Source organism: the organism of the source record quoted next, unplaced genomic scaffold, assembly GCF_019419815.1.
Source record: "Pyrus x bretschneideri cultivar Hongxiangsu unplaced genomic scaffold, Pyrus_bretschneideri_v1 Contig10, whole genome shotgun sequence".
NCBI classification, from domain to species: Eukaryota; Viridiplantae; Streptophyta; class Magnoliopsida; order Rosales; family Rosaceae; genus Pyrus; species Pyrus x bretschneideri.
In genome coordinates this window covers 2,572,521-2,637,688 of record NW_025999391.1, presented here as the reverse complement: position 1 = coordinate 2,637,688, position 65,168 = coordinate 2,572,521, and the positions used below count along the sequence as shown (strand labels likewise).

The 65,168-nt window shown below is 37.1% G+C and overlaps 4 protein-coding genes across 4 annotated transcripts in view; all 4 read left to right on the top strand.

Annotated features, from left to right (window-relative positions):
* The first annotated feature begins 12,144 nt into the window (after positions 1 to 12,144).
* Positions 12,145 to 12,850, top strand: LOC103928176 (squamosa promoter-binding protein 1-like). Its single transcript, XM_048569153.1, has 2 exons — positions 12,145 to 12,183; positions 12,242 to 12,850. The coding sequence occupies exons 1-2, from the start codon at positions 12,145 to 12,147 to the stop codon at positions 12,833 to 12,835; spliced, it is 633 nt and encodes a 210-aa protein (XP_048425110.1). The 3' UTR covers positions 12,836 to 12,850.
* A 9,656-nt stretch (positions 12,851 to 22,506) lies between these two features.
* Positions 22,507 to 29,338, top strand: LOC103937255 (protein HIGH CHLOROPHYLL FLUORESCENCE PHENOTYPE 244, chloroplastic). The gene is made up of 8 exons (XM_048565351.1): positions 22,507 to 22,732; positions 22,863 to 23,098; positions 23,320 to 23,418; positions 23,851 to 24,045; positions 24,470 to 24,562; positions 24,672 to 24,767; positions 24,874 to 25,014; positions 28,865 to 29,338. The coding sequence occupies exons 1-8, from the start codon at positions 22,522 to 22,524 to the stop codon at positions 29,039 to 29,041; spliced, it is 1,248 nt and encodes a 415-aa protein (XP_048421308.1). The 5' UTR covers positions 22,507 to 22,521; the 3' UTR covers positions 29,042 to 29,338.
* Positions 29,339 to 40,273: 10,935 nt separating this feature from the next.
* On the top strand, positions 40,274 to 41,255 carry LOC125480743. Its single transcript, XM_048591853.1, has 3 exons — positions 40,274 to 40,575; positions 40,703 to 40,884; positions 40,948 to 41,255. The coding sequence occupies exons 1-3, from the start codon at positions 40,512 to 40,514 to the stop codon at positions 41,035 to 41,037; spliced, it is 336 nt and encodes a 111-aa protein (XP_048447810.1). The 5' UTR covers positions 40,274 to 40,511; the 3' UTR covers positions 41,038 to 41,255.
* Positions 41,256 to 64,348: 23,093 nt separating this feature from the next.
* The window catches only part of LOC103942123 (protein ALTERED PHOSPHATE STARVATION RESPONSE 1), a 5,262-nt gene continuing 4,442 nt past the window's right edge, over positions 64,349 to 65,168 (top strand). The window contains exon 1 of the mRNA XM_048565347.1: positions 64,349 to 65,168. This exon is cut by the window's right edge and continues 840 nt beyond it. Within this exon, the coding sequence (XP_048421304.1) occupies positions 64,721 to 65,168 (448 nt within the window). The 5' untranslated portion in view covers positions 64,349 to 64,720.

Below are 65,168 nucleotides of genomic sequence, written 5' to 3'. Positions count from 1 at the left end.
TCATTTACTTGAGTATTTACACACTCAAGGGGGAGTGTTGCAATTCTAATTAGGTTAGGAATGTGATTGTGTAAATCCTAGAAAATCCATATGGGATTCTACAATATTTTATCTTTACCTATTATCCTCTTAGAGTTGTAATCCTATTGGGGTAATGAATTTACCTTCCCTACTACTATAAATAATAAAGGCACAATGTGGTGAGAAATCACACCTCATAATTCTATCAATTCTCTCTATGCTTGGAACACCTCCTCAGTAAATAGGCCCTACAACACCAAGATTATTTTCCACCTACCTATTGTAACATTCATGTACGTAATACATGCAAAAAATTGTTGCAGAAATTAATAGTGAGAGCTTACAATTATATATGCACTCGAACGACCACAGTAATGGGTACGAAAGAAAGAAATACACACACACACACACACACACACACACACATGAACAAACAAAATAAACGTAATATGATAAATTCACCTAACAATTTATTTTTTAAAGATATGAATACACGAAAATCATAAATGTCTGCAATTCGTGGAAGAAAGAAGTGATTTTGTGAAGGAGGAGGAAAAAAAAAAGGAACAGAGGAAGAAAGAAGTGATTTTGTGAAGGAGGAGGAAAAAAAAATGGAACAGAGGAAGAGGAAGACCACGCATAAGACTGGTTGTACGGGAGTTATTTGGAAGAAGAGAGAGTATTGTTTAAAACTAATTCTACGATTAAGGATAAAATGATAAATATGTTATAAACTTCTTATTTAAGTGTGATTGTATAAATCCTAGATTATATTTTATTCTAGTTATTCTTTCCTATTAGGACTTGTATTCTTTGGAGGAGAAGGATTTCTTCCCTCCCTTATTACTATAATAAAGGTACTATGTAGGGGAATAACAACATCCTCTACACAACCCTACAAACACATCTCTCTTTATATTTTCTCTGTGCCGCCGGCCCTTTCTCCCATGTCAGTTAAATATAGGCCACAATACATTATCAGCACGCTTCTACTACTACTCTTAGGAATTTGACGTGGAAGCTTTTATGCATCAAACCAGTTCATCAATATCATCACGCAATCAGGTTCTTTCAAAACAACGATTTTTATCTCGATATTTTTGTAGCCCTGATAGCATGATCATTGACCATAATGCATGACTTAACTTTACATTTTTCAAATTTTAGATTCTACATAAATTGTGTATGCATTATATTGATAATTGTTGAATTATATGAATTGATATTGCCATGAATTGCATTATATATTTGCTCATGCATTGAATTATATGTTGAATATGCATCAAATTTCATTAATTTTATAATCTGGAATAGAATTTACAAAAAAAATATTTTAGGGTTTAGTTGAAACCCAACCATGTCCCATGGGCCATCCTCTTCCCTGAGCTGAGAAACCCAAACCCTAAACCCGATGCCCAGACGACGTTGCATCTCCTACACCGTCGAGTAGCATGGCTTGCAGCCATGCCTAGCCACCATGGCTACCCTCCTAGACAACCTGAAGTTGTCATTGATGAGTCTTGACCGAGATTTGTTTGAATCTCATTGGTTTTTCTTTTGAAATCCGGATTTAATTTTTAGGGTTCCTAAACACAATGTTGAGAGTTTTTACTTTCCGTTCAAAATTTTGGGTTATCGTTGAACCCATGGCCTTCACCATGATTTTTGGCACCACGACATGATTGCCTGAAGCGGTGGCACCAGTTTTCTTCTCCGGTGAGCTTACCCAGCTCATGCTGGGGTGTCTGGATCAAAAACCCAAGCCCATTTGGGCTTGGTCTATCTCTCGACGAGCACTAGCCCTTTGGGCTTAGGTGCTTCTCTTAGCCCAACATCGGCCTATTAGCCACGGTGTTCCCACCACACTGGATCCCAGTTGTTGTGCTGGTGTATCCGTGTCTGTATTGCACACGAGTGACACCCTTGTTTAGTTGAGAGCAGTTGTGGGCTATATTCTAAACTCCTGCAATCTTTACCCCATAGTTGATGTCCCGATGACAATCTATGAAGACAACGCAGCATACATCGAACAACTCACGAAGGGTTACATCAAAGGAGACAATAGCAAGCACATTGCGCCGAAGTTCTTCTTCTCACATCAACAACAAGAGCATTAGAAGATTGAAGTCACGCAAATCCATTCACAAGAGAGTCTGGCCGACCTCTTCACCACATCATTACCGTAGGCGACGTTTCAGAAGTTTGTTTAAGGAATTGGTATGCGTAAACTTTATGAGTTGTAACATTGATTGTTCTCTTTGGAATTATGTCAAACTCAGGGGAATATCCTAAAGTATACTTGCTTGATCTTAATGTACTCATTTTCCCTACGATTATGAGCATTTTTTCCACTAGATTTTTGCTGCCTAACGAGGTTTTGACGAGGCACCCACCTTGGGTTGATCATGTCGTTGTTGACGTCCCGTAAACGTTTCATTTGACTTTGCATTACCCACGTATTTTTCCTTAGACTATGGATTTTTCTTTACTTGGGTTTTTACCATAGCCATAGGGTTTTAGGAAAACTAATGAAAAGGGCTTGAAAACTTTGAGTTTTAACGATAAGGAGAAAATAAAGGGTAAAGGGAATAGTACCTGGATTAACTTTTTAGTGTAAAAATGTGGTTTTTTGTTAAAGTGAACAGTACCGTGGGCTATTCGTTAAAACTCCCTAGGGTTTTTTTGTGAGACTTAGTTCCATATGCAAGTTCTTACCTTATTTGAGAATAGCGTGTTCCCGGAATCAATGTCGACGAGTCGACTTCCTTAACTCTACATGATGCCGAATCTACTTGAGTACGTACACACTCAAAGGGGAGTGTTATAAACTTCTTATTTAAGTGTGATTGTGCAAATCCTAGATTAGATTAGATTCTAGTTATTCTTCCCTATTAGGACTTGTATTCCTTAGAGAATAAGGATTTCTTTCCTCCCTTATTACTATAAATAAAGGTACTGCATAGGGGGAATAACAACGTCCTCTACACAACACTACAAACACATATCTCTCTATATTTTCTCTATGCCGTCAGCCCCCTCTTCCCTGTCAGTTAAATATAAACCACAACAAAATAATCAATTATAATTAATCTCATAATACAAGTAAATCTAGAATAAGCAATAATGTAACTAAGGGGTAATTTTGACAGAAAAATGAAAATAAGATGACGTGTACAATGAGTCACCTAACCCAATGATTAAGTAAGAATGCTAGTAGACCTACTCTATTGTCTTATTTTCCCATTGATATTATATTTTCACCCACCATAAAATTTACAAAAAATCTAAAACTATCGTCTCACCGATCATTACCCTTAACTATGCCTACTATCTTTAAGTCGTAAAATGTAAACACAAAAAGACTGACAAACTAAAAGTACAAACCAACGGCCACATCACCACCTACCCCAGCCGGCGATAAAAAATCAGGCACAACCCCTACTGGCGACACCTCCTTTTCTTTTATATCCTGCCCTTGTTTTCTTCCTCCTCTTTTATTTCCCCTTTGTCTTCCTCTCCCTCTATCTGTCTCCCTACACCAAATCTATATTTAACACAATAAACATTAAAACTGAAATTTCTTACCAGATTTCCTGTTGCATTTGAAAATTAGAAAGAGAAAAAGGATGGAGAGAGTATAGGGGAGAGAGGGGGACGAAGGAGAGATAAATGGGAGAGAATGAGAGAGAAGGGGGAAGAGAGAATTAGGGATGGGGTAGGAAGACAGAAGGAGGAGGGGGAGGAGGAAGAGGGAAAAACGGACTGAGTTCTTCATTCCATTTTTTAGTTTTTTTTTTTTTTTTTTTTGCCAGAAATATATTAAATTAGTTTTAAATAGGGTTTTTAATTTGATAAATGGTTAAATATGTCATTAAAGTTTTTTATTCACATATGGATGGGGAAACAAGACATGTACCCAACTTTATCAGCACTCTTAGAATATTTCTTAAAGGAGATGTCAAATTTTGAACATGAAATTTATATTTGACAGCATAGGTAGCATATTGACATCTTTTAAAATTTTAATCTCCACTCAATATGTCAAATTAAATTATTATTTAATTATATTATAAAATAAATGATTAAGCCAATAAAAAATTAATTAAAGACAATTAATAGTTATTAAATCGGAACCTTTCATCAAATGCACCAAAGAAGCATTAATGCACCAGTCAACAGTCAACATTAGCATTCATAATAATAATGATTAAATTAATAAAAAACATTAATAATTAATTTTGCTGCCAAATTTGACAACAACATTTTGTGTTGTCAATCCATGTCATCGCCACATAGGAATTAGCATTTCGGTTGGAGAACATTAGTATTATATTTTTTATTTTAACTGTTATAGCTTATGTGGACATTTTAACATTTCCTTTAAAGGTGTTTTTAAGTAAAATTAAACAATATCTAACTATCGCTTACAAAATTGGACTTATATCTAGTTACTCAAAATTTTAAGGAAAACAAACGAAAAGTCAAAAAAACATTTAGTTTTTGTCACATCCCGGCCCGGGGCGGACCACTTCCCGGGCCCGCTCCGCCACCGTAGCACGATATTGTCCGCTTTGGGCCCCGACCACGCCCTCACGGTTTTGTTTCTGGGAACTCACACGAGAACTTCCCGATGGGTCACCCATCCTGGGAGTGCTCTCGCGCGCTACTCGCTTAACTTCGGAGTTCCTATGGAACCCGAAGCCAGTGAGCTCCCAAAAGGCCTCAAGCTAGGTAGGGATGGGAATATACATTTAAGGATCACCCCTGGGCGATGTGGGATGTCACAGTTTTAGTAAAAAAAAATGACAAATAAATGTGTAGTAAATAGTACCAAATAAAGGTAAAAATGTGATTTTTCGTTTGAAGCGAACAATAACAAAAATGTTTCGTTAAAACTCTAAAAAATTTATAATGTTTTATATCTTATTCATGAGTCGCGTCGGGTCGGGTCGGGTGAGGTGGAGGCTAAGACATCAGAATCCACTTCGGAGAATGACGTGGCATCACTGAGCTCCATTGTGCTATTTCTCTGTTTCCCTCCGAACTCTAAAGATTTTATATGATACTTGCCTCTGTAAATTCTCTCTATCTACAAGTAATATGCACATTACAAGCCTAATTTTTCATTAATAGAACTAAAAAGAAAGACTAATAAAACTAAAAAAAACGTAATTCAATAATTATCCGTTCTTTCAAAGAAAAGAAAACACAACAATTTATTAGAAAAGCAACGAGTTCATTGTGTTTTGAAATACTCAAATGAATCATCACTTACACTGGCTTGAGGCTTATCACTTCCACTGGCTTTAGACTCGGCGCTTCCTCGTATTTGCCTCTCTTTTGTGTCAATGTCATTCCGGCAAAACGAAAAGGCTGCTCGCTTCCACTGTCTTCAGCCTCATCACTTCCACTTGCTTCACACTCATCTTGTCCCGAATCGTCTTCTAAGTTTTGCAAGGTTTGTAATTTGCAACTACGTACCTTACATGGTTATTGTGGTCAAATGTGGGATGAACTTGATTTTTTAGATTGAAGTTGAAAACAAATTGGAGAGGTCCAAACCAGCAACACACTCATCACTTTCACTTGCTTCTTCAAACTCAGCACCTCCACTCGCTTCAGACTCATCACTTTCAGTGGCTTCAGGCTCATCAATTCCACTTGCTTCAGCCTCATCTTCTTCTTCTGCTTGCAGTTCCCTGGATATGACATCAAATTTTAGTTTCTCAACTTCTTCGGAGTACAACAGGTGTATCCCACACTTTTCTACCTTTACAAAGGGCTCACCGGAAACAGGGTCGGGCCTATCACTCGTGGGAAGTAGTAAACAGATACCTCAGTGACACTTTCGAAAAAAGCGGAGGACCATTTTGCTCCTTCTTTAAATTCAGGACCTGGATAGAACACGAACATGTGATCTGAATCTAAAAGGAAGCGTTTAATTCTTCCATTCCGATATGCAACAAAGAAATGGCAACTGATTTCAAGGCTTTCACCCTCATCAGCTTTGAAATTGTACTTGCATCCAAACTTCAAACCCTGTTGGACTGACCAGTTGTCGAATGCAACAACAACAGACAGAGCGAAACCCGAGAAACCTTCACGAAACCAATTTGTGGGAAGCTTGACCTTTGTTGAAGTTCCATCATTTCGATGGGGGAACCAATTTGGAATTTCACTTCCTGGACATACAATTGTAACTAGAGGCTGATAAGGGGACGTTACCTGTAACAATGATGGACATCATATTATTCTTTTAATAACACAGAGAGAGAGAGAGAGAGAGAGTTACTTGATCTTTTTGTTCTGATCTAAACTTGGATGACGCAGTTGGATCATAATGAGTGGAAGCTTAGCGTTTTAAGATTTGTTAAATTGTAGATGCTCTTTAGGACAACCTTAAGTTTTTTGCACTCACAAAGATCTAATGTTTGAAGCCCAATTAGATTCCAATTGACTGGGGAAGCTCTTTAAGTCTGGTCCCTTCTAAACGAAGAAACTCCAGATGCTCCATTTGCTCGAAAACTTCAGGGAATCTGTAGAATCTAAAGCAATCATTGAGATTAACTCCCTCAAGATATTTCAACTTACAAATACTTGCGGGGAGACTTTGAAGGTCTTGGCAATACTCCAGTTGAATTTTTTTTAGAGCAGAGAGAAACTTGATTGATGAGTGTAGCTCTTTAACCGCTGTTCCTTGTAAACCAAGAAATTCAAAGTGTTTCATTGGCTCCAAGATTTCAGGGAATTTTTCAAGTTTAGAGCAACCAGTGAGATCAAGTTCCTTAAGAAACTCCAACCTACAAATGCTGGTTCGGAGGCTCACAAGACTTTTGCAATCATTCAGTTTAGTGTAGTGAGACAAAAGAGACACTCCATTGACGGTGTGGGCAATACTTTTATGGCTGTACTAGAAAAATCTAATCCACTTATACCCCTGGGAAGCTCCAAAAACTTGTCAAGAGATGAGCAGTACTCTAGACTAAAAGTACCAGACACTTTCAGCTTACAATTTTTGTTTGGAAGTTTCTTGAGTTTCCTACAATTTCCAATATCCAACGAAGAAATTTTTTTGTGAGACCAAACCGATGAAAGCAATTCCATTATACCAGCAACATCCAAATGTAAGACTTCAATGTTGCTAGGTATCTCCGGAAGAGATATGAGCTTTGTTTACCATCCAAGATTAAGATAAGTAAGCTTGTCAAAATATTGAAAATACAAAGGAATTTCAACCAAACTGTGACGACCACGAAGATCTATATGCTCAATTTTCAGACTTCAAGACAGATTTGGAACTGTAATTAGATGTTTGGAGTAACTAAGATTGATCACTTTAAGTTCACCAAATTCTGTCACAAATTGAAGAGAAAGGAAGGAATTAATAACTTGGGCAGAATCGCTTTTTAAGTGAACTAAACTAAGCATAGATATATACCTGGTCTTCGCTCCAAAGTTGATTGACATGGCTTTCAGTTTCAGGCATATGAAGCTCAATAGGATTCACTGGAGAAAATGTTGAGGGCAAGGATTGAAAAGGATATCTACGCCAGAAAAGATAACGAAGAGAATTGGGAAGATCTAGAGAAGCGTTTAAGTCGCTGTAGTTGACATATTTATAATTATCCACACATAACAATAATAGCTTAGACATCTATGTAAAGTCTGCGCAATTCAAGTCTAGCTTTTCAATCTTAGACCTGTTAAAGAATATGCCTTCAACCATTGCAGTTCCCAAACAATTAAGAGCAAAGTATACATGTGAATCTAATATACAACAAAATTTAATCAAACTGCATGTATACGAATCTGACTTGTTTATCATACAAATGAGGGTTTTCTTACTGTGTTGTTTTTCAATGCATGGTAGACATCCTCGGCAACAAACAACCTTTTGAGTCTTCCGGGCTCTTCTTTACATTCTTCCCGAACAATTGACCAACCAATCTCTTGTATAATATCATGCATCTCTATGGTTTTCCATGCTGAATCAATTGATATGAGAAACCTATCAATGTGAACTCTAATTCCAGCTGCGTCAAAGAAACCACGAATACGTAACATTCTTTTTACACGTTCCTTACCCTCCCCTTTATAACAGCATGCTATATCAAGAAATATTTCCTGCTCATTTTCTTCTAGTCTGTCATAGCTTACTTTGAACGCATTTTGAATGTCTTTGTTGGGATATTTTTTCAGTTTCTTCAATAAATCTTCCCACTCTTCTTTGCTCTTACATGGGAAGAATAACGAACCCAAAATTTCTAGAGCTAATGGAATGCGCCGGCATAATCTACTACCCTTTCCGACAACTTCGCGTAATCTGCTCTAGGAGAGCTATCGTTAAAAGCATGCATATGAAAGAGCCGAAGAGCGTCATCAGTTTCTAATACCCCAACCTGATATATACTTTCATTGTCTTTAACAGTTTTCATAAACACGCTCTGACGTCTTCTTGTTATTATGATTCTACTTCCTGGACCATACTGAATATGATCTCCAGCCAGATCTTTTATTTTCCTTGGATCATTCTGTAGACATCAAAATTTCGGTGAAATGAATGTTGACCAATAATTAAAATTTCAACGCTCACGTGTCACATAAATTTTACATGTAGTGTGTGACTCAACGAAAAATCGAAATAAATTGGAAAAGTCATTAAATAGGACACGTGTCAATACCTAGCAAAAATGATTTATTTCATCTGATTATTTAAATCCAAAAATCAAGTTTTGGAATTCTATAAATAGAAGCCAAGGCATTCATTTTGAGAAAAAAAGGAAAGAAAGAGAAATTTACATTACACCAAAACCTTGAAGCCTTGAAACTCTAAAGCTCTCAAGCAAATCCCGAAGGATCAAGAAAGCACTCTTCGTTCTTCGTCAAATCCTCCTTCAAGATCAAGCCCCAACGGCCCTTGAAGAACTCCCACCAACTCAAGATCAAGCCCTGACGGCCCCTTGAAGAAAGTGTTCATCATTCATCATCCGTTCATCCTAAGATCAAGCCCCAACGGCCCTTTGGATCAACAACCTCAACAAACTCATACACCCATTCTTCAAGATCAAGCCCAACGCCCCTTGAAGATCCATTCATCAACTGTTCATCCTTAGATCAAGCCCCGACGGCCCTTTGGATCAACAACTCATCCACAAACCTACACCCTACGAAGATAGAATCAGAGGACCAAATTACAAAGAGATTGTAACGCCAAAATCATTAATACAAAAAATATTATTTTGTACACGTATTCTTGTTTCTTGTTTCAGGAATTTTTCGTGTTTACAAATTTGGCACGCCCAGTGGGACTATCTCTACCTCTCATCTCTATCCTCAAATCATCGAAAAACGCAAATGGCATCAAGAAAGGATCAAGTTGTTCCTGCAATCAAAGCAAAGAACAAGAACATCATCGCCGCAAGTGGTGATATTTCGGGCATCATAACCCGAAGTAAGGCAAGAGATCTTTTTGCCGCGGCTTCCGCCCCTGCATTAACTCTGTCAAAGGAACAAGAGCACCTGAGGTACGAGCCTGTGATCACCCTAGCCTCGCTAAGGGCATCAAAGGGGGAAAGCCCGAGGAAATACTCAGAGTCCCTACTCTCCGACGCTGATTCGAGCGGCAGTACAACCATGCAAGTCATGACCACTGGAGCAACTTCAATCGAGGAGCAGCTAGCTCAGATGAATGAAGCAATCGCAAAGCTCACACAGACTGTGGAAGAGAAGGACTTGCAGATTGCCGCACTTGTCAACCAACTAGATGCACTGCCCGACATGAAAGTCGACCCAAATGTTGGCCTATTAGAGAAAGAAGTCGACGAAGAAGAGGAGCCACCAGCGGAGAAAGTTGAAGAGAAGCCGAAGCTAGACCAAGCAACGGCATTCATGGGATCTCTCTCTATCCAGCAGCTACAGGAGATGATCGCAAGCACTATCAAGACACAGTACGAAGGAAGCTCGCATGACTCCATACTGTACTCAAAGCCTTACTCCAAGAAGATTGATGCTTTGAAGATGCCAAAGGTTTTCAGCCCCCAAAATTCATGCAGTTCGATGGAAAAGGCAACCCGAAGCAACATGTCGCCCATTTCATTGAAACTTGCAACAATGCTGAGACAGAGGGAGACTACCTCGTCAAACAGTTCGTGCGTTCGCTGAAAAGTAACGCTTTTGACTGGTACACTGACCTCGAACCTGAGTCTATCAACAGTTGGGACCAGCTAGAAAGGGAATTCCTCAACCGTTTCTACAGCACTCGTCGTACTGTAAGCATGCTAGAGCTGACCAGTACGAAACAGTGGAAAGATGAACCTGTCGTCGACTACATAAATAGATGGCGTTCTTTAAGTATGGATTGCAAAGATCGGCTTTCTGAAACCTCTGCCATTGAGATGTGCGTTCAAGGTATGCAGTGGGGACTACACTTCATCCTTCAAGGCATCAAACCACGAACATTTGAGGAGTTAGCCACCCGCGCCCATGATATGGAGTTAAGCATCACCCGTCATGGGAAGAAAAAACAGATCGCCGACTACAAGAATGACAAAGTTTTGGGGCCAAAGGTGGATAAGGCTACGTGGAAACCCACCAAGGAAGCAATGACGGTCAACACAACTCCAGTCAAAATCCATACACGAAGCAAGGCGATTCAAACCGAAGCTTTTCGTGATCAAGAGATACGTAGACGCACTTTGAAGGAGCTTGAGGAGAAGACTTATCCATTCCCCGACTCTGACGTGGTTGCCATGTTGAAAGACTTGCTTGACAAAAAGGTGATCGACCTTCCTGAGTGCAAACGGCCAGAAGATATGAACCGTACTGACAGTCCAAGGTACTGTAAATTCCACCGCTTCATTAGTCATCCGACGGAAAAGTGCTTTGTGCTAAAAGATCTCATCATGAAGTTGGCTCAGAAAGGGATCATCGAGCTAGATCTTAATGATGTGGTGAAGTCAAACTATACCACCGTCACTTCTGGCTCTTTGAACTCAAAATCTTCACCTCAACCGCTGGGGGCATGCTCCAAAACCATGTCAGTCAAGTCAAGTGAAGTTGAAGGATGGACTTATGTCACTCCAAAGAAAATGCACAAGAAACATAGGTCTCCTCCACAAGTTCACCAATCGGAAAGGGGGCAAAGCAGCTACCGTCAACCTTCAAAGCTACATGAAAGTGTTGAGGACGATGAAGTTATGACACAAAGATCGTCCGTTGCCATCACGATGCGCGATTTCTTCCCCAAAGACTTATTCAATCACTCAGTCAAGACTCCTTGCTATAAAGATTGCAAGGAATGCTTCTCTAAGATCGTTTGACAAATTCAAAAAGCTCCTCGTTCGCACGAGCCTAAAAGGCGACAACCAAAGCTCCTCGTTCGCACGAGCCTAAAAGGCGACAACCAAAGCTCCTTGTCCGCACGAGCATAAAAGGCGACAACAAACGCTCCTTGCCTGCATGAGCTGAAAATGCAAACGGCACCATGACGCTCCTTGCTTGCTTGAGCTGAAACTGCAAATGGCACCAAAAGCTTATTGTCCACACGAGCATAAAAGGTGACAACAAAATGCTCCTAGCCCGCAAGAGCATAAACTGTGTACGGCACCAACAAAAAATATATGTATTTGAACTACGTTATGACTTAATCTTTTCTCTGGAAGGGTACGTAAGCAGCTCGAACATTCAACTTCGAGTTCAGTCACATCAAAATAAAAAATTAAATTAGGTTTTATTAAATGTTTGACTATCGAAAGTCAATTTCATTACAAATGCAACAATATTCTGAGTAAAAAAAAAAAAAAAAAAACAGTTTCTTCAAAAGAAAAAAAAGAAAAAAAAAAGAAAAATATATATATATAAATTCCTTCTCGGCCCAAATAACATATACAGTAGCAGCCCCAAGCTTAGCAGATGGACCTCAAGGCCCTAGACAAAACGGACGGTGCAGACCCTCGTTGAAGCCCAAATCCGGGCCCAGGCACAGCTTCGACATCTCCACTCGCTTCTTGGCTTCCGTTTCTGCACCTCATCTTCTGCAACTCCTCTTTTCGAGAACGCCATCGCCGCCTTTTCGACGGAATCTTCCCCCGCATACTCTGCAAACCCTCTCCGTCGACTATCATGATGTCGCTAGACGAAGACAGCCTCGAGACTAAAGTGGAGGTCAAGGAGGACGACAAAACTCCATGACTCGTTCCTCACCAGAATCTGGACCTTCCAGCTCGTCCGCCCCCTACTGTTGCTGCACCACAAGCCAAAAACTCCGTGCCTCAGCTGGTCCTCCCTTGATATTTTGGGTCTGATCAGAGCGGCAATTGAGTGGGACTTCAAGGACAGCGACCTCGATGCTCTGGTGGGGTCCAGCATCTCACAACCCCAGATGAAGAATCGACCAGCTGAATCTCTAGGATTGGATTTCAAGAAATTGCAGGAGGATCCAATAAAGCTCTCATCGTCGAGAAGGATTAATGGCGGTAACAATGAAAGTGATCATCTGAAAGTTCTATGCTTGGTCGACGGTTGCAGGGCGGACCTTAGCCGTTGTCGGGAATATCATCGGCGGCACAGAGTCTGCGAGCTCCGGTCCAAGACCCCTGTTGTCGTCGTCAAGGGAGAACATAAACGATTCTGCCAGCAGTGCAGCAGAGTCCATTCTCTGGTGGAGTTTGACGAGGGGAAGAGGAGCTGCAGAAAACGTCTCAATGGACACAACCAGCGCCGGCAGGACACCCAAAAGCGTTTCATCCCCTTCTTCCTCCTCGGCCTCTGCCGCCTCCACGACTTCGTCCTCCAGCGGCTCCTCGTCGTCAAATAACTACTTCGGCGCCGCTTCCGGTTCCACCCCAAGATTCCCCTTGCCGGCTTCCACTTCACTCAAATTCAACTATTGTTCGTCGTCCTTGCCGTCATCATCGTTAATGAACTGCTTTCCGTTCCAAAAGAGCCATCAACCTTCCGTGAAGGTGGAGGAGCACAACTTCTTTAGCAGTGAGGAGGCTTGTAGCTTCTTCTCCGATGAGCAAGCACCTTCACTTCAGTGGTACTGTCCTGATCAATGGAACTAAACCATCAACAATCCAATCAATCCACTCCATCAGTCCCATCCAAAAAGAAGAATTGGAATCCAAGAAATAGACCTTCCATGATTTTTGTTAAATGGGAAAGACGAGGACGACGGCGTGAAGCAAGGTTGTCTTGGGGAAGCCTAGGGAATTAACGAGCTGAAGTCTGTTGGTTATGCTCGGTGGTTGTGCTCGGTGCCTGTGCTCAGTGGCTGTGTTCCTTACCTGTGCTCAAAGGCAATGGTGTAGTTTTTTTCCTCTGTCTCCTCAAGCTGCCAACAAACCTCAAGCTCGTCACCCCGGCCACCATGATCAAAATCAACGAAGAGCTTCATTGACCGCTATCAAACGACTAGCCGGTCTTCAAACTTGATGCCTTACACTCTGCCTCAAGATCTGGCTGCTTCTGCACCTCCGCCATGGCTGCTGCCTTTGAATGTGATCAACAAAACCAAAGTTTGTCAACTCACACCCAAAGATCTCTGTCCGTCTTCGTCCTCCTTTGCGAGCCATCTCCTTCTACCGATCAGCTTCAGCAGCACGTACACCCCTTCCTCCTCCGTCTTCTCGCGGACTCGGCCTGGGTTTTCACCCACAAACTCAGCCTTGCAGATCACCATATAAAAGAAAAAAAAATGATGGAATCTTGGTGGACAGCACCATGCAAAAAAAAAAAATAATAATAATAAAATAAAGTAAAAGGAAATGATGATGTTGGAAAGCAATGATGATGTTGGGAAGCAATGATGAAGGTAAAGAATAAAGAAAAATATATATATAAAAAAAAAAATAATGATGATGGACGGCATCAAGTGAAAAAAAAAAAAAAACACATCTTGGTGATGTATATGTTTTATCTGTATTTAGCACAATACATTGAATAAAATAAAGCATGTCCATTAATCTCCGAGAAATTACAAGTACGTACAAAAAAAAAAAAAAAAAAAAAAAAGATGGAGCTTTCACAAAGGTTGTTCACGTGAAGCCCCACTACTTGGCCAAACTCCAGGAGCGGGAAGCACCGAAGATAGATCATTCGAAGCCCCAATACTTGGTGGAACGCTAGATGACGCAGGAAAAATGTGCCTCTGGAAGAAAGACGCAAGCCTTTGACGGTCACTTTGAATTCGACCTTGAGATTCTTGCATCTCATCAAGCTTCCTCTTCATGCCTGTCAAATAATTATTTGCAAGCACGTGCAAACTTCTATTCTCATGCTTAAGCTGTTTGATCTCTTGTTTGAGATTTTCCACCTCTGCCATCAATGATTCAACCTGACGGGATCGAGCAAGTAGGTGTTGGCCCATGTTGGACACAGAGCCCGCGCACTGAACACTGAGAGCTAGGGATTCTTGAACGGCCAACTCATCGGACTGTCCTGAAAGCAGCTGACTATCTTTAGGAGTGAGGAGGTTCCGAGCTACTATCGTAGCTATTGTTGCATAAGTCATCACAGAGTCTTCACCTGTAAGAGGGCCATTAGAAGATAAGAAAGACGGGCACCATACCTTACCCTGACGCGGCGCGACCGGATCACTGCTAAGACTCAAATCTAAGCAAATGTTAGATGGGTTAGATGGGTTAGCCATTTTTCAAGAAGTTCAAAAAGAAGGGTTGGATGGAGTAAAATCTCAACGGGCCGGAGATTATTTTCACGAATGGGCAATCTTCAAAATGTGCATGTTAGAGGTGATCGATCACCTCTATAAAAGGAGAGGCGACACAATCATCGATTCAGAATTGAAGAGACACCACTCTTCAAAGCCGGATTTTCCTGCGTAAAGTTCGCCAACTCTTCAGACACAATCTCGGCTTTCCAGATAAAGCGTTCAACTTTGTCAAAAGATCTCTGACAAAGTTGAAGACGCGTGGAGGTCTCTTGGCTTTTCAGATAAAGCGTTGAACTTTGTCAAAAGATCTCTGACAAAGTTGAAGATGCGTGGAGGTTGCCGACAAGTGTGGGTGATAAAGCCGCAATCTCGTCTTTTCAGATAATGCGTGCAACTTTGTCAAAAGATCTCTGACAAAGTTGAAGACGCGTGGAGGTCATTGCCGCATCCGCACTACTACTTGCCATTACAATTCCTACATACATCAACAATCATGGCAAGGCATACACCCAAAAACGCATGACTTTTCTTCTCGCCCGAGAATGTAGCTGCAACCAAACCTCTCAAACATGCTCAGTTTTCTTCTTCCCTTGAGAACACATATTCAACCATTGATGTATTCCCCAAAGAAGATACCAGATGCCTGGAGTACAGATGAGGTAGGAGGAAACGATAGATCGAAGCATGTGGAGACAAGCACAACAAATATATGTGCTGATTCATTCGCTACTTCTTCAAAAGCAAAAGTATCTCATATCATCAAAGGCGAAAGCAAAGGTATCTCATATCATGCTTTTTCCCTGTCTTTTCCTTTGCCCTTGTTCTCACCTGCCAAGACAAGGACAGAGAAAGCAATATGTCGGAACCTCCACTCAAACTTGCGCTGCCACCAAGAAATGATGGTCCATTCAAATGCAAGGTTTGCATTCCACTCCTGTATCAGAGGACAAATACTACAAGAGAAGATGCTAAACCTGCATAAGGAAATACCACTTCTGCAAAGGGAGCAAGAAAGGCAAGTGAAAATGATACATCGAAGCATGTGGAGACAAGCACAACAAATATATATGCTGATTCATTCGCTGCTTCTTCAAAAGCAAATGTATCTCATATCATGCTTCCTCCATGTCCTTTTCTTTGTCCTTGTTCTTACCCGCATGGCAAAGTGAAAAGAGCAATCAGCCGGCACTTGGAGTCAGTCTGCCAATCTGGAACCGACTACCTGGAACCTATTCCCTGGTTGCTTACCTAGCATTGCTCTCGAGTAGTCATCTTCAACGGTTGATACACTTCCAGAGAAGGGACCACATCTGCTTGGAGAACAGCTAAGACGAGTGATAATAAAAAATCAATTTTTCTAATTTGTACTCTTCAATACGAATTGGAAAGATTGAACAAAGAAACAGGTCATCACCTCCACCTCGTGCTTGCCTGCCATGTGTCTGAATCCTGAAACCACTCATGGTCTTATTTCCAATTCAAGATCAAGCCTCGATGGCCCTTGAAGAAATCACAAGTCCGATTCAAAATCAAGTGTTCACCACCCTTGAATCAAATTCAACTCCAGATAAAAGGAGTAAGTTCAGACCTTCGGAGGAGACCAAAAGAATCCTCCAGCCCAGCTCAAGATCAAGCCTCGATGGCCCTTGAAGAAATTTCCAGCCCAATTCAAGATCAAGCCTCGACGGCCCTTGGGTTGACATCTACATTAAGGGACTTCAAAACGCATCTTCTACACGTGACAAGCACATGTCTACGACGCGCCTTGAAGTGGGGGCATTTGTAGACATTAAAATTTCGGTGAAATGAATGTTGACCAATAATTAAAATTTCAACGCTCACGTGTCACATAAATTTTACATGTAGCGTGTGACTCAACGAAAAATCGAAATAAATTGGAAAAGTCATCAAATAGGACACGTGTCAATACCTGGCAAAAATGATTTATTTCATCTGATTATTTAAATCCAAAAATCAAGTTTTGGAATTCTATAAATAGAAGCCAAGGCATTCATTTTGAGAAAAAAAGGAAAGAAAGAGAAATTTACATTACACCAAAACCTTGAAACCTTGAAACTCTAAAGCTCTCAAGCAAATCCCGAAGGATCAAGAAAGCACTCTTCGTTATTCGTCAAATCCTCCTTCAAGATCAAGCCCCAACGGCCCTTGAAGAACTCTCACCAACTCAAGATCAAGCATCGACGGCCCCTTGAAGAAAGTGTTCATCATTCATCATCCGTCCATTCTAAGATCAAGCCCCAACGGCCCTTTGGATCAACAACCTCAACAAACTCATACACCCATTCTTCAAGATCAAGCCCAACGCCCCTTGAAGATCCATTCATCAACTGTTCATCCTTAGATCAAGCCCCGACGGCCCTTTGGATCAACAACTCATCCACAAACCTACACCCTACGAAGATAGAATCAGAGGACCAAATTACAAAGAGATTGTAACGCCAAAATCATTAATACAAAAAATATTATTTTGTACACGTATTCTTGTTTCTTGTTTCAGGAATTTTTCGTGTTTACACATTCACATCATCAAAAACAATGAGAGGCTTTGTGCGGCTGAGCCGGTCTCGAACAGAAGTTGACTCTAAGGAGAAATGTTCTTCCTTTAGTATCTCTCTAAGAAGTGTCTCTTGCAATCAGTCGACTCCACCTGTTTGCTCTGATTTCTCCCTGACATCTTTAAGAAAACAAAAAGATTCGAAGTTAGAAGAGGCTTTCTTAACTACAGCCTTGGCAAGGGTGGTCTTACCAATGCCACCCATACCCCAAATCCCTGCAGAGAAAAAACTTAATGAATCCTTAATACGTAGTAGCGATTCAATTCCTTCGATGTGGCTTTCAATTCCAACCAGGCCCTTAAAATCTTAAGATGTTTCACGTTTCAATTTGGCTGAAATATCTTCCACAACCTCCCCAATGAAATCGGGTACTGTAGAATAGGACAATGAGTGACAAGCAATATATATTATATGGTAAGTAATGCCTTCAACTAGCTTATGAAGTAAATTTGAATCAAATAGTCACAAGAATAAATTGATACAAGTTACAGAGTCAGTTACGTACCCTTTATATTTCGAATTATCAAACCCAGATAAATTGGTTGCTTCCAACAAAGCATCCCTCCATTTTTTCACCTTATCCAAACAGCCCTTGAAATGTTTTCAAGCTGCAAAAACGAGTCTGCATAACTCTTGTTTTTGTACATCTGATGGATTGGTGTTGTAAAAAATGGGTAAAACTATCTGGCCCTTTTTTCTCTTGCATTTGAGTATATGCTTAAGTTCAATCAAACACCATGAGGAAGACGCATAGTTTTTGGAGAAAATGATCATCGAAAGCCTTGACTTCATGATTCCTTTTACCTAGACCTGACATTTTCAACTTGATCTGTTAACCCGATCCATTAAAATTAGTTTTCGGATGAGTGATGAATGGATCGGATGGTTAACGGATCAACCCGTTAAATAACAGATGATTTTGGGTAAACCCGCAAAACCCGTTAACCACCCGTTTCACCCGTTTATTCAGGACTTTTGTGTAATTTCAAATCACCGCCGTGCTCTCCCTCATCAAATCACCGCCATGCTCCGACCTCTGCAGCTCCACAAGCTTCTCAATCAACCCCTCCTGTAGCATCGCGTCAAACCTCCATAGCCTCCTTCCGCGCGAAATCCCTGATTTCGAACACGCAGACCATAGCCATCACTCGCATTTCCAAATCTTTGGAATTCAGGAAGCTTATGAACTTGGGTATTTCTCCGTTGAACTCGATCTCGTCGACGAGCGGCGATTTGATCAGCCTGACGAGCGCGCAGAGTACCCTGATCGCGTTCGTAGACGCGATTTTTATCAGAGAGCTGATCGTGGGCCGACCCATCAAAACTTGACCCACGAAAACATCTTTATTGAACTTGATCAGAGCTGCAATGGCGAAAGCATAATGTTCTCTGACTCGCTTCGATGACCTAGTCGACTCGCACAGAACTGACTCGAGCGAGGTGACAGCTTTGGACTTCAAGATCAAATCTTGCAACTCATGGTTGAACCTCTGCGCAACTCGGTCCTCGAACTGAGTCAGTAGCTTGATCAACTCGTCCTCGTTGCAAATTGGGTTCTCTTCCAGAGCTCGTGTCAAGCTATCCAAGCACTCGCGGTCGATCCAAGCTTGAATTTCGGATTCGATAGACCAGGCGAGTTTGGAGAGGCAGTGAGTCGAGCAGCAGCGAGTAAGGAAGGAGCGGATGCAGAGAGGGCGTTAATGGCGGAGGATGAGTTCGAATGGGTGAAAGGATGATCCGTTAGCTTAACGGGTTGGGTTTGGATTACCCATTAACTTAACAGATCGGATTCGGATGACCCGTTAAATTAACGGATCGGATTGAACCCGATCCAAACCCAGTAAATCCTACCAGTTTACAGGTCTGCTTTTGCCAGGGCAGTTCCCATTTTTCTCCTCTCTAGAGTCTGTAATCTATGTAAATGTCAATTTCTTGCGCGGTAAGGCAGCATGAAGATGGCTGGTAAAAGTAGGGCGGGTGTCTTCACATCTGAAACTAATAAACACATCATACTTTTCTTGAAGAGTTGGGGCATCATCAGGAGCGTTATCATCATCAACAGCAGGAGCAGCAACAGCAGCAGCACCACCAGAAGAAGAATACGAAGAAGAAAATGTTAAAGATCTGCAGCACATGTAAAAGAGAGTCCTGATGGCGATGACGATGATGTTGAAAACTTGAATGAACTCAATCAATTCTATCTCTCTATCTAAACTATAGGTGCACCTGAGACTAGATCAGAGTTTACCATAGAAGAATTGGAATCATAGTAGTTGGTATGCGTATTTAGAAGTCAGAACCGCTTCAGCGAGTAGAAAATTAAAAAATTAGGAGGGACAAGGAGTAGTCACTTTCACTTGCTTAAAAAAATCAATTTCATAATTGATAATGCTACTTTAATCTTTTCTTCTAAATATATACTTAATTAATAGAAAAAAACTGTCCATAGTAAATTTGACCAAAGCATCTTTTCATAAAATACTAACCTTCATGCACGCGCTTACGCTTGTGCAGAATGTATTTGTTTTTTTAATCACAGCATGCTACGCGTGACTTACACGTTTTAAATGTATTTATATGCGTAATTGAGAAAAGAAAAGTTAAATATTTGAAATAAATGAATAATCTTAGATCATGCTAGAAGAAATTCCTCTTAAATCAATTAAAGTAATTGAATCCACATAATAAAATCAGTCTCTATTGAATTTATATTAAGAATAGAGAAAATAATATTTAATAAACAATTGATTGAATCACATTATTACTAGCTCATTGTGAGGCTAAGCCCATCCCCCTCTCGCTTAGTGTAGATAATATTGTTTGTTCAAAAAACAAATAAACAACTGATTGAATCACATTATTGTTAGCCTATTGTGAGGCTAAGCCCACCCCCTCCTCCTTAGTGTAGATAATATCGTTTATTCAAAAAAAAAAATCATTTGACAACTAATTTAATCACATTATTATCTGCGTGTGAAAGATATTTTTTATAATCAGCATTACAGCCTCTTAAGATGTTTTGAACGTGTTTAAAAATAGAGAAAATATTATTTAATGAACAACTTATTGAATTATATTATTACTAGCCTATTGTGAGGTACTAATTATTTGAAGAAAAAAAAATTTGCACAAAAAAATTAATTATTAAAAAAATATTGTTAAAATGACGAAAATACCCCTACCACATTTAATACATTATTTTGAATTGCTTTTGAACTTTTTTTTTTTTTTTGGGTATTTTTGTCCACTTATTTTTGGTGAAGCTTGTGACCCCCAAAATACTATTCACTTCAGGCTTGGCTTTATATATAGAGATAAGCATAGACGAAGGATGACTATCCAAGAAAAATCATCAGAGATTAGATAAAAATAGACATAAAATATAAAAAATTGCTCAAGCACTTTCGTCGCAAAAATTATCTTTGTTCAAACGGAAGAAAAGGTTATAATAATGAGAGTTTTAATGAAACACTTTGGTACTATTTACTTTTAACGAAAAACTATATTTTTACATTTTTCTAGTACTATTCACACACTTTTATTTTTTCTTTTTCATTAAAACTAATTTTTTATTTTTTTGTTTATTTTTTTGGATTTTTGTTAGTTTCCTTGTAATATATACATCCATAATGGAGGACTCAAAAGAAAGAGAGGTGAAATAAATAAAGAATGAATCCAGCTCCTCTGATGCGAGGTAGCTTCCTAGTGCGAGTGCTAGTGTAGGACAGTCAGCCGAGTCCCACTCTAAACAACAATGTAAAACATTGTTTTTTGAAAACGTTGAATTCTCTCCAATTCTTAGGGGAGCACTTTTGCTCACTATCATAATTATAACGTATACATCTAATCATTGACATGTGTTCTTTTGTATAATTCTAGTTAACTTTCATACTAAATGTTACTTTTTCAATTTTAAAAAAAATTAACAAGATTAAATAAAATGACAAATGTTAATTGATTAGGTATATAGTAAACACAAACTATAATTTATGATGATGAGCAAAAATACGTCCATTCTTAGATGCACATCTATATTCGACTGTTAAATTTGATAATGTACGTCTCACATTGATGTATCTTTAAAGTCAGCCAGCCAATATTCAACATAGTGAATATGCAATAATTAAATTCAAAGGAAATAATAAAAAAGGGCCCACTTTTTAATTTTTTCGGGATATGCAAAGATCGACATTTTTGCTGCTTGACTATTTTTAACTTTTTTTTTAATGGACTATTTTGCTGCTTGACATTTTTCGTTCCCAAATCTACATTTTTGTTCTTTTTTTTTTTGGTATTTTTTCAATTCTTTATGTTTTCACAGCGAGAGTGAATATGAATTTCAACAACGTTATGGTTCCGAAAGTTCCCGGTTGTGGTGCAGTTCATTAATTTGAATTTGGTACCAAATATAATTGGGGTTCAAATATTTCAAAGATTTGGAAATTGTAGTTTGAATGGACATGAAGGAATCCAATTAAATCAAAGGAAATTGTTTCGTGAACTCGTTCGCTTTCTTTATATTTGAAGGGGTTGTCTCTGAATTAAAGGAAAAAACCTAAAGCTCACAACTTTTTTTTCAAAAAAATGACGTGAGTTTTTACAATTTATATGCGGGTATTTTCGTCATTTATCTTTTGTGCATACTATGCATAGCTGGTTTGTCCTATTTGAGTCCAAAGATTAAGAAAATGGATGATTTTTTGCTATTTCTCTAAATTCAATGATCATATTGCCACTATTTTTTTTCTTAACAAATGATATTATATACAGTAAATAAGAAGGAACATGCTTATCCTCACAATGTGCTAATAATAATTTGATTCAAATTTGTAATTTATATAATAATATATACTATTTGGGTTACGGCACAATAAAAAATTAGAAAAACTAATTAAAATGACTTAAAAATCTTGAATTTTAATGATAAGGACAAAATAAAGGATAAAATGAATAATATCATATTTGATTTTTTAGTGTAAAAATATAATTTTCGTTAAAGTAAACAGTACTACAGACTTTTCGTTAAAACTCTCTACAAAATTTCTCCAAAAAGAGAAGTAGCAAAATTAACAATGCATAGCATTTGAATTTGATCAAATAAACTCAACTCTCACATAGACACGCGTTGTCTCGACTAGTTGGGCTTCATTTAGAAGTCGGCCCAAAATGACAAGTGGCAGAAAATCCTAATCCACTTTGGCGAACGACGTGGCAACACTGAGCTCCATCGTTCCATCTCTCCCTATCTGTAAAATGGAAAGCGTCTGTCCAGTCAGTGACAGACAAAGGGAGAGCTTGAAAATGGCAATGGCTTGGAGGCTTCCTACCCAGCTGCCAACACCCGGAAACCTCCATCATTATGACTCCAAAACGCTGTCGTTCCCAGCCTCACTCTCATGGTGCCGGACTTTAGCTCCGGACCATCTCCTTCCTTCGTCATCTTCTTCCACCTCCACCGCCACTGGTTCGTCTCCTTCTCGCTTCAACTGGAAAGCTTTACTTTTTCCACTTTATTTCACAAATTTGAAAAGTACCCATTATTTATTTTCAAATTTGAAAAGAACCCATTTTTAATTGTTGATTTATGTGTGCAGGGACCAATACGCGGCGTTTCATGAAATGTAGGGCCAGGGCGGGAGCTGGGGCTGTGAATCTTGCTCCGGGGACACCCGTCAGACCCACCAGTATACTGGTGGTCGGCGCCACCGGGACTCTGGGGAGGCAGATTGTGAGGAGAGCACTTGATGAAGGCTATGATGTTAGGTGCTTGGTTAGGCCGAGACCAGCCCCTGCTGATTTCCTCAGAGATTGGGGTGCTACTGTTGTCAATGTAATTCCAATTCACCAACTCTTATAATCTTATATAAATCTCGAAATTTTCACTATGATTCAGTATTTCTTATATGTAAATTGGCTTAATCCTACTTGGGTTCTTGTTATTTATATAGTAAGTATTTAGAAGTTGGAGACATTTTGTTTGCTTTTTTTTCTTTTTTTTTTTTTTTTTGAAATTTCAAGTGGTTTGATGAATGAATGTGTTGTGGTGAGCAGGCAGACCTTAGCAAACCAGAGACCATACCTGCTACATTGGTAGGGATTCACACAATCATCGATTGTGCGACGGGTCGTCCCGAAGAGCCCATAAAAAAGGTGAGTTTCTGTACATTAATAGTTTTTGTAATCAGCCTAGAAATTAATTCCCATGTGTGGATCATCTTTTGAAGCTACCACTGATTCGGTTCATTCATTGCATATGCATATGTAGATCAAAGAATATCATTGTCTACTTTTCCTTTCCTACTTGCATTACAGTATTGTGGCATTGTCATTTGTCAAAAAGGAAGCTTTTTGTGTATTTATGTTATTCCTTGTTCAACAAAGAAACTCAAAGAAATTAGAAAAGGTCTGTGTTCATCCTTTAAATAAATGCTCCGGCTGAATTTAGAGAGTTGTTAAGAGATTCGTGTATCCATCTTCAGGTCTTCAGAGATCCTGAAGTTATTTTATATGTTGCAGTAAACATACCAGACTTACTTCCGTGTCCCTCTCTTTTGGTCTTATCTACCCATTTGTTCTATTTAGGTAGATTGGGAAGGAAAAGTTGCTCTTATACAATGTGCAAAAGCAATGGGGATCCAAAAATTTGTATTCTATTCCATCCACAACTGTGACCAGCATCCCGAAGTTCCACTTATGGAGATCAAGTATTGCACTGAAAAGTTTCTCCAAGATTCAGGCATAAATCACGTCATAATTCGTTTATGTGGATTCATGCAAGTAAGTTTCACTTAAACTTCCTCTTTTATTATCTTGTTACTGGCGTATCCAAATTTGTGCTTTCCCTGACAGCTTGATGTTTCAAATTAATTTCCGTATCTTCTTAATGTTCTTGTTCTCATATAGCACTCGTCCAACCCCTATCATTTCTTTATCAGAAAGACCAATTAAACTGGATAGAGTTATAAAAGTAGCATGTATAAATATCATTCACTTGACAAAAACAGCCATGCAACCAAGCACACACCCTGAAAAGGTTATATGCATATACCTGGAGAATTGTTTATAGCTCAGAAGGGAATCTTTCCAAAGACGTGATTTCATACAACAATCAATATTTATGTATGCTAGTTATCCTTGCCTTGTTAATGTAGTACTAACTACTTAGTGAAAAAAGCTTATCTTTGCGTTTTTACTTTCTCAGGGGATTATTGGACAGTATGCAGTGCCTATATTAGAAGAGAAATCGGTATGGGGAACAGACGCCCCCACAAGGATTGCATACATGGACACCCAGGTTAACTATGCATTGACCATTTACCTGGTTAATCTAAGGATTACTTTTTTTTTTTTTTTTTTCATGTCGTCATGGTATCTGAACACTTATTTTTTTGTGTGTGTATTAGGATGTAGCTCGCCTGACCTTTATAGCTTTAAGAAATGAGAAAGTCAATGGGAAGCTTCTCACATTTGCTGGCCCTCGCGCATGGACAACCCAAGAGGTGAATGAGAATAGTTTACCACCAGAAGCCCTTCATTGTTCTTAAATCTTCTCACTGTGCCTCACCCCCATTGTCACGTTCTTGTGAACATGCCTTTTTCTTTTAGGTAATAACGTTGTGTGAAAGGTTTGCGGGCCAAGAGGCAAATATAACTACGGTCCCAGTTTCTGTCCTAAGAGTAACCCGTCAGCTAACTAGGCTGTTTGAGTGGACAAATGATGTTGCTGATAGATTGGCATTTTCAGAGGTAAGTTCTTAATATGGTTTTGACAGTCATTTACGTAAAACAAGTTATTATATTTTTGAAAAATTGTAATTTGCATTGTAATTGTTGTTTTACAACATTTGCATTCTGAAAAGTTCTGTTAGTGTCAAGTATTTTGCTAAGTTATGCAGGATAACAATAAGAAAAAGGATTGAGGAATGCGAAAGTTCTTCTTCTCTGCTAAAGTTGTAGAGAGAAAAAGTATTTCTTATATTTCAAATGAGCACGTGCACACACACGCACTCTTTTACAACCGTTTTGCCTTAAGCTGGATCCGAAAACAACACATTTGATCTCAGCCACACATCTAACTAACTTTTAGGATCACTACACATGGCTAATTTAGCCTTACACATTTGAGCCTTACACTTGTCATTTTGAAGACTAAGTGCATACACAATTAACATTAAAGGACTTCTTATTTGCTCATCAGCTCATTACTTACAATTCTACACTCCCTTTTAAGTTTTGAGCTGATTTCACTCCAAGTTTATCCCTGAGATAGCAGAACCGATCCTTAGCCAATGACTTTGTGAAGATATCTGCTAGTTGCTCATTTGTAGGACAGTAGACAAGATCAATGATCCCTTCTTGTAAAGCATCCTTGATGAAGTGATATCTTCGATCAATGTGCTTAGTTTTCTGGTGAAACACAAGATTCTTTGTGATAGCAATTACAGCAGTATTGTCACACTGAAGTGGAGTAGCCTCAGTTAGAAATTCACCAAAGTCCTCTAACACAAATCTAAGCCAAATAGCTTGTGCAGTTGCCTCTGATGCACTAATATACTCTGCTTCAGCAGTAGAGAGTGCTACACAATTCTGTTTGATTGAAGCCCAAGAGAAAATTCCACTACCAAAAGAGAAAGCATACCCTGTGGTGCTTTTACTGTCATCCACTGAACCACGCCAGTCACTATCATAGTAACCGATTAGAATTGCATTTCTTCCCTTCACATACTCCAAGCCATAGTCAAGTGTTCCTTTGATATACTTGAGAACCCTTTTGGCTATACCATAATGTTTGTTGGTAGGGCAATGCATGAACCTTGCAAGTAAACTAGCTGTATACATCACATCGGGTCTTGTAAGCTTCCCACAATTTTCCTATAGTGTTTGAATTGTATCAAATCTAGCCACAGGTGCAAAGGTCTCATTATAGTCAACACCTGGTTTCTGAGCATATCCCTTGGCTACTAGCCTTGCTTTATTTTTCTACACTGATCCATCAAGATTAAGCTTGGTTTTGAACACCCACTTAACCCCAATTATAGGTTTATCAGTGGGTCTGTCCACTAGCTTCCATGTTGCATTCTTTTCAATCATCTGCAGTTCATCTTTCATAGCTATCATCCATGATTCATCCTTAGCTGCCTCATCACACTTTGATTCCACAATTCAGAGATTGCATTGAGCTAGAACATCATCCAGGTTCCTCCACCTCAATGGAGTATGATAAAAAACTTGAGATTTTCTCATACTGCTACTCACATCACTTACTGATTCATGAGAAGATAATAAGCTTGGTGTTTGGACATAGTTCTGACCTTCAGGAGTTGTTTCAAGTGATGTACCCTTAGGCATATCAGGTAGCTCATCATGATTAATCATAGTTACATAATTCTCAGAGATCTTCTTCCACTCCCAGGCTGCATTTTCATCAAACACAACATCTCTCGAAAGTATAAGTTTCTTAGTAAGAGGATCATACACTCTGTACCCCTTTTCACAAGTGGCATAACCTACAAATATGCCCTTGAAACTCTTTGCATCTAGTTTCTGTCTCAACTCACTTGATATGTGTACATAGCACAAACAACCAAAGATTCTAAGATGTGCAATCCTTGGTTTTCGACCACTGAATGCTTCAAATGGAGTTATATCTGCGAGAGCTTTTGTAGGACATCTATTCAGTATGTAGACAGCTGTGTGTACAGATTCTGCCCACAAATAGTAACGTAATCCTTTATCATGAAGCATGGCTTTTGCCATTTTAACTACAGTTATGTTCTCTCTCTACAACTCCATTCTGTTGGGGAGTATAAGCCATTGAGAGTTGTCTTTGAATACCTTCATCTTCACACAACTTGTTAAACTCACAAGATGTGAATTCACCCCCTCTGTCACTTCTCAGGCATTTTACTTTAATACCACTCTGTAGCCTACTACATTTGTCCTTATATCAACCAACAATTTCTCATTTCCAGTCATGTGGTTGCTGCAACCACTGACAACATACCATTTGCCATTGACAACAGATTCAGAGATACTGCTATTTGCATAGAACAAGTTTCCTGTCACCTCTATTTGATTAGCACTATTTGCCTTTTGAACTGATTTGCCTGTAGTGCACTCTCAAGCCCAGTGTCCAAACCTTTCACAGTTATAGCATTTAGGCTTTCCCTTATACCTACACTCACCAAAGTGGAATTTAGAACATACCTTGCACTGTGGTTTTGTGACTGCCTGATCCATTAACTGTGCATTTTGTGCAGGACTAGCATGAAATTTCTGCTGGAACTTGGGTTTTGAATCCCATTTCTTGCCCTTAGAATTCCAATTCTTCTGGAATTGAGATGGACCAGATTAAGCTCCACTTCTATTTTGTCCCTTTGGACTCACTAGAGAGATGTAAATGCCTTCCCAGTAGTATCAACAGTATGCAAATCAAACCGTTCTTGGCTTTTTAAGATTGCAATTACCTCCTGCAATTCTACAGTCTCCAAACATTTTGTATTTTCTATAACCAAACAGATAGGATCATATGGTTTACTTAGACTAATCAGAACCTTTTGCACAAGTCTTTCATTAGAAAGAGATTCACCGAATGTTTTCATCTGATTAATCAATTCATTCAGCCTTGTAAGATAACCAGATAGAGATTCATCATGTCGCATCCTAGCATATTCAAATTCTCGTCTAAGATTTTGAAGTTTTACCGATCTAACCTGATCACAACCGTGGTATTCTCCATACAACAGATCCCATGCCATCTTAGCTGAATCGGCATTGGCAATCCAAGGGAAGATCTGGTCAGAGACTGCATTTTGTATGATTCCTAGAGCCTTCGCATCCTTCATGAACACAACATTCATTTCTTCATCGACTGCATCTTCCGATGACTCTTCAGTTTCCTTCTTCTTCTTCTTCGAATCGGGAGTTGTAATCCCCTTTTCTACCAGATTCCATAACCCAAGAGATTTGAAAACCGTAACCATCTTAATTCTCCAGAACTCATAGTTCTCACCGGTGAAAATGGGAGTTCTCACCTCCGAGCTTCTAGATCCAGACATCTTTGGCCTGAATGATAATGAAAATCCGGCGACCTTCATCGAGCTTCGAGTGAGCTTCGATTTAGCTCAGTGACCTCACAGATTCACACCCATACTTAGTTGATCCAACCTAGCTCTGATCCATGTTAGTGTCAAGTATTTTGCTAAGTTATGCAGGATAACAATAAGAAAAAGGATTGAGGAATGCGAAAGTTCTTCTTCTTTGCTAAAGTTGCAGAGAGAAAAAGTATTTCTTATATTTCAAATGCGCACGCACACAAGCACTCTTTTACAACCGTTTTGCCTTAAGCTGGATCCAAAAACAACACATTTGATCTCAGCCACACATCTAGCTAACTTTTAGGATCACTACACATGGCTAATTTAGCCTTACACATTTGAGCCTTACACTTGTCATTTTGAAGACTAAGTATATACACAATTAACATTAAAGGACTTCTTATTTACTCATCAGCTCATTACTTACAATTCTACAAGTTCTTATACACACTGTTTGTTCTAACTGAGAGGGCTAATGCCCTGTGTTTTGGCATTTGTAGGTTCTTTCAAGCGATACTGTTTTCTCTGTTCCAATGAGCGAAACATATGGTCTTCTTGGGGTTGACGGAAAAGATATAGTTACACTGGAGAAATATTTGCAGGACTACTTTACCAACATATTGAAGAAATTGAAAGATATCAAAGCACAATCAAAGCAATCTGATATTTACTTCTGATACAAAGAGTATTGTATAATTGTAAATGAAGCGATGTATGTATCGACAAGTCCGATGATACCTATTAACTCATGCAGAGGTATTACACTTCAATTGGGTACTCGTAGTTTTCTATAGCATCTCCCTAGAAAAATTTTGGAGCAATGCTTTCAACTTTCTGTGTTCATAAGATCTGTTGCCTACTTTTTATGAACATCCATTTCTGTTGATACTATCCCGTGAAAAATTGCGGTGATATTCAAGATGTTTACTTTTCTTCTTGGCCAAGTTAAATACAAATGCCACTACTTGCGCTGCTGTTATTGCCTCCTATATATGTTCATAGATTGCAACTTTCAAGCCCCAATGAAATATATGCAAGGCCCCATTTTTTCTTTTGTTTTTGATAAATATCACACAATAGCCCAAGAACCACGACCAAGATTTTATGGGTTCCAACTGAAGCTGCAACAGTTGAAAATAGAACATAGTGTGGAACTCAACTCACACATCCTTCGGTGTTTTTTTCCTTTCCCTCCCAAATATGCAAAGGGAAATGATTTTTGCATTCTATTTTTCTCATCTAACACTTCGCTCTGCTTTTCTAGTCTTTAGATTGAACAAAAGCATAATCAAGAGATAAAAATAAAGATAAGAGTCCATAAGAAGAAAACAGGATTGCGGAAATTATTTTCCATATGCAAGTAGTTATTTTGGCTGCAAGTGTTTGGGACATTGTGGATCGGAGAAAAAGTAACCAAAAGTGAAATAATGGCAAAATTTGAGGGAACTGAGAAAAGTCCCTGGTGAAGATTTGAGCCTAGGGTTGACTGTTTTACTGATTTTTACCCTGCTACTTCTATCTCTATCAAATTATCAGATGATAGGAGGAGGGTGTGAAGGTAGGCTAAAAGTAGTGTGGGGCGGGTGGGGGTGGGGGGCGCAATCTAAATCATCCTTGTATTATCAAATTTACTTTTCATAGGAGGGGATTTGTATTTGCCTCCTCAATTTGTCTAGTTGGTTGGTCAAATGAGTTGCCTTTTGTTACATGCAACATGTGTTTTTTCCCAACCTAGTTGCCCCTACCCTAGTACTCACAACATTTAATTTTAAAGACAAAGATCATTTCGTTCGGGGCAAAAAAGATTTAGTTCAAGTTTTATGAACGACAGGGGTTCAAAATTAAAACAAATGAGATTTTAGTTTTAAGCCATCAAAAGTAAGGAAGATGAAGATCTTATTATACTGTATTATGAATAACTATTTGCAATGTGTTTGTAGTAAATCATGCACTATTTCAATTCCTCCCTCCTCAGTATGGCTTGTATAAAAAGAGGAAATCCTTATAGTTATTTTCTCAACATCCCATTTCATACATAGCAGACAATGGTTGAAACAATGTTCCATATAAGTATAACTTCATTTCAAAGTGAGTGTAGCTTAAGTTGTTAAGAACATTTACACACGTTCCTAAAGTCCTGTGTTCAAATCCTCATCCTTCAATATTCCTTGTAAAAAAAAAAATATATATATATATATATATATCTTTTAGTCATTATCTCAAAATCCCATTTCATAGATGAACATACAATGATTGAAACAGTGCTGCATGGAAGTATATACAGCTCCCTTCTCTCTAGTTGCTGCAAAACAATCTTCAAATTCTGTAAGTTTTTGGAGCTGACAGAAGTGGGTTTCTTTCATGTGGGTGCCACTGGGAGGCAATTCATTAGTATAAATTATGGATCGAGAAAAAAGATGATTAGGGTTTTTTCTTGTGCGAAGTGGATAGCAGATTGGTGGAATATCCGAATATGTCATGTGTGAGAGCTGTAGGGTTTTAGCTGGCTTGGAGGGACCAATCATAAATCCATCAAAGCACCAACTTTTGAAAGGCTACCATCACCTCATCACCCACCATCATTTCCTCAATGGTCCAAAAGACAAAATGTACCTGTGTCAGTGCACTGTGGAATTTAATTTTTCTTTCCTATATGTGAGAAAGTTAATGGTGTTTGAATTATTTTCTAATAATTTTAATAATTTTTTTCTGCTTCTGGGGTTTTGTTTTCTAACTGGTGTTGTTTTCAGACAAGAATTGTCTGCCCTCTTATTTTCGATGTTTTTACGTACCCTCTTGTTTTTTATGATCACGGTTAAGTCACGTCAACATTTTATATTGTTTTTTTATAGAGATAATAAGACAAAAATAAATAGTAATATAAAATGTTGACGTAGTTTAACTGTGACCACGTAAATAGAAGAGCACGGAAGAACACCAGAAGTGAAAGGGCATTTCGTTGTTTTCATCTTCTTTTTTGCTTTGCATTGCATGTGAGCGTGCGTGCTCGTGTCCTTTTGAGCTTCCCTCTTTTTTTTTTTTTTTTTTTTTTTTTTTTTTTTGAGTTTTTCATCTCAGCCTACTAGTCAAAGAACTAAGGATAAAGGGCAATAAGACTTTTTTCAGTTAGACAACCTATGTAATGAGTGTGATATAGTCGTACGATTTAGCCAATTGATTTTTTTTTTTTTTTTACCACCTTAAATATGTATCGGTGACAACCTCTCATACCATTGAGAGAAACAAATAAAAAACCAATATATAGATATAAATGTTTTTGCATTTCAAAAAAATCATCATGAAATCGAAAAAATCAAAATTTTTGAAAGCCACAAAACAATTTTCTATTTATATATGGTTCTTGTGTCATATTCTCTAAATGATCGCACTCACTTTTCTTAGTCACTTTCCTTCTTATCAATACAATTATGAACTATGAGTAGAATTTACACACACATATTTTGTTTTTGTTTCACTTCTTACCATTTCGGTCTTAGCTATGGTAATCAAATCTCAAGTGGTATATATAAAGCAAAGGACAAGTACAATTATAGAGTTGGGTCATTTTCTTTAGGCTGTGTTTTCCTTATGATCTCTTTTCTCTTTTGGAGTTTTAGAGCGAATAACACTAGCATGGGACTCATTCCCTGCTCCATATTGTTGTCTGCTTTTGTCCATTGACATGCAGGTCCAGAAATCTCAAGAATGATTCTTACAACAATTTGAATACAGTAATGTTTGGAATTTATTAGGTATATTCAGGAAGTTAATTAGAGATTTGATTTGATTTGTTTTTGTATTGGAGTATTTTTGGCATTACGCAATAGGGTTTCTTTTGTACAAGCGATATTTCACTCTAATCTAATTTGAGAAAAAATATTTCAAAATCAAAGGCATAAGAGCATCTTCAATGGGAGTCCCTATTTAGGGACTCTCACCACCACCTTTGAGTACTCATTTAAAAACTTAAAGAGAATCTTTGTCTTTAAAGGAATATTGTCTCCAATGGGAAAATCCTTATAGTAGAATCCCTAAATTTAAGGTTTTTATGATTTTATGTGATAATTTGATTAGGTGCACATTTTATGTTTATGTTAAACTTTTTTTTGAATTAATTTAACATTACGTTCTTGTAAAATATTTTTGTGAACATTTTAACTAAAAAAACATTCAAATTCTAATACCAAATTTTTCTTCACAAAAACATAATTAGAATTGCTTCATTATTAGGTTATGCCCTTGCAAATTGATTAGGTACGTAGTTGGGCACATAATGAAAAAAGAGAGAACCAAAAAAAAAAAAAAAAAAAAAAAAAAACTAAGGTTCATATATTGTAATGTGCTAACCTCGTTCTTTTTATTTTATTTTATTTTTATTTTTTTAATAATTAAACTAGGTCAATGGTGAAAATATAAGGAATAATTAGGGACACGAAAAGATGGCATTAGCTTACTATTAATTAAAAGATACATTGATTCAATACCTAATGAAGAAAACATTAATTTAATACTTAGTTTAAATAATTTGATTCTAGTAAATAAATAATTTTATGTTTCAGCTTAGATTAATAGTCATTTCATTTTCTACTGTAGACATTTAAATATTTTCTAAACCATAGATGATATATTTTAACCTAAAACGTTTTTGAGTAAAAATGATATCTACCCTAAGATCCAAAATTTCCCTTTCTTTATGCAAAAATCCTTTTGGAGTTCATGCTGCACAGCAACTCTCATTTGGGTGGGCTAGCTTTGCCACTTAAATTGTCCAAAGGTCCACTATTAGTTCCTATATATGGGTGCATGCACCAAGTATCCGGTGAGTTCCTATATTTATACGGACTCACTTTCCGATTCATTTATAAGGACTCACTTTTCGACTCATTGGAGAGTCATTTTGTCGTTATATTAGTTTTATACTCATTTTATACAGTAGTTGTCCTTGTTTAGGGTCCATTAGAGATGCTCTAAGAGATAGCACAATCCTTTAACCAATACGACTACACTCACGTCTACAAGTTTCTTTCATTTCGGGTAAAATTAGCTGGTTGAGCATGTGATGAAGGTCAAATTAACTAGTTTGCTTTTACTTCAGTTCATTATTTGTATGATTGTGATGCGGTGAATCAGAAATGGTCCCATTGCCTTCTTTTATTTGATGTGTCTAAGGGGTCCAGCCAAGCCCAATGAGTGTGCCCCTTTACAACGAGACCCACATTTTAAGTGCAGTAGGTACCAGTAGTGGCATGAAAATTATCATCCCCTCCGGCACATCCTCTTAGTAGTTACATGTAATCTGGGGATTTGATTCTACAGTTTCTGATAAAATTAGCTTTCCCGTATTCCTATAAGAACATTATGATTCATAGTTCCTCACTATATATGCGTGCTTTTTGGAAGAAATTAAAGGAGATCCTCAATCAGAAACCCGCTGCACAAAGTTACCAAAACTTTAGGCTTTAAAGATGGTTAGGGCAGTGTGTATATTCTCACATGATCCTTTATTTGACTTCAAAGACTGTTGTTTTTAATTATTAATTTTAACACTTAACCCCAGTTCAAAGCATTAGACCAAATTGTCTCAGTATTATATGTGATCTCAACACTACTCGAATTCTCATTATTACTTCTAATAAACAACCTAATCAAATGCATAAATATTTTCTTAAAAACATAAAAAGAATTGCAACACATGTGTCAAACTAAAATTTTTAAGTAACGAGGGATAGTTTCTTCTAGTAGAAACTTAGTATTTGTGAAATGATTATACAAACATGTATCATGACTTGAAATAATAATTTATAAATGTGATAGGCCCGGTTTCAAAACTACGCAGCACTAAGTGAAACAAGTGGTTTAGCATAATATTTGATTTCCAGAGATCTTATATCTTCAATCCCAACCATTAATTTTCTGCATTGCTCAATGCTATGTACTATTGAAAAAAAATACAAAAGTGACATACACAATCTTCTTGGTTCCTACTTCTTAGAAGAGTTTCTCTTTTAGTTTGGGCAAAAAACATTTATATACCAACGGTGATTAAAGAAAAGAGAAGACCTTAAAAGTGACAATGGCCTAACATTCTTTTTTTAACTAGATTTCATGGCAGTTTGCCCCCATCCACGACTTGAATGTGAGGGATTTCAGAGTTCACAGAGATTTACAGAGAGAAAAGTGAAAGTGATTGTTGACTCTCCCTCCCTCTCTCTCTCTCTCTCTCAGCTGAGTGACTTTTTCTCGAATAAACAGATGGCCTTCACTTGATTTTAACTTGAACGAAGAAGACATAATGATAATACTTTGTCATGTGGTTACAACCCAGACCGAGGGCAGTGCACTACCTCTGTAAAACTGTATATACACACACACATATGTATGGACAGATAGCCCACTGAAATATTGAAGGGTTTTGTGGGAAAGGGTCCCAAATGTCAACCAAGATAGAATTTGCTAGTTTCAAAACAATCTTCTAATTGGCCAACTTTGTTAACTAGTTTGCAATGTTGTTTTGACTCCAGGTACAAAAATTCTAGGGTTTGCAAACGTTTTTAACTAAGAGGATGTTAAACAGAATATGTTAGGGTTTATACCAATCAACTTTGTTCTTATATACCTATCTATTTTGAAAAAGATTAAAAATAATTTGACAAATAAGAAATTCCATCTCTTCTTCCATCTCTTCCTCTTTGTCCCTCTTCTGCTTTCTCTTTTTCCTTATGGCCATGCATGGTCGTGTTTAAGCTTAAGAAAGAGTTCAAAATTATTAATTCAGATTATCAATCTCACAGGCAAGTTTCTAAAAGACGTTAGGCGCTAGTCGAGCGGCGGACTAGGCGGGGTCTAGGTGAGCGCCTAGGCGGACTAGGCAGATTTAAGTAAATCCATTATATTTCGTGTAAATAAATGTCTGTTTATACTTAAAATATATATAATTTCATCATAAACTACAAAATAGAATGACATATGTATTATGAAGTATTGGAACATAATGAAAACATGGGAAACAATCATATAGTGTGTGCTCATTTAAGTATTCAACAAGTCTCTTACAATTTATTGAAAAAAAATTAAATGCAAATTGAAAGTTATCTATTTTCTGTCTAAGTGAGTCGCAACCTAGTCAGGTCTAGGCAGGTGCTTAGGCAGTCTAGACGGGCGCTTTAGCTAGTCTAGGCGCCCTTTCTTAATTTCAAACGTCTAGGCATTAATCGGGACCGTGACTCGCTGCCTAGCGCCTAGGCGGGGATTTTTAGAACAATGCTTACAAGTTAACGATGTTAGAGTGGACTAAACGCACAATAGACTAGCACTAATGTGGTTCAAATTCGCCTTTGGCGAGAATTGAATCTAAGATCTCTTACTTACCAGTAAAGAGAAATACCATTAAACTATAGTATTAAATGACAAAAAAAAAGTACCGCTAAACTATAGTATTAAGTGACAAAAAAGATGAGCACACTTTTAAATACGATCTAAGTGCTGAAACGTACCTGTGATGGGGTTCATGGGGTCAGATATCTGACCGTTGTAAGCAATATATATATATATTTTTTTTTTTTTGGGAACCCTAATTTACTCTGCTAGTACCAACTTTTTTTCCATGTTCGTGGCACGTGGTATGTACAACAAGTATACCACAAAATTTTAGTGGAGCTTGGAGTACTCGAATTGGAGACAGAACCATTTTCAAATAAAAACTATATACACGCGCGCACACGTAAAGGGATTCTTATTTTATTTTATTTTTTTTAAATAGGGATTAGTTATGGGATCTACTTCACATCAAATTTTAACGATTCGAATTATTTATTTTGTTAGTCTCGATTCATAGATCATCATTTCAAAAATTTAATTCAATCCGAAATCATTTGCCTATTTAATTATCAAGATCAAATTTCATTGTTTCTTATATAATAAAGTATTCGTTTATTTCTTTGAATCCAATTAGATATTTTAAATATTTTTTATTTGGCTAATATTTTACAAGGATTATCTTTGAGGTATAACTTGAAAAATGAACGGTTTGGATCGTTAAAATTTGATGTGGTGTGAATCCCATAACTAATTTCTATTTTCATATAAAAATGAAGATTTTTTTCCTTAAAAACTTCCTCTCTCTCTCTCTATATATATATATGAATAAAATATGACTCCATAACTATATATATTATATAACATTATGAGAATTGGATTGTCATGATTGTTAGAGAATTAATTATCATGCCAGTTGATTATTGTCTAAATCATTAAAAAAAAAAAGAAAAAAAAATCATCACTTATCAAAGGTGCACTCATGAGATTTGGTACTTTGTAACTAAGCATGTATGAGACTAAAGGACAAAATGCATGTAAGTGTTAGTAAGTACCAACCCTTTTTCTTATATGTTTGTCACATGCAATCTACAGATGAGTGAGTAATAAGGCAATCTGGTGGTAGCACATTGGATTCTTTTGTGCTTATGATTCTCTTTTAGTGCAGAGAGAGAGAGAGAGAGAAAATAGAGAGGACTGTGTGGCTAGAATCTTAATCAGAAGTTGGAACCAAAACATGCATGAGATGTAAGTAATAGCATCACGAGCCTTGTTCCTGCCAAATGTCTTCTTAGTCTTATGGAGGAGTTTATGTCACAACCCAATCCGAGCTTCACCACGTTCCTGGTTCGACTCCGCCGTAGCATAATATTGTCTGCTTTAGGCCCCGATCACGTCCTCACGGTTTTGTTTCTAGGAACTCATACGAGAACTTCCCAGTGAGTCACCCATCCTAGGATTGCTCTCGCCCGAACTCGCTTAAATTCGGAATTCCAATGGAACCCGAAGCCAGTGAACTTCCGAAATGTCTCGTGCTATATAGAAGTTGGCATGTATATATAAGACATATCACTCCTTCTCTGTTGGTCGATGTGGGATGTTACAGTTTAGTTAGGATAAAAAAATTTGCATGCATCGAGTTGCATATAAAATTAATTTTCTTAGGTTCTCTCATCATGTGAGTGATCTTAAATGTGAACTTTTAAAACATAATATTTATAAAAAAAAAAAAATACAAAAGTAGGTATCACACATACGCTCCCAATCCACAGGAAAATTACGTACAACTGAAGCATCATTGTGACGTGGGGATTAATGGATCTCATCCAAATCATCAGTAATCAAATCTTAATTAGTCGGTAGGTCTATGATGCCCATACTTGCTATGAAAATGGGTTGTTACCTAATTAGCATACACTATAATGATTAAGTCATCGAAAATTTTTTGCGTCTCTAAATTTATAGTGCACAAATCTAAGTCAGTGCCCAATAGTATAGTGGTGCATCCAGTTTCGTACACATAACCAAGAAGATGACTGCTTAGTGTCACGACTCCAATAAATTTACTATAAATATGGCCATTACATTGTTATTCAAGGTAAGTTCGAGGATGTTTTTGCAAATGTGCTTCTGCATTTCAACTTAGGAATGTCTTACATATCCAGATTAATAATCTATTGCCAAATTAACGACCATATATATGTAATGGATGCTGGCTCCAGCAAACACATTCCCTGAAAGCGGCCAATCAGGCTCTCTTTCTTGCAATTCAAGGTTCACCACTTATGTCTATGTGCATTTTTTTTTACTATGCATGAAGAAGAAATTTGTATTAGCTTCAACTTTCGGTGCTTCATTCAAGCAAAGAGACATAATTTCACTAGTGGTGACATTACTTTTGATCTGGTCCGTAAACTCGCAAGATCTATATAGTAATCTAGGCATTGCAATTTGGCCAATAAAAATCGACACATTTTTAAGCAGCCTAATTATAGGACGATCATGGTGATAAGGTAGGGAAGATGGGTGAGTAAATCTAATATGTATCCAAAACCCATAACCGAAAGAAAACACTCAAGTCAAAAACATCACCACCTGCATGAAGTTTTATTCGTTTTTACCGGTTGTATGAAAATATATATCGATCTCTCTTGTTATATAATTTAGCACTTTATGACCGAAAAAAGAGAGTTTTTAAGAGCATCTCCAAAATAGACAGTCAAATTCAAAGCATTAAATTTCAATTTGATGGCTAATTTGGCAATTTTACATATTGTCAATATTTTCTTTCCACCTGATATGCCAAAATTTATTGCTTTATGTTTTTTTTTTGAACAAAAATAATAAAAGTTGGATTGTTGTTGGTTTAAAAATAAGAATATAATACTTAAATATGCTAGCATTTAAAGTAAGTCAAATAGAATGCCTTTGGAAATAGCAAAATCATATTTGAAAGCAGCTTCAAATTTGACTGACATCTCTTTGTTCATGTCAGCATAGCCTTCTTTTTATGTCAGTTTTGACATCTCAGTTGTAGTAAATGGTACACTACTACAAAAGGGCCTTATTGTGTCTGTGGGTGGTGTCACTTTTATACAACATAGTGGCAGATAAGACATTCTGAAACTCACTTAATATGGTGTCGGAGTTACTGTCGGTTATTACCGACATAAACTATTAATGTCGCTTATAACTGACATTGATTTTAATATTTTTAATACTGATGTCGCATTAAAAAAAACCGTGTCACTTTTAACCAACATAACGTTAGCGTTGGTTAAAAGACAACTGGTGTCACTTCTGGCCAACACTAATGATAGTTTTTAAATATTGTCAAAGCCAGTGTCAGTTGTAGCTAACATAGGTTTTAATTTTTATTAAAAATTTTGAAACCCAGTGTTGGTTGTAACCAACATAATGTTAGCATCGGTTAAAAGAAATATTTTCAAAGCCGACATTGGTTGTAGCCGACATGGGTTTTAATTTTTAAAAATATTTTGAATTATTAACCTGCAAATTCTGCAAGCAGCAAACTAAATCAGCAGTGTTTGCCTTACCTTTCAAATGCATCTCTACATCTTCCTGTCAAAGTATTCCACGGTCAAAGAATGCGAAATTGAAGAGACCAAAAATTATCCAAAGCAAGCAACTAAAAGTTTCACCCAAATATATAAATTTCTGATCTAGATATTTCATATTAGATGAATCCTAGATAAACGTCACTCAACAACCGTTATTAGAAGAAACCAACAAAGCCAAAATAACCCTGAATTCATGCTAAAACAAACCCAAAATAACCCTGATTCTGAATTTTCGACTTACGATGCGAAACCAACAAAGAGAAAGAAGAAAGCGAGAAACAAAGAAAGAGAGGCTAGGCTGCCGTACCATGCAAGGGTCAAGCTCAAAGAGGTCAGCAGTGTAAGCCTTCCTCTGGCTGTCCCACGCTTATCTTCTCTGGCTTATTCCCGAAGATGAAATATCTACCAATTCCAACGGCAAGCACCGCCATTGTTAATTCTCACAAATTACGGACAAACATACACAGAAACAATACGAAGTTGCAAGAAACAGGAAATGAACAGTACCGATTCCGATGTAGATTTGAGTATCGTCCCACTTCTCGGCGTCGACTCCTCCGCCGCAGTACAATTCGCACACCTTCAAAATGCAGAGATTGATATTTCTAGGGCGGAGACGGACCGTGGCGTAAGGGTGGACGAAGATTCTGGTGAGTGCAGCTTTTGCGAACTCGTAGAGTCGGTGGTGAGTCGATGGCATTGGTCGGATAATTTGAAATATTAGATGGGAAATCTCCCACTTGTTTTGCACGAGGAAATGGATGGAAAAGACGTAAGTGTTAGACTTAGTGTCGGTTTTAACTGACGTTGTCATTTTTTAATTTGACGCGAGTTTCATTAAACCGACAATACCTGAATTTCAAAATATGTGACAGAAGCTGGTGTCGGTTCAGACCAACACAAACATTAATTTAAACCGACGCCGTGCTTTTCAATAGAGATTGTCAAAAAGTTGACTGGTTCATTTAACTCGACGTGAATATCAGTAAAGTGTGTCAGGTTGGCGTCGTTTTTAACCGACACCATGTACATTTAATTCTACACCAATGACTTTTAATTCGACGTCAGTCAATCAATGTCGGTTTAAACTGACGCCAACTAATTACCCATATTCAAACCCCTCTCTTTCCCATTTCATCCGTACTTTCATTTCTCCCCAAATTTCAGTCTTTCTTCTTCTCCTTCCCCACTTCATCCTTGCGTCCCTTTCTTCCTCCTTTTCAGTTTTTACTCTTCTCCTTCCCCATTTGCTATGGATCACCATTTTGAAGATCAACATTATGAGGAACTCCAATTCGAAGAGGAAGAGCTCGAAGGTGGTTCATTTTTAAATTATTAGGATTATTAATTTTAGTTTTTGTTTTGTATTCTAACTAGTTTTATGCTGAAATTGAAAATTTATTTTTGTTTCTTGGTTTTAATTGTTTTTTATGTATTTTTAAGGATCAACTCAACGGATACGCGGACCCTCAATTCCAAATTGGAAAGAACAACCTTGTTCATTTGATTCGTCTAGAAAATGCATTCATGATAATTCTAGTGTGTTTTCGAAACATGTAGTGGCAGAGGTTAGAGATTACAGAAATATTCCGATGGTGGCATACTGGAATAAAGAAAAAACAAAGGTAAACATTTCATGATTTATTTTATTATACCTTGAAATTTGTCTAATAAATTTTTTTTTTCAGGAGATTGCGGCAAAAAATAAGCATAATCGGCAGTTGAAAACTATGAACCACACAGTCGGTTCAAAATCTTTTGCAAGAGTTCAGGAATAATTTGTATGTGTTGTACATTTTTAAGAATTGTAGTTAATTTTAAATTTAATGTATAGTTGGTAGAAATTTTATTTTTAATATGAAGTTTACTTTAAATTGTTTGTTTTTTATTGACATATGGTGGGAATTATTTTTATATAATTTTTTAAATTATTATTAATTAAAAATTGACATAGATTTTTTTTTATTAATATATTTGGGGTCGCTTATGGACGAGATCATAATAATTATTTTATGTATCTAGATGTTATGTAATGTCAGTTAGGACCGACAATGGGTTTGATATTTTAATTCTTTAGTTGTTGCTTGACATTGGTTAGGACCGGCATCATGTCAAAATTCAACGTCGCTTCTAACCGACGTAAGTTTAGATGTCACTTTTAACCGACGTTGTTGTTCTTTTTTATTTTATATTACTTTGCTTCTTGGTGGCGGATTAAGGGGACTAACCGAAGTCAATACCCTTTTCGTGACACTAGCAACGACGTCGGTTCTCCTATCCAACATTGCACAATTTGATGTCAGATTTTTACCAAAAATTTGATAGTAATTGGGGTTTCTTGTCGGTTTTTCCACTACCAGTGATAACTTGTTAGTAGTGTATCATTTATCATTGTTATATGTCTATGTGATATTTTTGACATCTCTTTTAGAAATGGTCTAAGAGAGTTATAGCCGATGACAGTAAAGAAACACTCCCGTTGTGAAAAGGTTGGATGTTAAAAACGGTCGGGATTGTGGGTTTTGGTGTGATGGCTGATCACAAGGTTTTTGTTTTGGGGTCAAGTGATTTTGGAGTTTTCTGATATAGTTTGTTGGGTGAGGTGAAGTTCAGATACGGCAATTGGCAAAGCTTGCAAACGGTCAGATCTCATTAAGAATCGTAACTTGGATGACTGGACTGGACTGTTAAATAAAAGCAAACCCTAGGTACGTAATGCTATGAAACATTGCGTAAGTGAAAACGACATGGTATTATGGCGCAAGTAAGTGAAAACGACATAGTAATGCTACAATGTGGCGTTGTTAATTCTTGGTTGGTACAATTCTGCAATGGTGGCCTTTGACCCCTCTCTGTTATTTTTGTGTTGGTGGTGGGAACTAACTGACTAGGGTAATTGGGGACCAAGGAAATTAACCCCAAAAGACACATCTGGAACATACCATCAGGGGGGAATTAAGTATGTCAGAACAATCGGGTATATTTGTATGCTAATCCCTTCTCATATCTCTTTAGAAGAATGCTACAGTTAATCATTTATATAGCTACACATACGCAAGAATAAATTAAAATTGTTGATTCATTGTGAATTTTACGTAAATCAATATTCAGGAATTGTTAGCGCGTGTGTACTACGTGCTCTCTCACCCACTTCACATGCATGCATGTTTGCTGCACAAACACATGACCGGACAATTCGTCGATGTAAGAAAAACTCAATGGTAAACGATGATTTCCAAAGACATGGGCCTGGTTTGGTACTGAGGTGATTCTGAAAAAAGCTGGTATCAAAAAAAGCTGGGTTCTGTTTTTGTGTTTGGTAAACATTCAGCTTCAGCTTTTTTTCACAGTTTTGGGTGAAAAAAAGCCAAAAACAAGAAGCTGCAAAACCCAGCTTTGAAAAACTGGCTTTTTTTCACATCTGTTTTACATAAAAGTTTACTAAACACTATAACACTGTTTTTTTTTTTTCAAAAGCACTTTTACAAAAAAGTTTACCAAACACTCTGCTGCTTTATTTCACAGCTGCTTATTCTCACAGCACAGCAGAAGCGGCTTTTTTTTAAAGCACAGCAATACCAAACCAGCTCATGGTCTAGTTAGTCTTCTGTCCTCATAATCCTGCTTCTTGGCCTAGCTAGCTAGCTAACCAAAAAACATTTAAATAACAAAAATATTGTTACATACTTAGTGGTCCATTAGCAGCAAGATTATTACTTTAATTAATATTAGGTGTTCGATCGAATCGAATATGAACAAAGTGGGGATGGGAAAGTTAGGTGCTGAAATTAAATTAAATACTTGCTGCATGCATGAACATGTAGACCACAGTCCCCACATAGGCACTTTGGTAGTAAAGCCAAGCTCTTCATTAATCTTTTGTCTAGATTTGAGTTTTCGAGCTCATTATTCTCAATCAGCTAGTCACCAAATAAATAATAACAATACATTTACAATCTAACAACTTAACGTACAAAATTTGTTAAAATATAAAGATTGTACTATTGAAGAAGGAAAAAGTGAGATGCATTTTTCTTGGTCCCTGTTCCTTTACTAAGCGTATAGCTAATCATTCTTTCCCAATTTCTAATAAGCAAATGTAATATTTGTAGATGGATGATGGTGCACATATTGTACTCCCAATTTTTGAATATAATGGATCTTGTTAGATGGATGATGGTGCACTATTCAACAACTTTTGAATATGATGGATGATGCTGCACTATTCAACAACTTTTGAATATGATGGATGATGGTGCACTCATATATGTTACAATCTAACAACTTAACGTACAAAATTTGTTAAAATATAAAGATTGTACTATTGAAGAAGGAAAAAGTGAGATGCATTTTTCTTGGTCCCTGTTCCTTTACTAAGCGTATAGCTAATCATTCTTTCCCAATTTCTAATAAGCAAATGTAATATTTGTAGATGGATGATGGTGCACATATTGTACTCCCAATCCCTTCTCTACCCTATACATTGTCTCAGTTTCGTTGCAGTACTTTTAACTTTTGAAAACTTGAAGAAGAAAAAAAGAATGCAATAGAAGCAATAGATAAACCACCATAAAAGTTGCAACGAGCCTTGCTAGCTCAAACAAATTGCTCTAATTTTCAAAAGGCTTTACGTTCAACAACTTTTGAATATAATGGATCTTGTTATAAATAGTAAGATGTTAGAAAGATAACTTTTGTTAGTGACAAGAGCAAAGTAGGTGTAAAATATCACACTATAACTATAACACAAGAGAATGATAGATAAAAGAGGGAGGGAGAGATGTTGATGTTATTGATCTTTTCTTTTCGCAGTGTATTTTGATAGCAAATGGAGCGCTCTATTTATAGAGCAATTCCAAACAAACATAATAATTACATCTTGAAAAACATAGCACACACTTTTTGAAAGTATCACACAAATACAATCATCATTATTTTCCCAAGTCCACATTACTATGTGGGCATTCATTCATCCACTAATATTTACAACACTTCCCCTTGGATGCCCACATATCAACATCAGTTGTTTCGTTAAAACCTTGCTCGAAAAAACTTCGTGGGAAAAAACCATAGCGAAGGAAAGAGTATAACTTTACCTGGATTGTTGATATAGTGTTAAGTATGCTCATGTTGCCTCGTTAACACCTTGGTAAGAAAAACCCAGTGGGAAAAATCCTAATTGAAGGAAAAAGAGTACAGCATGCATGTATTATGGATGCGCCTCCTGAATTGTATATTCCCCTGATTCCGCATGCTTTAAGTTTAATTGATTGGTAAGTCGACATAATTCGATACTCTGCACTAACTTCTGAAACGTGCACTTTGGTAGGGATTTGGTGAACAAGTCTGCCAGATTTTCATTGGAGCGGATTTGTCTGACTTCAATAACTTTAGTCTTATAAAGCTCATGTGCATTGAAAAACTTTGGAGATATGTGTTTAGTCTGATCGCCCTTGATGATTCCTTCATTTGGGCAACAAAGGCTGCATTATCTTCATGGATGATAGTTGGAGTGTCTGTCCTTGAAGGTAGACCACATGAATTCCAAATATGATGGATCATTGATCTTAATCAAGAACATTCACAACTTACTTCATGTAAAGCAAGTATTTCTGATAGATTTGAAGATGTAACAACTAATGTTTGCTTCGTTGAGCACCATGAGATTGATGTATCTCCATTAATGAACACATATCCAGTTTGTGAGCGGGCTTTATGCGAATCAGAGAGAAGACCAACATTTGCATATCCAACAAGGATCTAGTCATTTGTGGATTTCTCTTAGAATAAGAGACCTATTTATGTTATCCCACGAAGGTATTGCAAAACATCTTTGACTCATTTCCAATGACGAATTGTTGGAGCAGAGCTATACCTTGCTAACAAGTTGACTGAAAAAGTTATATCAGGTCTTGTACATTGTGCTAAATACAATAAAGCACCTATTGCACTCATATATGTTACTTCTGGATCAAGGACCATTTCATCATCTTCTTTTGGATGGAATGAATCCTTCTTAATGTCCAAATAACGAATAGCCATTGGCGCGCTGAGTGGATGAGCTTTGTCCATGCCAAATCATTTCAGGATTTTTTCAATATAAGCTGATTGGTGGACCAAAATTCCACTAGCACAATGCTCGATCTGCAGGCCAAGACAATATTTTGTTTTTCCAAGGTCTTTCATTGCAAATTCGCTTTTCAGATATTCAATATTTTATTGAGCTCTTCAGGAGTTCCAACTAGGTTCATGTCATCGACATATACTGCCATTATAGCAAATCTAGAATTGAATTTCTTAAGGAATACACAGGGGTAAATGACATTGTTGGTATATCCTTCTTTGATCAAATACTCACTGAGACGATTATACCACATTCGTCCAAATTGTTTCAGCCCATACAATGATCACCTTAATTTGATTGAGAGCATACCTCATGATTTGTTATTTGCTTCAGGCAACTTAAGTCCTTCTGGGACCTTCATGTATATGTCAATATCTAATTCTCCATATAGATACGCGGTGATGACATCCATAAGTCGCATGTCAAGTTTTTCTGAAACCACTAAACTTATTAAGTAACATAACGTAATTGCGTCCATTATAAGAGAGTACGTATCCTTATAATCAATTCCAGGTCTTTGTGAAAAGCCTTGTGCAACGAGTCTTGCTTTATATCTCACAATCTCGTTTTTCTCATTGCGCTTTCTTGTGAATACCTATTTGTAACCCACGAGATTTACATCCAGTGGAGTTTGGACTACTGGTCCAAAAACACTTCGCTTTTCTAAGGAATTTAATTCTGTTTGGATTGCATCTTTCCACTTAGGCCAATCTTGTCTCTGTTTGCATTCATCAACAGAGTAGGGCTCACTATCATCACTTAATATGATTTCAGTGGCTACTACGAATGCGAATATGTCATTAATGATTATTTCATTTCGATCCCACAATTCATTAGTACAAGCATAATTTATGGAGATTTCTTTGCTTTCATGTACCTTTGTCTCTTCAGGGACATGTGTATCATCATGGACATTTTCTTTTTTCAGGATCATGAATTGTGGATCTGTCATTCATTTTGTTTTTCTGAATGATTTCATTTGGATTCAGTTGTGCATTCGTCTTTCTCTTTCGAGGGGCTGGATCTTTTGAACTTAGGGGTCTACCACGCTTTAGGCGTGCACCAGATGAATCATTCACTGTCACTTTAGTTTATCTAATAGGGACATCAATTCTTGCATGTGCATTTACAGCTGGTATATGTGATTTTGTCACTTTTATAACATCATTTAATGCATCTGGCATTTTATTAGCAATACTTCGAAGATGAACGATCGTTTTCACTTCATTTTCACATTGAGTGCTATGTGGATCAAAATGAGATAAGGTGGGTACAACCTATGTCAACTCTTTCCATTCTTCTGGAACGGTCTTTTCTCCCCCTAGCGATGAGAAGACTGTCTCATCAAAGTGACAATCAGCAAAACAAGTTGTAAACATATCACCTGTCAAGGGTTCCAAATATCTAATGATAGATGGTGAATCAAAACCCACATAAATTCTCAGTCTGCGCTGAGGTCTCATTTTAGTGCGTTGTGGCAGTGCAATAGGCACATAAATAGCACAACCAAAATCTAGTAAATGTGAAATGTTTGGCTGATGCCCAAACACGAGTTGTATTGATGAGTATTGGTCATTGGCTACATGTCTCAATCGAACCAATGATGTTGCATGCAAGATCGCATGTCCCCATATAGAAATTGACAATATTGTTTTCATGAGCAAAGTACGAGCTATTAATTGAAGTCGCTTGATAAATGCTTCTACTAAACCATTTTGAGTATGGACATGAGGAACATGGTGTTCAACATCAATGCCCAATGTTATGCAGTAATCATCAAAGGTTTGAGATGTAAATTCACTAGCATTATCAAGTCGAATTAACTTAATAGGGTAATTTGGGAATTGTGCTCACAACTTAATTATATGAGCAAAAAATCTCGCAAAAGCTACATTTCGAGTAGACAACAGACAAACATGTGACCATCGGGTAGATGCATTAACCAAAGCCATAAAATATCGAAATGATCAACAAGATGGTTGAATAGGCCCACAAATATCCCTTTGAATTGTTTGCAAAAATGATGGGGATTTAGCATCAACCTGTAGTTGTGATGGTCTAATTACCAACTTTCCTTGAGAACAAGCCTTGCAAGGGTTATCATTTGAGATAGACATGTGTCTACTCAATAATGGATGTCCATTAGAGTTGGTGATGATCATGCGCATCATGGTGAATCCTGGATGACCCAAACGGTCATGCCAAAGCATTTAAATTTTTTAATTAATGAACTTCTGGTTCATGACAATATGTGATTCAATGTCTTTATGTATGTATAATCACTCGACAAACCGCGCAACTTTTCCAATATACGTTTATGGGTATCATTGGAGGTGATGCATAGATACTCCACATTTTCTACACTTTTCGTTTCAAAGTGGTATCCATTTAAACTTATATCTTTAAAACTCAACAAATTTCGAGTAGATCGAGTAGCGTACAACGCATTTTGTATGGACAATATTGTTCCATTTGGTGACATGATCTTGGCTTTTCCTCAGCCTTCAATTACATCTGATTAACCTGATATTGTTGTTACCTTTACTTTTGTAAGCATCAAGCTTGAGAAATACTTTTGATCTCGAAGTATTGTATGTGTGGTTGCGCTGTCTGCAAGAGAAATATCTCTGCCATTGCTCTTGTTTTGAGAATGACCATAGTTTTTATCCATGTTTTCTGAGTAAAGGGGATCATGGTTAAAAAAAAATTTATTCATAATAAAATAAAATTGCAATGCCACTTTTATTGAATTGAAATGCGAGTTTTAAACTACAAGTTCAGAATAATAAAAGTACATTAAACATAAATGATGCAATCAGACCGATACACTTCATTCCTTTTTTCCACAATGAAGTATGAGACATCTAGGTGGGTTGTGTTCAACTGTCCTGATAAGTCACACACTGGATCAGGTATATCCATTGGTTTAGCTTGGTCGAGGAAATTGGTCTCGACACCTTTCTCTTTGAGGGAGGTTTGATACAAATCCACCAGATGTTTTGGGGTAAGACAGGTACACGCCCAATGCCTATTGCCACCACACCTATGGCAGACTCCTTCAAAGTTTCTAGGAGCATTGTTTATATGAGTTTTGCCTTTGTGGCAATTTACATTTTTGAAGATCGTACTTGAATTATGCCTTAGAATCTAGTTGTGAAACTGAACACCATGATTCTTGCCTTTCCCGTTCCACCGACCTCACCTGTAGCCACGTCTTCGTTTGTAATTATTGCCATGAGAGGATGTGTTGTTCATTTAAAGGGAAACATCATTCACTTCTAGGAATGATGTAGATCCAGTAGGCCGGGACTGATGATTCTTCATCAGAAGCTCATTATTTTGTTCAGCTCCCAGGATCATAGATATCATTTGGTTGTATTCAGTGAAGCCTCGCTCTCTATGCTGCTGCTGTAGGAGCATATTGAAGGCATGAAAGGTGTTGAAAGTCTTTTTTAGCATATCTTTCTCAGTGATGTTTTCCCTCACAGAGTTTCATCTGGAAGCTAATTCTGAACATTGTAAAATTGCACTCAGCCACTATCTTGAAATCCTGGATCCTCAGGTGAGTCTACCCATAACTAGCCCTTGGAAGAATCATCGTATTCTGGTGATTGTATCTATTTCTCAATGCCTTCCAGAGGGTTAATGGATCTTCAATCGTCAGGTATTTGCTCTTCAGTCCTTCATCAAGGTGACGACAGATAAAGATCATGGTCTTCGCCTAATCTTGAGAAAATGCATTGTTCTCCTCCTTGATTGTTTCTCTAAGATTCCCTGCCTTCAGATGAATCTTGGCATCTACTATCCAGGTAAGGTAGTTCTTCCCAGTATTTCTAGGGCAACAAAATCAAGCTTTGCCAAGTTCGCCATTTTCTTTTCTGAAAGAAAAATGAGATGTGTAAGAACTTATAATAATATGTATTCTGGAGAGGTGTAGTGTTAGAACTTCTGGTTCTTACAAATTTTTCATTTTGATCTTCAGGCCAAAATGATAAGAATTCGAAACTTCAGGCTCGAGATTTACATGATTAATGAGGATGGTGATTGTACCACACCATTCTTATTGAAGCAAGCATAGGATGGGCGATTATTTCGCACCACTCAAACAGCAGGAAAATTTAAATATGTAGAGCATGGTGAGCGATTATACCGCACCACCTAAAAATGCAATAAAATTAAATATGTAGGTCAAAATAGGCGATGATACCGCACCATCATGGATTGCAGTAAGATTAAATTTGCATTTCAAGATGGGCGATTGTACCAAACCATCTTTGATTGCAATAAAATTAACATAAATAAACACTGAGTTAGTAATAAGAAACTACACTAAACAAGAAATCAAAGATATAAGTAATTGTTAAATTGAGAACAAGAAGCAGGCATGGTGTTAGCAGTTCATCGCGACGGTACATCATGCATGTGAGGCAGAGGAAGAAGAAGAATAGGAAGATCCTTAGAGGAAGCATTTTTTTTCTTTTCGATGAAGAGAGATGAGAACTGGTTAGAGAGTCGTGTTGATAATGTGTTATAAATAGGCAAAAGTTAGAGAGATAGATAACTTTTGCTAGTGACAAGAGTGAAGCAGGTGTAAAACATCACAATGTAACTATAACACAAGATGATGACAGATAAAAGAGGGAGGGAGAGATGCTGATGTTATTGATCTTTTCTTTTCGCAGTGTATTTTGATAGCAAACAGAGCGCTCTATTTATAGAGCAATTCCAAACAAACATAATAATTACATCTTGAAAAACATAGCGCACATTTTTTGAAAGTATCACACAAATACAATCATCATTCTTTTCCCAAGTCCTCATTACTGTGTAGGCATTCATTCATCCACTAATATTTACAACAGATTTCCCTTTCTGCAATTTTTCTCTCTTATCTCGATTAAACATATGACTATGGACAAAAAGATGGTGAAAATTAAGCTTACAAGTTCTGTTATACAATGTAAGCTAACAGTGTCAATTCCCCACATTGGATGACTACAGGTTCTAAGGTTGGATCATTTGAGAAAGGATCCTGGCCAGATTCTCTTTATGAGGATCTTAGAGATCTTTCAATCACATTTATTCATCGTGCATCATACAGTCAATTTTTGTCAAGTACTGTTTATATTTAATTTTAAATAAAAAATTTACAATGATTTTTAAACGCAATGTATGATGAACGGATGTGATTTGAGAAACTTTAGAATCCTCACAAAAAGAATTCGACGAGGATCCTTAGTTGGATGATTTTATCATTCATGTGATTGATGTGGACGTAAAGTTGAGGCAAGTCGGCCGCCCTTTGTTTGTGAAACAGTGAAGAACACAATGGTTTTCCTTACTTTGAGTGGGCAAATGGGGTATCGTTGACAAGATTGAAGCACCCCCTAGTTCATTTCATGTTTCCTCTTATCAACGATCATTTGAGAAAATAATGTGCCAAATAATAGCGCTTTTTAAGTGCATGTATTAATATGTTAATAATTTCATCAAACTGTGCAAGAAGATTTGGTAACAGCTAGGTGCATGCGTGATGCACCCTTTATTTGGACAATCAAAAGCCAAGTTATCTCATATATAACATGCTATTTATGAAAGTTTTTAAGTTGTAACGGTCATATTATCAATTTATTCGTATTATAAGACATTTTATTTAGGGTCATTTTAGTTTCGGTTTCTAATAAACTTAATTGTTAGATTGAAACCTTGTTTGTTTAAATACTTTGATTGAAGTCCTTAGCCTCATTTAAGAGATTTAACTCATGCATTTATACATTTAATGTCACACAAATTGTGAAATTTAAACAAATTCAAATAAAATTTTGACAAAAAATAAAAATAAAAATTTTAAAATATAAGAAATACTTAAAAATTAACTTTAGAGTAATCTTGTTATTCACAAAATGTGACAACACATCCTTAATTTTATGTTTTTATTAATTTTTAAATGAGTGAATTGACGAAAATGCCCTAGAGGCTAGATTGTTGACTTTCGTTGACCGCCCTTCGTGACGCATACAAGTTATTATTTTACCGTACTCTTAAAGTTCTTGACAGGACAATCACATAAGTGTAATCCGAATCGAAACCTGAGTTATGATAGTGGTTTTACAGAACTATAAATCCGAAAATTACTTTTGTAAAGATTACTATTTATTATTTTATATAATTCTCATAATTATTATATTATTATTTTAAAATTATTTTGTGAGAAATGATGGAAGGGAAAGTATTAGACAGAGGAAAGAATGGAGAAAGCAGAGGGGGCTGCTGCCTAATCCGAGGAGAAAAAATGAGGGTGGATGGACCAACCATTAGATGGAGGTGAGGAGATGACCAATGGGAGAGGAGAGAAAGGAAGGGAAAGGTGAGAGTGGGGTAGTACCGGATCCCCCTGACCAAGTTCCTCCCCGTCGACTTGACACGATTCCTAAACACCCGGATGCTGGTTCCAGCGTTTTCTTGGCGAAATGATCATCGCCACTACCCAAAACCAACTCCACGACCTTTCTTCTTCAAGTTCCACCCTAAACTCAATGATTTTTCATCTTGGTTTCGTGGGGATAGTACTGGTGGCGCCAAGGGGACATTGACGGAGATTCGCCATTTCTAAAGGCAATTCCTTCGACCACCACCACCATTGGCCTTCCCTTGAGCCTAGGAACAAACCCCAAACAAGTTTGGAGGTGGTGGAGCTTCGGATTCGATGAATCAATAACACCAAATTCAAGGGTTTCAGGCGGTTCTAGGATGATTTTGGGCCTTTCCTAGCCAAATTGGACTTGGCCACAAGTATAAAACTTGTTCTACTTGTTGAGATCTTCATTCTTGTAAATTTTGAGAATTTTTGGAAATAGTTAAATTTTCCTTCAAGTCGGGGCGGCCAGCCGCCGCGTCCGATGACACGTGGCAGGGACGCGTGGACAGAGACACCCCTTGACCCCCCCTTAGGCTAAAATTGGTGCCTTGATTCGATATTAGACATCCGATTGATGGAATTCCATTGTTTGGTTATATTTCCGTTAAGGACCGCTACTTGGCTATTATATGATTCGATGATTCGACCATTGGATCGTCACCAAACTTTGTTACCTAATAGTACATAATATTTAAGGATATTAGGAATTGATAGATTAGGAATCTGGCATACGGATCTTCCCGGATGGGTTTTCTAAGTTTGTAAATCTAAACGTTGGCCGCCACTTAATTTTACCGATTGGCGGAGATCCGATCGTTGGATCGTTCTGAAACTTTAGGATGTTGTTCTAGAAGCTTATTGAAACTCTTGGGAAGTTACAGATTGAAAATCCGAGTTACGTAGAGTTATGGACCCTACCGTCAGCCTTTGATTGACGATTAACTTTTGGTCAATGGGTTACAAATCATTCTAGAACGTCCTTGGGGATGTGTTTCATGTAAGTTATGTGTTCTATAGATAAGATGCCAGGGCCAGTCTTTCACATGTATGTTCACATCCACATCGTACGCTCGTCTTGGATCTAAGTAGACGTCAGTCTTGTCGTACAGGTTGCATTAGGCAACTTTGACTCGTATGTGACCACGAATAACACCAGTCTGCACGTGATTGTAACAATAGAACGTATATCATTATTACACCCAGTCGTGTTCATGTTAGGATAACTCTGCATGAACTCGTGTGTTAGCATATGTTGATGAGCACTTAGTTTAATATGTTTGCTTATGCGAAAGTATACGATTACTGACGTCATGCAGTTATATATGAACTGTTGTGCCATATTGATATCTTGATATTTTGCAACCTATGGTGAGTATTTTCGTACTATGTGTACTATGTATATTTTGAAAACTATACAAGTTTTACGACGAGTGGTTATAACATTTTGCAAGGTTTTTATTAAAACTTTATTTTTAGGCCCACTCATTCTTTTTTTTTTGCCCCTCCAGGTTTTAGCTGCTGACTTTTGTATCGACAATGATTCTTGGAAAATCTCAGTATAGATGGCTACCTTTAAGGGTATAATCCTTATCCTATCTTACTGTACTTAACTTATGCTCTAACATCACGTCTGAAATGGGTTCATTCCCGCTCACCACGCACTTTTGTATTTAGGCATTTTTAGGTTTAAATTTATTCACATTTTCCACATCACTACATTTTATGGTTTCATCACCTTCTAGGTGTCAGTTAGCACAACTCAATTTGGAGTCCTAGTGGATATTCCAGGTCGGGGTGTGTCAAAAAAATTATAGCAAAATAAAAAAAAAATGTACCCCCATAATTATTAACTTATTTTAAAAAATAAGTATTGATATATTTTAAAACATAAAATAAATACATATAATTAGCATGCGTGTCACATCCCGGCCTGGGGCGGATCACTTCCCAGGCCTGCTCCACCACCGTAGCACGATATTGTCCTCTTTGGGCGTACCATTCCCTCACGGTTTTGTTTGATATTGTCCTCTTTGGGCGTACCATTCCCTCACGGTTTTGTTTTTGGGAACTCATGAGCAACTTCCCAGTGGGTCACCCATCATGGGATTGCTCTAGCCCTCTTCTCGCTTAACTTCGGAGTTCCTACGGAACCCGAAGCCAGTGAGCTCCCAAAAGGCCTCGTGCTAGGTAGGGATGGGAATATACATTTAAGGATCACTCCCCTGGGCGATGTGGGATGTCACAATGCGTGCATCTAGCAAAATTAAAAATGGGTACAAATAAATTTTAAAAATATGGGTACAAATACAAAATAAAAGTTTAAAAAATATGGGTACAAAAAGGAATTAATATATGGGTACAAATTAAAACTGAAAAGAAAATTTATACAAATTTAAAAGAGGGTTGCAAAAACAAAAATGGGTACAAACTAAAAATAAAAATATATGACAAAAAAATTAGCCATAAACATAAATATAGCAAATGTAACTTTTCTAACACTAAATAAATATATTTAGAAATGAAAATTTTTTATTATTGAAATAATTAATGATGTTTATTAACATCTAAGGACCTTAATCAAAAATTGAAAAGGAATAAGGTTTTAATCAATGAAGTATGAAAAATAGGGATGAAAACCTAATTTTTCCTTTTTTTGGTTTCTTCCTAATGTTTACCAGGGGTGGGCAAACGGGTATAGGAACCGTAGTTCGGGGTGGGTAATCAAGGTTCGGCGTGGGCACGGGCCGGTTCCTAATTTTTAAAAAGAGAAACCGGGCGGGGCGGGTTGGGGCTTTGAAATTTTAGGGGTGGGCCGAGTCTAGAAGTATAGAAAAACGGGTACTCGGACCGACCCGTTTGTAACATTTTCTCATTCTTCTCTTATTTTCTCACACCTTCTCGAATACTCTTATATCCTCAATCCTTCCTTTCGGATTTGTCGATTCTTAATCTCATCCCTCTCGATCTCTCTCCCCCACAATCTTTCTCTCTCTCTGGACGCCTCTGTCTCCGATTTGCGTAGCTTCGCCGGTTTTCACTCCCTCCCAAACTTATCTGATTTCGTCCTCCAAATCTGCTTCTTAATCTTCGAGTTTGAGTTCGAGTTCGACTCGGTTTCCGATTTAGGATCCTTTAAGTTCACCTCCGAAACTGTTTGCTTGTCTTGGTACACAACCTCCTCCCCTCCATGGTTCCACCCACACTTCGTCACTCTCTATCAGTCATCTCCTCCACCACCTTGACATCACCGTCGTCGTGAGTCCTTGACGACATCTTAGAACCCAGGCACCCGCACCACCCATCTTCTCGATTTTGCTATTTCGATTTCGTTGAATCTCCTATGTCTCTCTCACATCTGTCCTGGGGACCACCATTCTCCATCAATCATCTCTTCCACCACCCCTATCATCAACGCCTCAAGATTGTCAAACATCACCATCGTCAGCGTCATGCAAATCGAAATCGACCACCACACTCTCTGTTAGATCTTAATTTTTTCCAAGATTTGGTATTTGGCCCATCTGGGTTTTCATTAATCTACAGGTATGGTGGAAATTTGAGATGGGTTTTTTTGTTTTTTCTTTTTTTTTTGAATTTGTTGTGGAGTTTAGACTTTAGAGCATCTGACTCTTTATGGTTGTGAGCATTTGTATTTAAGTTTTGATTTCAGTCAGTAAGTTTAATGTATGATTATCTAATTCGGACCTTTGTGGTTGTGGTGACGACACAACAAAGACTAGTTAGAGACTTTTACAAGGTTCTAAACCAAGTGAACACTGAAGAAATCCCGGCTGATCTAAAGCTTCTAGATTCATTTAATCAATGAATTGAGTTGTTATTTTTTTCATGGCTTTTGACAGAAAATGCATTTAGAACAGCAAAGGGCGTGGAATTTGATGTGTACAGTTATGAGATTGTTTTACTTGAGCTGATAACTAGAAAGAAGGCATTGGATCCAACATTTATGGAGAAAACTAATATTGTAGGATAGGCCAAGTCAGTGTGGAGCAGCATGGAACAATTGATTAGATTGTCGATTCAAGCCTTAAGGAGGAACTTCTGGATTCAACGACCATGGATCAAGTTATCGAAGTGCTTATGGTGGCTTTCAGTCTCCTACTTCAATCTCATTATGACCAAAACCGAATAATAATAATAATAATTGGGCCCATGGACCATCCCTAAACCGGCCCGTTTGAAATGGACCTAGTTAGGTTCGGTTCCCAAACTCAAAATCCTTCTTCCCGGCTTAGCCAGCCCCGTTACATTTTAAAACAGGTGCGGTCTGGTTCCTCCAAATTTCGGCCCGACCTGTGCCCAGCCCTAATGTCTACATTTTGATAATTGACATGCTCCACTTTTAATGTAGTTTCATAGAACTTTCAAAAGGATAACTAAGTCAAAAAATAATTTTTGTAACTACACCTCTATTAAGTAGAAATAGTGATAAAATTAGTTTCGTCCCAACATTATTCCCATATAAAGGTTTATTGTACAAGACTCAAAGCTAGTTTATTCAAATTTTCATCAATTTAAGTCACACGACTTGCATGTAATCTGTGGCGAAGCTATGTAAGGGCAAAAAGTGGCGGCCGCCCTTCCCCTCCCATCGTCGGAAAACACGCTCAGGAGCTTTGGTTCAGCCCTTCTACTCTTGTTGGAATTCATGGCACCTGTAAAAATTGGTTTTGGCTAGTGCACTGTCTTGGTCGAATTTGCAAAGGAATGGCAATAGCTTGGTGGGATTTGCAGATGAATGATGAAGATAGAGGATAGAGGTTGGAAGGGCGATAGTTTGGTTAGTTTTGGCCTGTGCACTATCTTCTCTGGTGACCTACTCTCACTCCGGACCACTCTCATTCCCTCTCTTCTCCGGTGACTTCAATTTCAATCCCTCACCAACGTCCAGATTTGAGCTCGGTGAAACTAGGTTATGGAAATCCACGAAATTGGAGCTTGTGGAAGACAAGAGGTTTGGAACTTTAAAGTTCAAAAGAATTGCAGACTTTGATGTGAGAGAGAGAGAGAGAGAAAGAGAGAAAGTGAGAAAGAGAGAGATTCAGGGGAGGGAAGGCGGTGAAAAGGGTTTGGGTATTGGTCGGCACTGGCGGTGAAAGGGTTGGGAATCTGGAGTTTGGTTTTCAGTTATGGGTTTAGGTTGGTGTTTGGTTATGGATTTAAACGTGTTTGGTTACTAGAATAATGAGTGTTTTAAAATTACAGATGTCTATATATTATTGGGTTTTGTCAGTAGTTAGTACACTTGTGCTCCTGACTAGGTAGGACCAAAGTATTATCCTTTCCCTTTTTTTTTTCTTTTCTGACCCCACCTTTTTTGTGGTTTATTATGGAGAGAGATCCTCTCCGGATCTCTTCCACCAAGGCCACCAGATCAATTGATCCGGACCTTCCAAACTTCATTCAATGACCCACTTGTTTTGACCCCTTAAAAGCTAAAATAATTTTTGGCCATTGGATGAAATTTGGAAGGCCCGGATCACTTGATCCGGTGGCCTTGGTGGAAGAGATCCGGAAAGGATTTTTTAACCCATTTCTCTCCTTTTTTTTTAATTTCTTTTTTTTATATTTTTTATTCTTGTATGTATTTTTATTTTCTCTTTTAAGACGCCCACCGTATTTATCTCAAACTCTCGCATTATTTATAAATATTGTATTACTTTTTAAAAACAATGTAAATATTGTTTAATGCTTATTTTATGATAATTTAAATCCACCTAAGCTCATGCCCAGATCTCACCTAGGCACCTAGCTGCTAGGTCATAGTCCGCTGTTTGACTAACGCCTAACATTTTTTAGGATCTAATCCTAGCCAATTTAAGCTTCTTCCATTGGCTTTGATAATATTGCTTACGTGTAGAGACTATTTTCTGCTATGAATATTGACTCAAAATTTTGCACTCTCCAATGTGAAAGCAACTTCTTCGATTGAACCTTGCATTCTTTTGAATTTTTCCCCTTTTTTCGGCAAATCCTGGCTTTGCCACTGCATGTAATACATGTTGAAGTGTAGACTGACAAATTTTTAACGAGTTTAAGAATTTTTTCCAAAAGTTAGTGCCATGCATGCATTTGTTATTGATAATTAAGGTGAGAGTTGTTTCTACTTTATGAAGCCAATGACCTAGGATTTTGAAAAAAAAAATGTTTGTTTTCATTTACCAAACATATCTCACACTCCAAATTTTTAAAAGGTTGTATTTTGTTATAAAGAAAATTAAGCAACCCTAAACCAATATGAAGTTCGGAAGACATCAAAGAGGGTTGGGAACAGAGTTTGGTGGTTTATGAGTCGTCCTGTTCCAAGAGAGTCAGGTGGTACATATTTATGTAGATTAAATTTCTAAATCATGTGATTTTATTAAGGGAATTGTTATTGGACTCTAAAAATCTCATTATATACTCCAAACTTTTTATATTTGGAAAGAAAAATACGCTTGTGAGAAATGTAGAATGAGATTTTTGGAATGCTAATAACACTTCCCTTTATTAATAGGAAATAAACACGTTAATTGACACTGAAGTATTATCCAATCATCACCAACCAAGTCATATAACTTATAAAATTTAGTCTAAATAATTAGTCTTTCTGGTAGTAGCTTTTTTAAACCTCTAACAATGTCATATTTTCAAATGAAAACTAATGAAAAATATTTGAAAATGTTAAGTTTTAACAATAAGGACAAAATAATAGGTAAAGTGAATAGTACTAAGATTGACTTTTTAGTGTAAAAATGTAATTTTTTGTTAAAATAAATAGTACCGAGAATTTTCGTTAAAGTTCTATTTTTTCAAAAAATACTCTCACATCAAATGGTATGCAAAAAATGGGTAAACAAGGGATACTATCACATCAAATGGCATGAAGTGCTGATATTCTCCCGTATGCAATTCTCATGCGTGAATGAACGGATGAGTGTGACAAATATCACTTTCCAAACTATATCACAAAAAAAAAAAAAAAGCCAAACAAAAACAAACAAAAAAAAAAGGAAAAAAAAAATCTTTATTTTCTGGGTAAATAAAAAACTGTAATGCTGAAAAGGCCGGCTGTGCTATTAGTATAAATGGTCACACTCGATCTTCCAATCATGCATTTAGGTTTTGAGCAATCATTTCTTAGGGTTCATGATGAACTTTGATAACAACCATTCCAAGCCGCTAGGTTTTGAGCAACTTTCCATCATCGCGGCTAGTTGGCCTTTTTAACCTGTTCATTGCTGACGGGGTAGGAACTAGGAACTGTCTGTGTGCGTGTGTGTATTTGTATACATTAAACAACAAGAAAAAAAAAATACCAGATCAAGATTCAAGATGACATATTTTATATATTTTTCAAGATCAAGATTATATTTAAAATAGGATTCATAAAAAGGGAGAGACAGGTCAATAGACCGAAAAGAAATGGCACATGATGTCTCATTAAATTTTTTATTTTTTCAATTCTGTAAATTATATAATGCATGAATCGCCTTTTGTTCTTCCTAATCTGACATGGAATCACCTTTCAAGATGAATAATGATGTATAACACTCAAATTATATAGAATCACATAATGTACATCATTAAATTGGTATAAATATTGTGCATGGTGGCATGGGCATTTTAGGCTAATCTCATTGCCTTTGTATATTTATAGTTTTTAGTGTAGTTTCTACCTTAGACCAACTCTTCCCCACATGCACTCGTGGTTGGAATTTGAATATTCCAAATCGAAGATCTTTTGGCATTTGAGAACAAAAGTTAGTTATAAGATTTGTTTAATTAATTGAGAATTGTTATTAGCATTTTAAAAATTTTATTTGGCACTCCTCGTAAGTGTATTTTTCTTTCTAATTTTAGAAATTTTGGAGTGCCAAATGAGATTTTTGGAATGCTAATAATAGTTCCCGATTAATTTTCTATATTTACTTTTTTTTTTTTGAACAAATTTTTCTATATTTACTTTTTGAGTACATTCTATACTGACTTTTTTTTAGTACATCGATATATTTACACTATAGGAAGGATGAGTTGTTAGAGATTTCAATAATAAATATATAAATATATATATATATATATGACTTGATGCTACATTGTGCAACATGTGTGTGTATAATAAAGGGTGTTGCGGTGCGCGACAAGAGTACGGGCGGCATCCTTTACAAAATGTTGGGTTTCATTCAACCTTTTGCGATTGTATATTTTGTTGAATGGTTGTAACTTTTGGTTAAAAGGTATGATGCTTACTCAAAGGGGTGTGATACTCACACATCTCATTTTACATTTCACACACCCTTCTAATTTTTGACTGTCAGATCGGATGAACTGAAGAAAATCAACGAATAGAATTTAACATGGGGTGTGTGTGGATAGCACACCCCTACTCAAATTGTATGAGTAGAATTAAAAGATGTAATCAGTCAATATTTATTTTTTGAAAATTCTAAATTTAAGACATGTCTTTTGGGTCAACACTATTAAGAAGAGTTGTATATCTTCAACGAAAATGAAATGACTGGATGAACAGGTGCTTTAATGCCTATAAATACCTTTTAAATGCCTATAAATACCTATTGTGGCATAATGTTTCACACTCAATTTTCAAAAATTTGTTTCTACATTTCTTGCTCTCTTCTTTCTCCATCACATTCATAAAATTTCTTTCTAGTTATTTCTAAGGGAATATAATTCGGTTTTGCTAATCGAATATTTCATATTTTGTTGTATCCTGGAAGTGATTTGCCAAGAACCCCTTAGCAAACTCATTCGAGTGGGGCAAATAACACTTTAAGGAAACGATTCAAGTCGTACCTCAAAGTCAGCATTTGGATTATTCTCTATATTTCTACATTTACTCTAACAAGAGTTCGGCTAAGCCACACGATGGTGGCCTAATTTGGTATCAAATTCGCCATTCATGATCTTCGAACCTAAGACCTCTCACTTCCAAGTAAAGAGAAATACTACTTACTTAAAAACAAAAGGGAAATCCTGGTGCCTTTTTTTATATTGTTTCAATGAAATGTTATCTCGTCAAATTATTTGGTATATATGTTATTAGACTAAAATTACTAATTTGAATCACGTATGTGCAAAAAACAACCACCTGCATGATTATTGATGTGAATTGATAATTTGATAACGTAACTACCCTGATCGCTTTTTCTTAAGATAAGTTGTTAATTTCTGGATTCTTGTTAAAGACTGAAGCATATATAAAATTGGTTGGGAATGACAAGGAAAATGATGGAAAAGAAGTTTCGAGTGAAGACATTTGGAGAAAATGAGGTTGCTTCTGGCTTTAGAAAGAAGAAGCCAAGACGGATGTCAAGTATTGTCCTAATTTAACACGTCTGGTTGAGCACTATTTTATTTGATTGAATAAGGAAGGTAGTCAATGCTTGATTGTGACTATTGAAGTTTTTGGCAAATATTTTTCTAAATAATCCTTAAAACTATAGAATCATGAGAGACCAAAACCCTTTTGCTTGCTTTAAAGTCTTCAAATTACACTCACTGATTTGGCCAAAATGCCCATCTTACCCTTTTTTTTTTGTGTTGATAACGAAACATAAACTTATAAAAAAAAAAAAAAGGAAGAAGTTACATATGAATATCACGAAATCATGAATTCAATCTTATCTTTTGTATTATTTGTCATAAAATATTAGGGTTTTGGCTCCCACAGTCGTGCCTTTTATAGTAGCATGTATGATACGGTTTCCTTTTGATGCAGGATCATGATGATTAATTATGGAATTAATTATTTTTAAAATATTCTCAGCTAGATCACCTTAACTTTTCACCACCCAGTTCCAATTAGGTACAACCAAATTTTACAAAAGTTTATTCTCTTCTAATTCTTGGAAAGGGTTTTCCTTGTTCTTGCATACCCAGCATGCATATGGAAGCACATATAGTAAATAATTATAACATTCTGATGGAAACTTTTGCCAGGGTTTTTGAATTAAAAACAGAAAAAAGAAGATTCTTCAAAGTACTTAAAGATTATGTAGGTGCAAAAACAGATTTTTAAGTATGGTTTTGCAGCAAAAAATTAAAAGGAATAAATGAGATAAAAAGAAAATTTAAGCTTTAGACTCCTTTGGAAAAAAATACTAGTGATTAGCAACACAAACCACCCTCTTGAAGTTTCAACCACCAAACTTCTTTTGGTAATTAAATCCAAGTGCTCAATATCTTTGAGAGGGACATAACTTTCAGAATATGGAAGCATCAAATATGCTCCCTTGACATATATGAAATCTCAGTAAATTACTAGTCCTTGTGACTTCCCCTACAATGGAAAAAAAGATTAGGCTGTTTATATATAGAGGCAATTAGGCATGTTCCTTCGGGGATAACTACTAAAATTGAAACGATATGAACAAGATTAGTGCATAAATCGAGAAATCGCCGATCCTTTTTCTTCATCTTATTGTAACCTAAAAATTAAACAAAATTAGTCTTCTAGTTTAGTTATAGACATAGTTACCAAGTACCATTATTGAATGTGGATAAAGATGATTAAGAAATAAGAGGAAAACATTTCTGGTTGCTGCTAGACACTGGCATTGCAAATGGCAAATTGCAAATTACAAATTGCAAAATGGATGCTCTTTTGGAGTTCAAGACCCCTGAATGGAATTGGAATTCTTGTTATATGGTCCCAATCTTCTCTTCACCTTTAGCTACCTTTCATAGCCCTAATGTGTGCATATGATGCTAATATGCCATCTTTGAAATGCCAAATGCCAACCCATCTCATATGTTTGTCTTTTCTTTTCACCTTTTCTTTCCTCTCTATCTCTTTGCCTCTTTTGAGGCAATGCTCATTGATTTTGAGTTGTAGATTGGATTGTGGTTGAGGTATTTGGCACACTCATTCAATCCTCTAATTAATATGAAACGATCATACTGCGTATTGTGCGAAAATGTTCAAGTATGAACTTTTTTCGTTGCAGAATGTGTGAATCAGCCTAGACCCTCAAAATTCACAATGCAAACGTCTACTCTCTAATTCTTATATCACATGATTGACACATGAACTTATATGTGAGATACCAGTTTCATAGAATGGGTGTTAACAGCTTTAGCTCAAACGCAGCCATCCACTTCTCATGCAGATCTTATTGGAAGAAAAACTAACAACCCAATTTACCATGTTCAATGAGGATGGCCAATTTGTCACGATTCTTTTATGATTAGGCAAAACAATGGTAATTTAATTACATTTTAGAATCACATAATTACACAATCTAATTGGTAAAATTGGCCAGTTAATTCTTGATCTGCAACTAGTTAAACCTTATATTCATAACTGAAATTTGAGTCCAACCAACCTGAAACTATGTTAAAATAAAACCATTAATATTATGATAATAATTGTCCTCTTAATTAATCATTAATCCCACAGGCACCAATAACGTCGAAGAAATTCTAAAGAGGCTCTTTCAAAAGCGAGGCTCTTCATGAATTTTTTGCCACCTCATGTGTTTTGTACAATATTATATAATATTTACGCAATAATTGACGTTAAATTATGAGATGACAAAAAATCCAAAGTGTTTTCATAAAATTTCCCTAACATTGTCTACTACCGTAAAAACAAACACAAATTAGTCCACAGTGAAAAGTGAAAACCTTCATCATCATTACCTAAATTGAAAAGAAAGGTAAAACTCAAACCACCTAGAAAATCCCCAGGAAAATTACAAGGGTACTTCCGGAATGGAAGCCACGAGAAAATATGGTGGGCGGCTACAAGCGTCAAACCTTCCGTCAAAGCAAAACCCAATCTCGTTTTGTCCTATTTTTAAGACCTTTCCTAAACCCAAATAATTCAAATAATTTATTTTTTCTTGGTCAAATTTCAAAACAGAAATTTTATAATTTGAATTTCCAATTATGTGCGTCTCTAACCATAAACCATCTCAATTTCTCAAAAATCTCCCCGCTGATCTGGTTGTTACCCAAACTTAAAATATGTTTAAAATAAAAAGATATAGCCCTAAAAAGTACACCCAATAAAAATTTGAAATATTAGCCATTAATTGTGCATGCACTTATTAAAAATCTGAAATATATAATGTAAAAATAAATATAAAAGAGTCACTACAGTGTTTCATTTTTGGTGATGATCTTTAAATAATTAAGTTATCACTAAAAATTTATTTAATTTGAAAAAAAATGGACAACTGATATGATTTCTTGCTTTTGAGGTTTTAAAAAAATAATTTACAATTATTTTGTATTTAATATACTATTTTGTCTATAACTTTTATTTTAATAATTTTTTAACGAAATTAATTTAGCATTAGGTGTTTTATATTTGTTAAAAAAAAGGTGTTTTATTTTAATTATTTTTTGAATAGAATTAATTTGGTCTTCTCAACGGAAAGTTTTGTTAAAAGGTATTTCACGCACAATGCCAGCAATACAATACATTCTCTCTCTCTCTCTCTCTCTCTCTCTCTCTCTCCTCACTCTCTCTCACATAAACACAAACACACTGTGCACTCTCCTCTCTCTTCTCTAGCAATACAATACATTCTCTCTCTCTCTCTCTCTCTCTCTCACTCCTCACTCTCTCTCACATAAACACAAACACACTGTGCACTCTCCTCTCTCTTTTCTCTGCTTTCTGTCTCTCTCTGCTGCAAGCCAACGACAAACTCCGCGCTGGCAAAGATTCCCTTCTCCTTCCTCTCCTTTGTCCTTCGTTCCCGTTTACTTTTCTTTTATCTTCCTCCCCACAAACCCTAAGTTCGAAATTTTCCCGAGAAACAAACAGACAGTAACACCCAACAGCTACCAGAATCCTAATCCCAATCCGCCCGCCATGTTTCAGCTGATCTCGCCTTAACCCACTATCTATTTTTCACCGTAGACTGATAAAGTTGCCTTCTCTTCCCGCTTGATGGGTTGCACGAGCTCCAAGCCCGACGAACTTCCGGCCGTTGCCTTATGCCGGGAGCGCTGCGGCTTCCTCGACGAGGCGATTCACCAGCGCTACGCCCTCGCCGAGGCCCACATCGCTTATATTAGCTCCCTCAGAGAAATCGGCCGTTCTCTGCATCAATTTATCGAGCAGGAGGTGGGCAATTCATCCGGGTCGCCGTCCTCACCCCACCTCAACCTCCCGCCGGCCAGAAAAGGCGAGACCAAATCCTCGCCGCCGCGCCACTCTCACTCAAATTCAAATTCCGGGTCCCATCTCCACTTTCACTCTTCCGACGACGATTCCGGCTCGCTCCACCTCTCCGGCCACTCGTCGCCACTGCACGATACTCACTACGGCGGTCATATTGATTACATGGAGGACGGCGGGCAGGAGGGTTTCAATTCGTACCCAGATGGGTTTATGC

What these genes read in the sequence shown, in the direction of transcription:
- LOC125480743 (XM_048591853.1), top strand. Translation starts at nt 40,512, where the DNA reads ATGGATCACCATTTTGAAGATCAACATTATGAGGAACTCCAATTCGAA. An exon ending in CGAAGAGGAAGAGCTCGAAG is followed by an intron (nt 40,576 to 40,702) that starts GTGGTTCATTTT and finishes TGTATTTTTAAG; the next exon opens with GATCAACTCAACGGATACGC. An exon ending in GGAATAAAGAAAAAACAAAG is followed by an intron (nt 40,885 to 40,947) that starts GTAAACATTTCA and finishes TTTTTTTTTCAG; the next exon opens with GAGATTGCGGCAAAAAATAA.
- LOC103928176 (XM_048569153.1), top strand. Translation starts at nt 12,145, where the DNA reads ATGTCGCTAGACGAAGACAGCCTCGAGACTAAAGTGGAG. An exon ending in GCCTCGAGACTAAAGTGGAG is followed by an intron (nt 12,184 to 12,241) that starts GTCAAGGAGGAC and finishes TGGACCTTCCAG; the next exon opens with CTCGTCCGCCCCCTACTGTT.
- LOC103937255 (XM_048565351.1), top strand. Translation starts at nt 22,522, where the DNA reads ATGGAAAGCGTCTGTCCAGTCAGTGACAGACAAAGGGAGAGCTTGAAA. An exon ending in GTTTATGTGGATTCATGCAA is followed by an intron (nt 24,046 to 24,469) that starts GTAAGTTTCACT and finishes TTACTTTCTCAG; the next exon opens with GGGATTATTGGACAGTATGC. An exon ending in GCGCATGGACAACCCAAGAG is followed by an intron (nt 24,768 to 24,873) that starts GTGAATGAGAAT and finishes TTTTTCTTTTAG; the next exon opens with GTAATAACGTTGTGTGAAAG.